Genomic DNA, 72089 nt, shown 5'->3' on the forward strand with positions numbered 1-72089 from the left:
AAATAGGTGATGCGAATGAAAAATTTGCTAAGGAGATAGAAAACATTAAAAAGAGTCAAACAAATTCTGGATGTGAAAATTTCAATAAATTAAATAAAGTATGATTGACAGCTTTAACAGTAGAATAGACCAATTGGAGGTAACTTTATGATCTGGAGGATCAGAAATAACCCAGTAAGACAAAAAAAAAAAAAAGATGTTAAAAGACTGAAGAAAGCCTATGAGACTCATACAATACCACTAAGTAAACAAATATGCATATTATAGTAATCCCTGAAGGAAAAAGGTGGTGTGAATACACAAAATATGGCATATATACACTATTAAATAATACCCAGCAGTAAAAAATTGAAATCCTATCTTTTGCAACAAAATGGATGAAATTAGCTAGTCCCCAAAAAGCAGATACTATATGTCTTTCCTGATCTGTGGTAACTAATACAGTATCTAAAATGTAATGTATAGGAGTGAAATTGACATTTTGAGGTTTGATGATTATGTATAGCCCTTGTCTTCACTGATGAGGAATAGAGTTTTATTTTTGTTGTTGTTGCTCATCACACTATTTTTGAACACTTTACTTGTTGCAGGGCTAATCTTACGATGTAAAGTAAGTTGAAAATAGATCTTTGTATCAGTTAAGAGTGGGAATAGGAGAGAGAGGAAGAAGAATGGTGGGACTGTGGGCAGGAAGGTGGGTAGGGTGGGAAGAATCACTATGCCTCTAAATCTGTATATATGGAGTACATAAAACTTTTGTACTTTAAATAATTTTTAAAAAATGTGTAGTAAATGTGAAGGAAGACTGAAAGAGACATGGACATCTAGACACATGAAGCTCAAAGAACCCACGTAGCCTCAACCAAAAATGATCTTCTCCAAGGCATATTGTAGTCAAGTTGGAAAAAGTTAAGAGCAAATAGAGAATACTAAATACAGTAAAAGAAAAGTGTCAAGTCACATATAAAGGAAAACCAATTAGACTAGCAGCAGATTTTTCTGCCAGGCCAGAAGACAGTGGCATGATATATTCAAGGTTTTAAAAAAAAATCCAACCAACAATGTTGTATTTAGTGAAGCCACCCTTTAGAAGTAATATAAGCAGGGCTATCATTGTGGCATAATGGTCAAAGCTGCTGCCTGCAATACCAGCACCCCATCTGCATACCTGTTTGAGTCTTTGCTGCTCCACTTCTGATCCAGCTCCCTACAAATGTGCCTGGGAAAGAAGATAAAGATGACCCAACTATTTGGGACCCTGTAGCAATGTGGTAGACCTAGAAGAAGCTAGGTAAATGTTGAGGTTATATGCTACTTTAGGTTTTTTTTTTTTTTAACTTTTATAAATTTCCAAAGTATAACTTTTGGGTTATAGAGGCTTTTTCACCCTGTAACCTCCCTCCCACCCACAACCATCCCATAAAGTACTGTTTGAGTACTAGTTATACCACTAATTCACATAGCACAACACATTAAGGACAGAGGTCCTTCATGGGGAGTAAGTGCACAGTGACTCCTGTTGTTGATTTAACAATTGACACTGTTATTTATGACATCAGTAATCACCCGAGGCTCTTGTCATGAGTTTCCAAGGCTATGGAAGACTCTTGAGTTTGCCAACTCTGATCTTATTTAGACAAGGCCATAGTCAAACTGGAAGTTCTCTCTTCCTTTCAGAGAAAGGTACCTCCTTCTTTGATGGCCTGTTCTTTCCGCTGGGATCTCACTCACAGAGATCTTTCATTTAGGTCATTTTTTTTTATGCCACAATGTCTTGGCTTTCCATGCCTGAAATACTCGCATGGGCTTTTTAGCAGGATCCAAATGCCTTAAGGGCTGATTCTGAGGCCAGAGTACTATTTAGGACATCCGCCATTCGATGAGTCTGCTATGTATCCTGCTTCCCATGTTGAATTGTTCTATCCTTTTTAATTCTATCAGTTAGTATTAGCAGTCACTAGTCTTGCTTATGTGATCCCTTTGACCCTTAATCCTATCATTATGATCAAGTATGAACTGAAAGTGATCACTTTGACTAGTAAGATGGCATTGGTACATGCCATCTTGATGGGATTGAATTGGAATCTCCTGGCACATTTCTAACTCTACCATTAGGGATAAGTCCCAGTGAGCATTTGCCAAACTGTACATCTCCACCCTCTCTTATTCCCACTCTTATATTGATCAGCCCTTGTCCTGACTGTCGAAGAACAACTTACTACTTTATTCCATTTAGAGCTTTTTTTGTGCTACTATAGTTTTGATAATCTGCGACTATCTTGAAGTTTTCTGTATACTGGTGATATAGGCAAATTTTGTTTCATGATTTTGGGGCTGTTGCCAGTGTTCCTGAAGAACTATGGTCTTTGTGGTTTTTGTTTTTTGATCTCTTTATTTAGTGGAGCATTAATCCTTTGACTGTAATTTAAAATAAAATATATTAACTCAATTTTAAATAAAAAATTAAAGAGAATTAAGTATTAATAGGCAATACCATTTCATATTGATAAAAAGGTCAAAACTCCAGAAAGTTATACTGTTTGTAAGTGTGAATGCATGTAATAATATAACCTGAAAGCATTAAAGTAAACCTTGGTCTGCATGGCTTTAAAAAAATCTTAAGTTGGGGACCATCAATATGTAGAAATACATTGATTTTTATTTTTTGACCTTATCTTGATACTTTGATAAGTTCAGTTCTAGTAATTTGAAAATATTTCATTGTTATTTTCTAAGTTGGTGATAACATTGCTTGTGAATAAAAATGTCTTTTATTTATAGTGTTTCCTAACTGCATAGGTTACAATGATGAATGGAAGTGGTGGGTGCAACATTTTTATCTAGTTCCTAATTCTAAGGGAAAGTTCCTGTGTTTCACATTTAAGTGTGATCTTTGCTATAGATGTTGTAGATACCCAATATCTCGATTTTTTTTTATCATGAACATTAAATTTTGTCAAGTATATTTTACAATGGAGATTTCATTTTCCCTCTTATTTTATTAATATATTTTAGTAGGATGATGTTTGAATGTTTAATAAACTCTGTATTCCTGGTACAAGTCCTTAATGACATAAATTAAAATAAACCCAAATTCAGAAATTTCATATAGCCTGGTTTAGTTTCCCTTTGTGAATTTTATCTTTTGTCCTGCAAGGCTCACTCTGACTGTTAACTGTGTAAAATATTTTGTCAGAATGTCAGTCCCTGAAAATCTGCCTGTATTGTATCCTCATCAGATGCCATGGGTAAATGTTAACATGGAGGCTGACCTATTGCTGTTTTCCAAAGGCCATTCGCTGCTGTGAGCTGACCCGACTCCTTTGTAAATAATCTCAGAATGCTGTCATGCTCACTGGGCCAATTCTCCACATGGAAGCAGAATTGAGGACACAGGAGACAGGAAATATTTGGGGCCTTGGAGTTTTAGGATAATAAGATGTCTTAGTTGGTGCTGATATAACACAATTACTATATAACAAAATTACTCCAGAGTGGGAGAAGTCAAAGATCAAAGTGCCAGCAGGTTCTGTGTCTGAAGGTTGCTTACTCAAGGACGTTGCCTCAACTGTGTCCTTACATGGTGGACAGGGAGAGGGGGCTCCCTGGAGTCTCCTTTAGAAGGGCATAATCCCATCACAAGGGCTTCATCCTCAAGAACTACATTTTTCTTGTTGAACATTTTGGTGAGCGGGGCATTAAGCCTGTGATTATAAAAAAATTGAAATAATGTTATGACAAAAATTAAAGAGAAAAGGAAAAAAGAATGAAGGGGGTTGAGGAAGGAAGGAAGTATGGCTATCATCTTGGAAACGAATCTATGAAATACATGAAATCTGTTCTCTTTATATTAATTTTCAAAAAAATCTTAAAGAACCAATCACCTCTCAAATTCCCACCACCTAACACCATCACTTTGATGTTTAGGATTTTAACACGTGAATTTTGGAGAGTCAGTAACATCCACCCATCATATGAGAGAAGATGGGTGTGAGAAAAGGCACAATGAGGAGTTGTGTTAAGAGGACGAGGCGGGCTGTATTGCAGGGGTGAGACAGGATGAGAATGCTCACGCTACACATTTCCCCAGAGCTGAGCTCCCTCTTGTATGCTTACAGGTAAGACTACCCAGACCCAACCACAGTGACTTACAATGGATTCCACAAAGCATGCATGTTGGTTCCAAACACAGACTTGAAGACAGACATTGGTTTGAATCTTGATGTGATGGCAAATGTTAGTACTCAGCTTGAATGGGTTAAAGAATACCTACAGAACTGGTAAAGCATGATTTATGTGTGTGTCTGTGATACCGCTTCAGGAGCAGATTGGTGTGTGAGTCAGTGGACTTTGTGGGAAAGATCCACCCTGAGTGTGGGCGGGTACCATCTGATCTTCTGGGTTTCTGAATAATGCAAAAACATGAGAGGAAATGTAGGTTTCTCTGTCTCCTGGAAGTTGGACCTGTATGTTTACATCAGAAATCCAGGCTCTTTGACCTTATACTTCAGGAGTTACATCAGCAACCCTGGCCCTACCCCATGTTCTCAGGTCTTCACTGTGAATCTGAGAGCTACACCATGTACTTTCCTAAGGCCTTCGGACTTGTCCTTGGCCGTGACACTGGCATTCCATGCCCTGTCACAGGATTTCTAAGGTGCCATAATCTGTGAATAAATCTCTTAGTAAATTCCCTTTTATCTATCTATCTATCTACCTACCTATCTATCATCTATTAGCTGTCATCTATCAACTATCACTTATCTATCTATCTATCTATCTACCTATCATCTATTAGCTGTCATCTATCTATCAACTATCACTTATCTATCTATCTATTATATATATATATTTCTTTCAGCTGCCTATCATCTATCAGCTGTCTATCACCTATCTATCAGTTGACTATCATCTATCTATCAGGTGTCCACAATTTATTCTATTTTGTCTTTCCCACATGAAAACACTGACCAAAAAAATAATCACCCTATCATAATAAAAACGCAAACTTCGACAAGTTATTTGATTTCTCTGTGCCTCATTTTTCCCATATATAAAGTTAAACATTGTCAGAATCTCTCTCTTAATCATTGTAAGGGATTGGTAAATCTATGTATGCAAAGCCATTAGAGCAGTACTCATTATTTATTTCAAGAAAGTGTTTGATTTCCTTTTAATTTCTTCCATGACCCATTGGTAAATATTTCAAAATATGTTTCGTTCCAAACTGTAGTTAATTTAGAAATAGCTAAATTAACACAAAAAAACTATAAAGAAGGATTTAAATATTCACAGAGAAAAGTGCTCTGTTCATCACAGTTTATCTTACACTCATTCAATGAAAGAACTGATGATTGAGCCTTCATCAAAAAAAATTACATGCAGAAAAAGAAATGTCATTTTGTTGAAACTTCAAGCAAATAAATGACATCCAGGAACCTTCATGGCCCTTTGCCAAGGACAGAGTGTGATATTGCAGTCATGCCCTGTGGTCAACAGTCAAGCCCTGGAGGCCTGGGAACCCCTTCCCACAGACACATCCTCACCCAGGCACTCCATCTTGCAGCTCAGATTTCATCAGTGCAGGGGACCATGGAGACAAGAGCATGATAGGGGATCTCAAGCCACAGGTAGGCTTGACTAAGGGCAAAAAGCTTTATACTCCTTCCAGGAAACTGTACAAAATATTCCGGATTCTTAAAGAGTAAAACAAATTCTTGTTGAAGGACAAGTGTATCTTCCTATAATACTGTGGTTATTTGTAGTATCATCTTTTGAAAGTATGTTGATTTAAATGGATAATTGAGGTAGCCTGGGAGATCCAATAGATCGCTCTGTGGCTGGCTGGCACTGACTCCATCTGGTTTCATGTGATCTGGCCTCAGTTTGTTAACAAGAACCAGGTCAGCTGAAGTTGCGTCAATACTGACTTTTTGGTTTCTTGGATTCCTGTTTCACAGCATTCACTTTTGAAAAATGAGAATGCATTAAAATGCTTCTGTTCTGATGCCCCTATAGTGTATTTGCAATATTCACTATTTTAATATGACCATTACAATTTAAATTCAAAAAGAAAATTAAAAGCATTAATTTTTAAAACTTGAAACTGCATAAGAATGTTAAAAATTCAGTATCATTCAAGTCACGAACTCCAGTGGTGCTGGCCTGCTGTCTGCTCCTTCCCTGTTGGGTGCAGTGGGTTGTTCACTTGCTTCTTGGCCTGTGGTTCTTTGCTTCAGTGGAGGCATCATGCCCCTGCAGAAACGTAGATTTGGCATACAAATGAGTAGAAGTTTAGAATATAAGAGGAAGCTACATTTTACCTACATGATGAATAAGACAGTCTGGGTTTGGTCATTTTTACACAAAATGCAGGGGAGAGTAAGACAGTTAAATATGTTTTCAGAATACACTAAAAAATGGTTAATGAGGAAATATGTTCTCAAAGCACCTTATTGGGGCAGTGTCAAAAGGATACTCATTACTGTGAATTTTCTCTATAATAGCCTGTTCCCCTTTAACACAACTAACCTGTAAAGGCTAAAAGAAAAACTTTGCACAGTTTAAGCATCAGAATCTTATGAAATTTCCAAACTAGGAAAAAATCTTCACGTGGGAGACAAAAGAAAAGGGTTGCTCATGAATAGGAGCCAAAGAGTGCAGGCCCAGGGGGATCACTGGACAGTCCCACACTGACAAGTGGACCAGCCCTTATTCAGCTTGTTTTCCAGCTTGAGACTTTGCTGCATACCCAGGCAAATTAGAGTCCTTTTGTTCTGGGATTTTGTAGAGTGTTGTCGACATAATGACGCAAATGCCATGTATTCTGATGAATATAAGTTTAAACAGTCATGCCTGAAATTTACACATATTTTGAATCATTTGCTTTAAAATATCTTTCCAGAAAGGCATCAAAATGGGGTATATCCATACCTTTTGAAAAAGTCCACAAAGGTGTCTGAAAGGTATAGACTGGAATCCAAGATCAGGGGATGCATTTCTCGGACAGGGGAAGGCACAATACAATTACGACAGCCGTGACCATGGCAATGGGTGAGTGAGAAAATTCACCGCTGTCTGGGTGCATATGTCCTTTGAAGTCCATATGCTGCTGAAAATTGGGAAAGTCCAACTTGGCAGTGTCGCCTCCTGTTGGCCTCCCTGGTCAAAGTCCTTCTTGTGGATTCCTGCAGAAAACTGGACAGACTGTTCTGCGCATTTCATACAAAACTGGTCGTGACTGGAAACAAGAGTGGAAGAAATAAAGCCCTGTCTCCTTCCCAAATCCAGGTGAACAGGGTCTCTGTGACAATCAGTTAGTGGCATTGGTCTCCTGAGGAAGATAGAGATAGAGATGCGGTAGAGATCAGGGACCAGAGTGTGGGGAAACTAGGCACACGTGGTAATCCAAAGATGGCGCCCAAAGGAAGTAAGGTGGGCGGAATCCAAAGTTGTCTACCACCAAAGCTGATTGCCTGTGCAGCATCAGGGGAGGTAACGACAACTGATGACGAGTATACAGACATATGGCTGGTCCTGTAAAGTCGCCCCGTAAAATGACCTTTTAAGTAATTGGTTGGTCCTTACGCCCTGCCCCAGTAATCCTTCAGTCTTGTGCTTTAAAAGGCATTGCTATACATGCAATAAATGAGTTCTTGCTTGCTTGACTTGACTCCCTGCTGTGTCTGACTGTCCCCGGGATGGGGCGGGGGGGAGGGGGATGGGGAACAGGCGAGCGGTGCACTTACCTTTCTTTGGATCCAGTCCATCCTCGTTCGAGTGGACTAAGACCCTGCACCAGAGGTCCCAGCCCACCAACTGAAGGTGAGTCTCGGAGGCCCTGAGAAAAATCAAGCAACCGTCTTCTGTAAAAGACTTCTGGGGTTGGAGGCTTACTTCAGCTTCTGTTAAAGCAGATCCTGGGACACAACAGTTGTCCTCAAGGTACTGGGTTCCCGCTGCTCATATGGGAGACCCAGATTGAATTCCTGCTTTCCGGCTTCAGCTCCAGCTAAGGACACTTGTGGTCATTTAAGGTAAGAACCAGCCGATGGAATTAATCGAAACTGTCACTTCTCAATACCTTTCTTGGGACCAGTCACTAGAACTTCCCCTTCTACAGCCTATAAAAGCACCTAGACAATCTTTCCTCAATGGTTCCTTTCTTCAGGGGCCCATTTTGTCTGCTTGGAGTATCCTCTGATTCTTCCAGTAAAACACTTCTGCTTTCCATACTCTTTCTTTCCACACTCCCGAGTCTTAGCATTGGACATAAACTTGGGTGATTAGAACCACAGACTCCTGCAACATGGACACAGACTACTCACTTTGGTGTGATGGCACTGTGAGCTGCTTTTGCAGCCTCAGCCCCATCTCCTCCAATGGAGGACATGAATGTGAGTAGTGGGGAGAGAAAGGACATGGAGGTGAACCTGCTGGTGAAAGGCTAGACTGTACAAGCATGCACAGGACTAGATGTGACCCATCTGCAAGAGACAAAGTCTGTGAGAGAATTACAAGAAAAGTTGAAAGCAGGTAAGTTTAACAAAGTTTACTTAACCAAGAAAAATGTTCTAGAAGTGGCAGCATTCTGGATGGAGTTTGGTTCACGATGCCTGGCCTCACCACAGGTGCAGGTTATGTTGCAGTCTGGGGAAGAGAGGTGACGCCCAGAAGCATCCTGGTTGGCCGCAGTCAGCATTTGGTTCATGTGGCCTCGGCTTGGCAGTTCGCAGCCTCCTCTCATTGGCTGAAAGTTGAGCTGCTACGATTGGCCGAGATTCCCCTGCTTGGTGACAAGGGTGTGCTCTTTGTTGATGTTACAATTCATCTCCGTTTCAAGCCAACTGTAGTTCACTCTGCACAGAGGCCACTGACTTATGACCCCTGTTCATCATATCCAGTGCCCCTCTTCCTGCTAGGCAAGGAAGGGATAACCAGTTTCCTTGTGGTAGGGTGGGCTATTTTATTAACTTACCAAGAATAATAAGTGCCGGTGACCAATGCCATTTTTGTCTGTGGCAGGAAAAAGTATGCGATGTTGAGCCTCTACTTCCTGTGCCAAAAGAATGTTGATGCTCTGGTATTTCCAGCACCCTGGGCCCTGGATGACCACAGGGAGTCATATGTACTTGGTGGCCGATTGCCCATGCAAACCCAGTTTGCAGAATGAGAAAATAAAATGGGGAAGATCCTGAAATTTGCTCTGTTCTTCACGATTGCAGCACCACAGCCTCTCTGACCAGCAGTATTCAAACGAATGAGGTCTTCCCGGTTCTGAGATCAGGGCTCATCTGGGAAAGGCCACAGGTGAATGAGTGTGAACTCTGGGGAACCTTGGCTCCTTCTTCTGAAACATCGGTTGATGCTTTCTATCAATGTATGGTTATTTGCAGTTATCATCATTAATCAGTGCAAAAGACAAAATTCATTCTTAGGGAAGAGATGATGATAGCTTTACAATTGTAAAAGTATGGCTATGAAAGAAAGGTTGAGTGTTGTCCATGCCTTTTGAAGAAGTAGTAACAATCATAGAATGAAACTGTTGATATCTCATGATGAGTTGTTGTCTTAATTTGGCCACTGAGGTGCTGGTAAACTGAGATTAAAGTCAATCAGATTGGTCAGGGAGAGAGGGCTTTCCAAAACAAGATTCGGTTCCCAGGTTTTTCTAAAGTGGTCACACAGTGTCTTGCAAAAGCAGGATGGAAACCCATAAGTCATGTGCAGCACCTCCTACTGGCTGCTGAGAATATTACAGACCCTAGAAGGGAGGATTGGGGCTCCCAAACTCCACAGATTTGCATTTTTATTTGTTATATCTTAAAAGGATCCAATTATTCAGTTGTTCTTCTGAGCAACAACACTTTCTTATGGACATGTGGAAATTATGTGCGGAAAAACACTGATGAAAGTGCTTTTTCTTCAGATATTAGGACTTAATTATAACTGCACCCTGTAGCTATGAATTTAAAATGTTAAGTGTGGTGTACACTTGGTGCAATATCCAAAATGCCACTTGAAATACCTTCATCTCATGTCAGGGGACCTAAGTTAGTCCCAGCTGTGCTCCATTTCCTAGTTTCCTTAACCCTGGAGGCAGCAGGTTATGGCTCAAGGGGTTGGGTCACAAATGGGTGAGACTGGCTTTGGCCTGGCCCAGCACCAGCTGTTGTAGGTGTTTGGGAAGGGAATCAGTGGCTGGGAGATCTCTGCCTATCTCTATTTCTCACTCTATCGACCTCTGCTTTTGAAACAAATTTAATAAATTTTTAAAAACTTAAAGAAATAAATATATAAGATTATCTTAAGCTCTGTTGTGGCTTGAATATGGTTTGTCTCCAGGAACTCATTAAGGAATTTGATACTCAAAGCCATGTCTGTAATGTGGCATTAAGAGGACAGGAACGTAATTTGATATGGGATTTAGAGGCAGGGCTTTGGGAAGTGACCAGAGTAGATGAGGTCCTTGGTGTGGAGGCCCTGTAGCTGACTCCTGGTAGCTTTATAAGGAGAGAGAGAGAGAGACAGACAGAGAGAGAGAGAAAGAGAGAGAGATTACACACGTGTGCACACCCTTTTTTTTTTAAAGATTTTTATTTATTTATTTGAGAGGTAGAGTTACAGGCAGTGAGAGGGAGAGACATAAAGGTCTTCCTCCCACTGGTTCACTCCCTGAATGGCCGCAACAGCCATAGCTGAGATAATCCAAAGTCGGGAGCCAGGAGATTCCTCCAGGTCTCCTACATGGGTGCAAGGGCCCAGGGACTTGAGCTGTCTTCCACTGCTTTCCCAAGCCATAGCCTGGAGCAGCCAGCACTAGAACTGGCACTCATATGGGAAGCCGACACTGCAGGCAGAGGAATAACCTACCAAACCACAGCCCCGGCCCCCACCCTATCTCTTGCCACATGATGCCATTCACCACCTCAGGATGCTGCCAGCAGGAGCAGGAGCCTCTCAAGGGTCTTCACCAGACTGGGCCTTCAGCCTCCAAAATGCTCAGCCAAACTTCGTGTCTGTATAAGCTCAAATTTCATCGGGTATTTCACTACTGTAATGAAAAACTAATAAAATGTCACAATTGGATTGGATGCTTACACTGATCTTACAACACAGGTAGGATAGATATCAGTATTATTCCAATTTTACCAAGTAATCAAGGCTCTGAGATGTAAAAAAAAAATTTTGAAATTCACATGCAGAGTTTGGACTGAAACTCAAGTCTTAAAATTCTATATCCATCTCCTCTTGTAATATTTCACAGTTTTTGCTAGTTAATGATACACTTTGATTTATTTTAGAAATGATCAAAATTATTAGCAAGAAAGTAAATCTTATTAACTTTGATTTGCTACATACATTTAGATGTAATATTTAAGACAATTATTAAATTGTTTTCCTTGATGCAAGTATTATGTAGTCTGGCTTACTAGGAAAAATTTAAAATCAATTTATAGGTGATAACACAACTTAGTATAAATTGATGATTAAAGCATAGCATAAAATTATTTATGCATTACACATCTCCATAACATATGATAAAGCACATTTTGTGTTAACTTATTGTGGAAAGAGTAGTCGCTTACAATTAATCATCCGTTACAAAGAGAGTTTCCTTAATCTATAATGTGGTACTATTTTATTTTACATAGCATTATTCATGAAAATGGTATAAATAGCCTTAGAGTTAAGCCACAGTCATAGAACACAGCAATAAATAATAAGAGAGAAGAAAATTAATGAATGGAAGAAAGTGAGGAAAGATACATTATCAAATAAGCCACGAGAAAGGGTGGCAAGTGCGAGTTACAGCCTTGCAGAATGGATTGGCTATTCCCAGGAAGCACATTCCCCACACACTTGTGGTGCAATTCCCACCAGCACTGTCTGGACAGCAACTCACCGGAGAAACAACAATGGGATGCAGCATGCATGCAGCTGGCCGGCATGGTGGCCAAGGTAGTGGGGTGCTTGGTTCAAGTCCTGGCTAAATCCTGTTTCCAGTTTCCTAACATGGCACACCAAGGAGGTAGTGGGTAATGGTTTACAAAGTTGGATCATTTCATGCACCTGATAGATCTGAATTGAGTTTCTGGCTCCTGATTTTGGCCTGGCTCAGCCCTAGGTAGTGTAGCTATTTGGGTAGTGAATCAGTGAATGGCAGTTCTTTGTCCTTCTGTCTCTCTGTCTTTCAAAAACAGATAAAATAATAATAATAATAATAATAATAATAAATGTATATTTGAGAAAATTCACACTTCAGGAAAGAGAAAAGAAATTCAAGTTGATTTTACACAGGAAAATTGAGATTCAGGAGTTTTCTAACTCATGGTAATGAACAAAAAGCTCTCTTTTCATCAAAGTGAACTATAAAAATTACAGCAGACCCATAGAATGGCAAATGTCCTAACAGCTCTCTGGCCTCAGAATCAGCACTTAAGGCATGCGGATCCGGCTGAAATGCCCATGAGAGTATTTCAGGCATGGAAAGCCAAGACACTCTGGGGGGAAAAAAAAATAAAAAAAAAAAAACCTAAATGAAAGATCTCTGTGAGTGAGATCCCAGTGGAAAGAATGGGTTATCAAAGAAGGAGGTACCTTTCTCTGAAGGGAGGAGAGAACTTCCACTTTGACCATGGCCTTGTCCATAAATGATCAGAGTCAGTGAACCCAGGGGGCTTCCATAGCCTTGGCAGCTCATGACAAGAGCCTAGGGTGATTACTGATGCCATAAACAAGAGTGTCAATTTGTTAAGTCAACAACAGGAGTCACTGTACACTTACTCCTCATGTAGGATCTTTGTCCTTATTGTGCTGTACATTGAGATTTAATGCTATAACTAGTACTCAAACAGTATTTTTCACTTTATGTTTCTGTGTGGGAGCAAACTGATGAAATCTTTACTTAATGTATGCTAAACTGATCTTCTGTATATAAAGAGAATCGAAAATGAATCTTGATGTGAATGGAAGGGGAGAGGGCGTGGGAAAGGGGAGGGTTGCGGGTGGGAGGGAAGTTATGGGGGGGAAGTCATTGTAATCAATATTCTGTACTTTGGAAATTTATATTCATTAAATAAAAGTTAAAAAAATAAATAAAATAAAATAAAATAAAATATATAAGAAAATAAAAAAAAAAATTGCTTAATTTTGGCCGGTGCCGCGGCTCACTAGGCTAATCCTCCGCCTTGCGGCGCCTGCACACCGGGTTCTAGTCCCGGTTGGGGCGCCAGATTCTGTCCCGGTTGCCCCTCTTCCAGGCCAGCTCTCTGCTGTGGCCAGGGAGTGCAGTGGAGGATGGCCCAAGTGCTTGGGCCCTGCACCGTATGAGAGACCAGGAGAAGTACCTGGCTCCTGCCATCGGATCAGCGTGGTGTGCCGGCCAAGCGTGCCAGCAGCGGAAGCCATTGGAGTGTGAACCAACGGCAAAGGAAGACCTTTCTCTCTGTCTCTCTCTCTCACTGTCCACTCTGCCTGTCAAAAAATACTTAATTTCATTTAATTGAAAGACTGAGAGAGAGAGAGAGACAGAGACAGGGAAATTTCTCATCTTCTGATTCATTCCCCGAAAACCCACGACAGCTAGGACTGGTCAAGCCAAAGCCAGGAGCCTGAAACTCAATCCAGGTTGCCCATGTGGGTGGTACAGAGTCAAGTACTTGAGCCATCACTCATTGCCTCTCAGGGAGCACAAAAGCAGGAAGCTCTCTAGAAAGGGAAAGCCAGATTCTAACCCTTGCGCCTCAACATGGATGTGAGCCTCCCAAGTTCATCATAACCACGGTGTCAAATACCCACCCTATTGTTGTTATTTTTATCGTCATGGTTTATTTATAGCCAAGATAAACTATTCTTTAGTACAGCCCTGACCAAAGGGAAAGTGAGGTTCGTGTGTGTGTGTGTGAGTGTGCACCCAATGAGGAGGTAAAACCAAAATGTGTGTTACCACCCGTGATGCTGGCATCCCATAGGGCACTGGTTCGAGTCCCAGCTGCTCAACTTCCAATCCAGTTCCCTGCTACTGTGCCTGGGAAAGCAGTGGAAGATGGCCAAGTACTTGGGCCCCTGCCACTAACATGGGAGGCCCAGGAAAATCTCCTGACTTCTATTGAGCCCAGCTCCAGCTGTTCTGGCCATTTGGGTAGTGAACCAGCAGATGGAAGTCCTCTCTCTCTCTCTCTCTCTCTCTCTCACTGTCTCTATCTCTCTGTACCTTTGTAACCCTGCCTCTCAGATAAAGGCAGGGTGAAAAATATGAAATGAAAAAAATATAAAATAAAAATGAAAAGTGAAAAAATGAAAAAATATAAAAATGCAGAAACAAGAAATTTATCACTTAAAGTTCTCAGAGAAAAGAGGAGTGCTAATTGGAGGCCAAAAGGAAGACCAGAACAAATAGGGAACTTAACCAGTAGGTAGAGAGACAGACAGAGAGGAGGGGTGACTACTAGACCCACAGTGCATCCCTTAGGCTTTCCCGGACACAGATTCCCTGTGGGTGAACTACACTGTGTCTCTCTGTATGTTTGTATCTCTGCTGGGCAGGACAGGACCCGGGTGGAGTCACATGGAACAAGTGGACACAGAAGCTCTATCATCCCAAATTCATCCAAATACCAAGGAAAGGTGCTGCTGTTTTACCAGAGAGAGTGGAATCAGAGATTTCTCCTTCCCAAATGCGCAGATGATAGACATTCTGGGAAGACATTAGAAAAGTGGCCTATAAAGAAATGAGATTTTTTTTCCACCTATGACACTTGGAGAACTACCTAGTTTCAGAAACCTATATTTCTCCAAATGTGAATGGAAATTCCACCTAGTCTGCTGTATTATCAATCAGGAAATCAGCTAAAGAATAAAAAATTGTAACACAGACTTGACCAAGATAAGTGGGTTTAGTAGAAATATGAACTATCATAAAAAGTGGCATGAATTTGTTTCAGTCAGTAGAAGATATTCATAAACTATCAGTTTGCTTTAAAAAGTAATACTGTAAGTTGTATTCTCATAAATAAGAAATGCCTTTGCATGTTTATCTAACTACATCTATCATCTAACATTTATCCAAATGTACACACACACACACACACACACACACGGATTTGAGTTACTGTGCAGCAGAGTAAACTTGAATGGCTGTATAAGCTATAACTCAAAACATGATTAAACATTTTACACAGTAATACAAAGAAATCCTTATATTTAAAGAAGAGAGAAGGAGCAGGAAGAAAGGGAGAGAGTGAGGGAGGAAAGGTGGAAAGAAGGAAAGAAATAATTGTAAATCAAGACTAACAAGTGGAAAGAAAATAAAAGGATGTAAACGTTTGAGTAGAGAAGATAAACTGCTGGAGATTCTTCCTTGCAGCAATAATCTCAAGAGAACTTCTTGAATAATGGGTCAGGAAAAGTGTGATCTTCCCTACCCCCTTGACTCTTAGTTCAGTGGGTTTAGATGTAAATGTTCCTGAGGTAATAGAAGTTCTATTTGCTGAAACTTACCAGAGGATTTTCCAGTACATTTTGCTGTTCCTTGATCTTACAGGCCTGCTGCACATTCCCAGAGGAAAGAAACACGGTGCAGAATTCAGTGGCACAGGAGGGTGGCTTTGGCACATGGATGTGCCAAGCTGAAATCAGAAACTCTGTGTGGATGTGTGCCTCCCCTTAATGTCTCTGTGCCTTTCTAATGGAGAAAATAAATTAAAATAATTGAATATTTATTTTGATGGCACCAGGGGAGCCATGTGGCAGATTGCCAGCCTGCAGAGCCACGTAGAGGTAAGTAAGTCCCAGCCAAGTGGAATTAGAAAGGTAGGTTGCAAGGAACTAACAGCTCAAAGCACTGAAGTGGTTACCACTGTGCTGTTTATAAGATCACTAATTCTTATTAATTTTCTCAATGCACAAATTACTCCAATGATTGCCATCTTAACTTCCCATCATAGACTTTGCACATGGTTACATCTACAATTGAGAGATAGAACCAATCAGCACAAATGTTTTATGCAAGCAAAGATGTGTATAGCTGTGTCACTCACAAGGCAATGTGCAATAGAAGATCAAGAGGACAGATCTGTTGAGAAAATTGTGCACTGGAGTGGTTAGCAAGACCTAGCAGTAATCTTATAAGCTAATTTAGCCAAATAAGAATATCACATCAGAAACATATGTGCTCATATGCAGCCAGCACAGTGCTAGGAGCCCAGAAAGATACTCTAGCTGGGTATGAAAAACATTATCACCAAATCATAGCTCCTGGTTACCCAGAAAATAGCTTGCTGATCACCACAACTGTATCCCAGAATGATATGCTTATGTTTCCTGACTACCAACTCAAACCAAGATACCATAATGTATTTTTAATATTTTACATAATACACTTGTTGGTCACATAAACTCCTTTCCTTCTTAAGAGAACTCTGGTTTTTGTTTCTATCCCCTTCTTTATCTTGTCATTGCCTGAGATGAATCCAACCTTACCCAGCTTCAGGAATTGATTGAATTGGTTTAAGAATAATTTTATTCTTTTTGCTTGGCTCATGGAGATACATAAGACAGGATTCTGAAAAATGACATTTTCACAGGATTTCTGTGAAATATTGTTCATGTCTCAGCGAAGTTCCAGTAAGAGGTGTGCTTTGCACATCTCTGTGTCTGGATGTGAGGCAGACAATTGTTCAGTCCTGCTGCTAACAGCCTGAAGTCAAAGCCAGCCTTCAGACAGCACAATAGAATGGTGGACAACACGAGGGTCCTCATTGAGACCTAATACTGTGACATCTTGGAACTTCTTGTTTCAAAGCATAGCAAACTCTCACTTGCTCCAGCTAGTAGAGTGGTATTTTTGTTTCTTCTAGCCAGATATAACGCAGGAGGAAAAAGTTGTAATGTGGCAAAGACACTGTGTAATAATTCACTGTGCACTGCTTATCAGTTTGTCTGAGTCTGTTGAGGTTGAGACAAAACGGCCACCTGTTACAAGTTCTATGGAGCCATTAATGATTTACAAGTGGACAATAGAGGACAGCGGAATTGAGGACTCCATGGGAGCTGCTTATCCCAAAGCTCAGGCATGCATCACAGGACAGATGAAGTCTTGTCTGTGCACACCCTGCTTGAAACACAGCAGCGGCATCCTGGCAAGCAGTCCACTTTGGGGTTTATACCCCAGGAGCAGTGGCACTCACTGGAACCAAGCATTATGATCATCTTGTTTCTTGATGAACCAGGCCAGAGTCCATGCTGTTGACCACTCCCCCCACCTCAGAATGTTGTCCACCCAGCACATTCTATAGTTATTCCTGACAAATACAAGCAAGAAAAGGGGAGAACTGGGTCTATTCAAAGCTATCTGAAGAACTGTCCGGGAGACATTTTTTACTGAGTTCAAAGTATTCCTTCACATCCCAAATCAATTCAACCCCAAATTCATTGATTTTATACTAGTATTTCCAACTGAAACAAAATTAATATACAGAATAAAGGCTGGGAACTCACTTTAATTTTATTATTCACACCTTGTACTTTTGAAGATTAGAAACAAATAGGCAGAAATGAATCTATATAAATTATACAAAGTTGCATTTATGAAGCCTTTACTATGTTGTGCAAGATACTATGCTTGATATAGAGTAAGAGATGTCAAGAAAGAAAACATTTCTTTTTACACATGTGGAATTTGACCATCACAGGTTGAAATCACAGTTTAAAACACACAGGTTAAAACACAGTCTGTGGCCTACCAGCCCAGGTCTCCATGTGACAGAAAACAAAAAGACACAAAATCCTGCGGATACCCATGAGAAAGATAAATACAGGGTTTATTGATGAAGCACCAACTCAGGCAGAAAAAAAAAAAAGTTTCTGTTTTTGGAAACTGTCTCTCACTAATGATGTGCTGTCTAATGTCTCTGGCAGAAGCACATGGTGCAGGCATAACAGCATGCTTCTTCATAATTTATCATTTGTAAATAATTTAGTTGATTCTTATAATATGTAATTAAAGCCAAGTTTACAATCACATCATCTAAGGGTACCAAGGATTACTACTGGGCTTTCAAAATGCCAGCCAACAAAATCTGAATTAATTATCCACCTTCCTCTACCCAGGCAATTTATGACTTGCACTTTACTTTCTCTATAATTTCCAACTATTCTGTGTTGATTGAAACAAGAAACTCATTGGGAGTAAGAAATTTGTAGGATGTCTTCCTTTTTCAAGGCTGTTTATTTGGAATTGGAATTTCTACTGATAGTGGACTTTTTTTCACGGTATTTTTAAAAAGATTTGTATTAATATAACGAGACCAGATTTGATAGGTAAAGTTCTAAGAAGATAGCCATACCTCTCTCCCTGTCTTCCTTCCTCAATTTCCCCTCCTTTCTTCCTTTCTTGCCCTTATTTTTTCAATAACGTACTTTAAATTTGTATTTTTTTAATTTTATTTTATTTATTTGAAAGGCAGAGTTACAGAGTGAGTGTTGGATGAGAGATAGAAAGATCTTCCATCTGCTGTTTTGCTCCTCAAATGGCTACAGCAGAGAAGGCTGAGCCAGGCCTAGCCTAGGAGTCAGGAGCTCTTCTGAGTATCCTACATGGATTCAGGGTCCAAGGCCCTGGGCCATCTTCTCCTGCTTTCCCAGGTACATTAGCAGGGAGCTGGATTGGAAGTGGGGCAGCTGGGACTTGAACTGGCACCCATATAGGATGCTGGCATTGCAGACAGTAGCTTAATTCATCGCTATGCCACAATGCCAATTTCATTCTCATGTACACTTTCTCATTCTATATTTACTACCACATATCAGAGAATTTTTATACTATTTGTTGAACTCTTTCCTTAGCAAAGAGTTAATCTTATGTGCATAAAGTTAATTAAAAATAGATCTTAGTAAAAAATAAAAATTGGAATAGGAGAGGGAGGAGGAAGAAGGGTGGGAGGGTGGGTACTGTGGGAAAAATCACTATGTTCCTAAAGTTGTGTTTATGAAATGCATGAAGTTTATTTACCTTAAATAAAATGTTTCTGGGATAGAAAGAAAATATTATTTGTGTTTTTGGGGGGCTGGTTTATATCAGCAGGCTTAGTGGTCTCCAGTTTCATCCAGTTATGGCAAAAGACAGGATTTCACTCTTCATGGCTGAGTCATATTCCATCATGTATGCGTATCTCAATTTTTTAATCTAGTCATCAGTTGACAGCAATCTAGGTTGATTCCACAGCTTAGCTGCTGTGAATCAAGCTGCAACAAACATTAGGATACAGATAACTCTTTCAGATGCTGATTTATTTCCTTTAGTTAAATTCCCAGGAGTTGGATGGCTCATACAGTAGACCCGTTTTCAGATTTCTGAGGAATCCTCTATGCTGTCTTCCATAATGGTTGAACTAGTTTACATTCCCACCAACCATGCATTGGGTTATTTTTTTCTCCACACCCTCTCCAGCTTTTGTTAATTTTTGATGATGTGCTAATTCTTTGGATGATAGCCATTGTAACTAGGGTTTGGTGAAATTTCATCAGGGTTTTTATTGCATTTCCATGATGGTTAGTGATCCCTGAGAGTGTATCTTTTATTCGATAAGCTCCCTAATTAGATGGGAAAGCCATTGAATGTGATGTGACGTGCTTGTATAGCCAGGCATGGGACAGAAACAAAAACAAATCCAAGACCAAGGGAGTGGCAATCTCTCTCTTCTCTTTTTTTTTAAAAAGATTTTATTTATTTATTTGAGAGTTAGAGTTACAGACAGTTAGAGGAAGAGACAGAGAGAGAGAGAAAGGTCTTCCTTCCGTTGGTTCACTCCCCAAATGGGCGCAACAGCCGGAGCCATGCTGATCCAGAGCCAGGAGCCAGGAGCTTCTTCTCAGTCTCCCATGAGGGTGCAGGGGCCCAAGCACTTGGGCCATCTTCTACTACTTTCCCAGGCCATAGCAGAGAGCTGGTATGGAAGAAGAGAAGCCAGGACTAGAACGGCACCCATGTGGGATGCTGGCACCAAAGGTGGAAGATTAACCTACTGCACCATGGCGCCAGCCCCAGGCAGTGGAAATCTCTAGCACTGGTTTGGGGGATTCAGCTTTCTTCCTTAGATTGCACAGAAAGCTCACCAACAGTGTGGAAGCTAGCAGATGTTGTCATGTCTGATTCAGAGTACATATCTCATGAACACCAGGATTGCACACTGGCGTTCCACCTCTCCAGGTAGTCTTAGACAATCATTATACTCTTCAAAGCTTCAGTAAGATCGCCTGTGAAATGGAGATAATGGTGATATTTCCATCACTAAGGAGAATATATGAAACACGGGAAGGAGCTCAGAAGCATCACCTATAGGAAGAGCTGGAGTTTGGAACCACAGAACCGGATGACGGTGACGATCCCTTATGTCCAGATCACAGCAAGTCAGTTAACCTATCTAAGCTTTAGATTTGTGTCATTGAAGTGGGGTCAATTATACATATTTCATGGGAAAACTTTGACACTGATTTAGATAACGTATACATGGGCTGGCATTGTGGCGTAGTGGGTAAACCTACTGTCTGCGTCACCAGTATCCCATATGGGCACGTTTGAGTCCAGAATGCTCCACATCCAATTCAGCTCCCTGCTGATATGCCTTGAAAAACCAGCAGATGATGGCCCAAGTGTTTGGGTATTTGCTGCCCACCTGGGAGATGTGGATGAAGCTCCTGGCTCCCGGCTTCAGCCTGGCCCAGCCCTGGTTGTTGGGGCCATCTGGGGAGTGAACCAGCAGATGAAAGATTCTCTTTCTCTCTCTCTCTCTCTCTCTCTCTCTCTGTCTCTCTCTCTCTTTCTCATTCTGTCTTCAAATACATAAAGTAGATCTTTAAAAAAAAACAAACAAATAAATAAATAAGGTATAGAAAATAATCTGCACATCTTTTTTGGAGAAATGAAAACTTGTATTTTGGCTTTTAGCGCTCTGTTTTCATCTGCATTGTGTGTCGTTGTATTTCCTACCTTCCCACCTTTCCTAAACTGACCACTTCAAAGCATTCGGATTTTACCAAATTGAAACTAATGACTCTAGTTATCTCTAAGCAAGCTATGTGCTAGATTTCTATAAAGTAAACAAACAAATAACAGAAAGAAAGAAGGCTATGACCACCATTTTTTTACAAACCTGGCCAGCCTCCAAGAACTTCCCCTTCTTTCAGAAATGGACTTTCTCTGGTGCTAAAATTAACTGAGAGCACAGTTACACTGACTCTAGCAGTCAGCAAATCACTGCTCTGACCTTTCACTTCCCTTTCCCGGAAGGATGGGTGAGTGGCGGGACAGTTTTGCTTTCACTAACTGCTGCATGGACAGGTGCACCTAGTGCGTGTGCAAAAGCTGCTGACTACTGAGGAGGGAAGCATGCGCATGGAGAAGTTCTCCATTGTCTCCTTCACCATGGTTGCTTACAGAACTGGATTATCATTATCCATGACTCCTGTATTTTCATAATCTGCGTATCAATTAAATTCAAAAATTATTTAAAAATACTCAACACTAATAAAATCACCGCTCAAAACAGCTATCAAAATGTTGCCACTAATTACTAAGGATTTTTTTAAAAGATTTCTTTATTTATTTGAATGTCAGAGTTACAGACAGAGAGGGAGAGACAGAGATCTACCAACTGCTGGTTTGCTCCCTAAGTGGCAGCAATGGCCAGCCCAGGGCCAGGCTGAAGCCAGAAGACAGGAGCTACATTTGGGTCTTCTAGGTGGGTAGCAAGGACGCAAACACTTGGGCCATCTTCAGCTATTTTCCCAAGCCATTAGCTGGAAACTGAATCAGAAATTGATCACCTGGGATGCGAACTTGTGCCCTTATTGGATGCAAGTGTTACAGGTGGCAGCTTTACCCACTACTCCACAACACTAACACCAAGGAAAATTTTTTAAAATAAGCATTAAGGGTACCAAAAGAAGAGGCAACCTTGTAGAGAATTCTGGACAATATGGTATGTGTCGAGTGACTTAAAAAGCCTTATGTTCTCAACATGAAGGTCTTAGCTAAATGAAATGTGTGGTAATAATCATAATATATATGTTTGCTTTGTAAGGAAAATTGATGACAAAGTAGAAAATTCAATTTCTAGATACGTGAATGTTTCAGAAAACCTATGGTCTGTACACCATCTGAGTTAGAATGGTCTGAAGTATATTTCAGGAACCCAAACATTGATTCATCCCAGAATTTTAAATCAGAATCTTTGGATATGGGGCAAGGTAAGTTGCGTTTGCTTTTCATTTGCTTCTTCACTGTGTTCTTTCCACAGGTAATTTGTTGATGATTTTCACTCACTATAAATTATACTACTCAGTGCAAATCTATGATCATCAACATTGAATGAGAGTTAAAGTACAGTCACAGTACTTGTCTAAAACTAATAGTATTTTAAAGAATGTAAAAGTCAGCTACTGCTTGTCATTTGAAATTTATCAAGTCTTCAAAAAAACTTGAAATATCAAGAGTAAAATGAAATATAGTGAAATTTGGCCAATACCTAGAAATAGAAGTAGGACTTCCCTTGAAATTTATTACCTAATAAATAAGTAAGCATCATCTAAAATATAATAATATAAGTATTTTCAAAAAATGGTTTATCTTAGAGCTTGAATAAATTTATGAGTCTTAAAATATCATACAGTTCAGTCATTTTTAGGCTTGGCTCATCTGCTATGAAATTATGAATATTTCATCAGAATTTCTCCAATTCATGATAAAAAGATACTTTCATGGGCTTTCTGAGGGAATACACAATTCCTGAAACTTTCAGGGACATCATTATAGGAGTATACTCAACTTAAATGATCGCTGATCACTAATGCACTCCCTTGCTTAAAGAACTTGTTAGTGCTCCATAGCATGCTTTAAAAGAACCAATGCACTGTGAAAATTTAAAGAAACCATGCAAAGGAACATGAGCACCATGTGATCGGACCCAGAGCATGTGTTAAGGGTCCCAGGAACACTCAGATCTTGTGCCTTTCTGTTTTTCAAAGATAGAATATTTCTATTAATGGCAAGGTACATGAAGCCATCTTTGTTTATATGCATCATTTATAAAAGACTTTTTAGGCTGGCACCACGGCTCACTTGGCAAATCCTCCTCTTACGGCGCCAGTACCCTGGGTTCTAGTCCCGGTCAGGGCACCGGATTTTGTCCCGGTTGCTCCTCTTCCAATCCAGCTCTCTGCTATCTACCAGGAAAGCAGTGGAGGATGGTCCAAGTGCTTGGGTCCTGCACCCACGGGAGATCAGGAGGAAGCACCTGGCTCCTGGCTTCAGATTGGCGCAGTGTGCCGGCTGTAGTGGCTAGTTGGGAGGTGAACCAACAGAAGGAAGACCTCTCTCTCTCTCTCTGTCTAACTCTGCCTGTCCAAAAAAAAAAAAAAAAAAAAAAAAAGACTTCTTTTGGATGTTACAACATGAATTATTTGGATTATTTCTTTGACAGTTTTGACTATTTCTGGTTCCCATTTTGATTTATAATTACTTGAAGATTTGCTTTAACTTAGGAAAATAAGCAGACAGTTTTTTGACTAAAATAGTCATATACAAATATAAGTAAATATATAGACAGAGAGAGAGAAAGACTTCTTCCTTTATAATGATGCAATTTAAACAGTGTAATTCAGAAATATTTTGAAGCTATCTTTATACCTATCCTTTAGAATAGTCAATCAAATAATATTGCTTTCAATGCTTTTTTTATTAAATCAAAGTTTGAGTATAATGGATAAATTGTATTTATCAAAAATTTTATTCCTAAAATATTCAGGGATATGCATATTAATAAATTCAGGACACAATTTAAGTTTGATTCAATTTTTTAAAATTTTGTTTATTTATTTGAGAGAGAGAGACAAATATTCCATTGGCTGATTTACTCTTCAAATTACTTTAGGGGGCCAGCACTGTGGTGTAGCAAGTGAGGCTGCTGCCTACAGTGTAGGCATCCCATATACACGCCAGTTCTAGTCCCAGCTGCTCTACTTCTGATCTGGCTCTCTGTTATGGCCTGAGAAAGCAGTGAAAAATGGCCGAAGTCCTTGGACCCCTGCTGGAGGAAGCTCCTGGCTCCTTGCTCAGTATCAGCTCAGCTCTGTCTGTTGCAGCCAGGTGGAGAGTAAACCACCAGATGGAAAAGCTCTCTCTCTGCCTCTCCTTCTCTCTGTGTAACTCTGAATTTAAAATAAATAAATAAATAAATCTTTTTAAAAAAAAACTACTTTATGAGGCAGAGCTGAATCCAAGCTGAAGCTGGAAGCCTGGAACACAATCCAGATCTCTTAAACAGGTGGCAAGAACAAAATCTCTTGGGCCATCATTGTTGTCTCCCAGTGCCTGTGTTAACAGGATAGAGTCAGGAACCACAGCCAAAATTGAACCCAGTTATTGTGAGGTTGGATGCAGGCCTCTTAACTGCTGGGCTAAATGCCCACTCCCTAGCACCACTTTTATGAAGATGAAATGGTTTATTGAGTAACACAGAACACATGTATAACAAAGAAAGACATTCACATTAGGATAAAGTCTCTTTTTGTATGAGTAGAAGAATTATGTTTTATAAACTAATTAGATTGAGGTAACTGGCAAGTCATTTGTAAAATAAAGCTAAACTTCTACTCTATTATGTAATCAAATAGAATTACAATCTAGTCTGCAGTATAAATGTAAAAAATAAAACCTTAACAGTTTAAGAAAATCATGTGAATTTTTGTAGAATTTTAAAATAAAAAGTAGAAACAAAACCTAAAATACATAAAAATTACTAGATTTTATTTTACAAATATTTATTTAGTTTAATTAATTAATTTGAGAGGCCAGTGTGGCAGGTAGATGGACAGATACAGAAAGCTCCTGTGTACTGGTGCAGGTTTCAAATGCTCCCCAAAGCTGGGGCTGAGCTGACGAAGAAGGAAGGACCTGGAAAATCAGTCCAGATTCCCCCTAAGGCTGGCAGGGACCTGGCACATGAACAATCACCCCGCCTCCAGGGTTCTGCTCCATGTAAGGTTTTACTTAGCAGAGAGCTGAAGGCAGAAACAGGGGCGGGTATTGAACTCAGCCACTCTGATGCAGGACTACAGAATCTCAGTGGATATCTTAGCCACTAGTCCCCACACACGGCCCATTTGAAACAAATCTAAGGTTAGCTCATTGAAAAGGAATGTGATTATTTAAGTTAAATAGTTGACAACAAACTGAGAATATATTTCACAGCCTATATCAGATATCAAGAACTGAATTTCTCAGTTTATAAAAATGGTATGCTGCATCATGAAGTGATGAATTATTAAGTGGAAAAAAGCTTGTTACTAAGCAGGAAATTTAAAGGCAAAACATGTAAATAAATCCTGGCTAAAATAAATCCTAGTTAAAAATAATAATTACATCTAATAATAAAAATAATCATAATAATGAAAACCGGAAGACTATTATTGAATATATGAAGCTTTCTGAGGTCTTTGTGGTTGCATTTATAGCATTGTTGAAATTTATATAATATTATTATAGTGATTCTATTGCCAATAAATTATTCCTCAATAGTCACACATGTATATTTCCAAGACATATGCAAAAGAAGTTTTCATTTGTTTTATAGGAGTTAAGAATAAAACAACTGGATAATTCACCAATTGAAAACAGATTAGATAATGTATTGTGCATCCTCATGAGTAATAACGAGATTATGCTGTGAGAATCACGTAATCATGATTCAAAACAGATAAGCACTGTGCAAGACAAAAAATTATGTGTCTGTTTAACCTGCATTAATTTCAAAATGAAATATTGTCTGTTCAAATCTGATAGTGTATGAAACAAATAAATCATGATCAGCTAATATTTACTCAGCAATGGGATAGGTAAGTAATAAATAATCTATGAATGTAATTTGCCAGACTCAAAGGAAAGAAAAAACATATATCTCAGTAAATTCAGAGAAATCACTTGATAGTGTTAAATATTTATGATTCTTAAAAATTCTCAGCAAACTAGGAATAAAAAAGAACTTCCTTAACTAAAAAAAAGTGTGTATCAAGTCTATAGCAAGCATCATATTTAATGAGCAGAATGAGGATGTGTCTTTTCACTGCATTATTCAACAGAGAGTAGAATTTGTCACCAATACTATAAGAAAAGAAGGAAAAACAAACAGTGTACTGATTTTAGGAGAAGAGAGAAACAAACACTCTTTGCAAACGATGGCCTCATCTACATAACACAGCAAACATAACCAGCATACACATTGCAATAAGTAATAAGAGAGTTGAATTAATTCACTGCGTAAATGAATAAATTATAGAATAGTGCAATTTACCTCTTATTAAATAATAGAAATTAAATATTCAAGTATAGCACAATAAAATAGCTAATCATTTTAAAAGTATACACAAAGACATAAAAGATCTAAAGGATTCTAAAAGACTAAAGGAGTCTAACAATCTAAATAAATTAATGAGATGACGTATTATAAAATACCATTTCCTCCAAACTGATTTATAAAATCAGTATTAACTTAAATTGCACCTTAATATTTTGAGGAACTCAAGAATCTTAGTCTGAAGTTTAAATGGTAATATGACAATCCAAAGACAGCTGAAAATCATGGAGGAGTCCTAATAGAGCAGTAATGACTCTCATTAGAGAGTTTGTTGGGGTAGGGTTTGTTTTCGTTCTAACCCCTCATTATCCAGAACGACATCTGCCACATCTAAGACACCCAATAAATATTTGCTGAATTAGGGAAAACTGTAAAGAGCATGCTAAGTAGACAAATGTGCCAGAGACTGGACCAGGTATTCAGGGATACAGCAGTGAAGCTGAATGGTCCCTGTCCCCACTGAATTACAGACCAGAAAAATACAGAAGCTTGACAAAAGCAAAGGACAGCCAGCACAATGGATAACAAAGGGAAGTGCAGGGTGAAAGGAGGAATCCACGTGCTCCCAGCCCTGGGACTGGACATGTAACTGGTGGTTGGAGAATTGCAAATAGACTTTTGCTTTTCCACAGCTGAGCCCAGGAGGTCCTGGATGGGTATCTTGTGTTACACACAGAGGGCAGATATGAGCAAGGAAGGGCGAAGCTCCAGCAAACCGCATACCAGACTGTTTCCACGGCATGTAATGTAATCTAAAGGAATATTCATAGATATCTTAGATTTCTTGGTTCCAAGATATAGGATGCAAATAAATCATGATAAAGAGTAATGAATATACAGTGTTTCACCATATCTGAAAAGATGTTTGGCATAGTAGATGTGTGACTTTCATCAAACTTTGCTACCATACATGTACAATAACCAATAAACGAGCTTTAAATACTGCTACAGAACATTTACATGACATCATTCATATTCATAGCTCAAAACTGTTGATCCAAACACAAAAACTAAGTATTTCAGCATTCTGGACACAGTACACTTTTATATTGCAGGGAAAAAAAGCTCAATACATCTGCATATCTACACCACATTTTAATCATTTCAACAGTGTATTCACATTATCTCTACCCCAAGATTCAAGAAACCAGGAATGACACTCTATGTAGTCCCACTCACCCCAACCCCACCAAGGACAGATGGTGAAGATACGGATTGGACTATGCAACAAGACATCACGAACTTTCCCATGGCTCTCTACTGAGGAGGACTCCATATATTTTCTCCTAAAATATTTTTAATAGATTTTTCTCTACTCTTCTCACCAGCAAAATTAATGGCACAATTCTAGTTTTCCCTAGAAATAGAGAAGCCCTTACATTTGGAGCATTTGCAGTGGAAGCCAAGGGCTCATATGAGAGAGGCAATGAATAGTCAGCCCAGGCTGTTTTTACCATGCTATATTTAGAAGATATTGGAATTCTCTTGCAGTCTTTTTATCACTATAGCTGGAATTTATGGCAGCTAGAGCATTATCTAAATGAACAGGCTAAAAAATAAAGTGAAAGTCTCTTACATGACTAACTAGAAAATATCATAAAACAAATAAATTAATTCAATTGTCTGCTCCGAGTGACATTTTCAGAGCATTGCTTTTGGTTAATGTCTTTCTGAAAGAAGAATTGCTAGGCTCTGTAGAAAGGAGTGAATTTGAAAACTGTGCCTTGATAATTGTCACTGATATGTTTCCAATTTACAAAATGTTCTGCCTAGAAATGAAGTGTGCCCTTTGCTCTTCTGTAGAGAGCAGAAAATGTTTTATTTGGGATATATTTTCTGATATGGTGAAAGTTCATCTGTCCCCATTTCTAAACATAGAGGAAGGCAAAAGCAGGTGGGAAACAGAGTAAACATGCGTGGGGAACTTCAGCCATGTTCAAACCTTCTCATCTCCAAGAGTGACCTCACATTCTGTGTCAGTAGATGAATTAGCAGTGGTTTTCTCGAGCTACAGAACAAGTAGAGCACACTGTCAGATCAGATACACATTTCAGGTTTGTGAACTCTCAATTGAGTGGCAGATGTTATCAGAAAACCTTCTTACTGTGCTCTCATGAGGATATTTAAAGCAGGGGATGATAAAAGGTAATGGGAAAAGAAGCATTGGGCCCATTGGCTGTGGTACAGTGAGGCGTCACCCACCTCCACCATACCATGTCTGCCATCAAGGCACTGATTGAAGGATAAGAAAGTGCAGGCTCATGGAGTACGCTGAATGGCTCTGCAGAGCCTACAAGGACAACAAGCCTGTATATCTTGAGATCCAGATAAGACAAGGGTGGAGAAACCAGAGGTAACATTCTCCCAGATTTGAAGTAGCATATCCTGGGCACAGGCAACCTTGAAATCACTAAAACTCAGGAGTACTCTAGTACTTTTCTTCTCTCTAAAATCTTCCCAGAGAGTTGGGAGAACGGAAATAAAAAGAAAAGTGGTCAAAAGCTAACTCTATTTCTGCAGTATTTGTTGTTCAGCTATCATAGGGCCGTTTCTGTTCTGGGCTTTGTAAATGCAACAGTGAAAAAGCTGATGAATCCTGGAACTTTGAGTGGCACACAGCAAAGGAAATAGCAGGGACAAATGAACAAACAAACAAAAAAATAATTCCAGGTAATGACCACCGCCACAATAATTAAAATAAAAAGTATGAGGTGAGTGTTCGCTTAGTGTTTAAGATCCCAGAATCCCATAACAGAGTGCTATGGTTTGAGTCCCAGCTTGGCTCCTCATTCCAGCATCCTATTAATGGGCATCTTGAGAGACAGCAGCAATGACTCAAGTAGTTGAATCCCTACTACCTTGTGGGAGAGCTGCAAAGAGTTCCTGGCTCCCAGCTTTGGGCTCGCCCAGGTCCAGTCATTGTGGACATTTGACAGTTGAACCAGAGAATGGGAAATCTCTGTAGTGTGGGCTCTCTCTCTCTCTCTCTCTCTCTAACAAATGAAAACAAAGAAAGATTAAAAAGAGAGAACACCCGGCGCTGCGGCTCACTAGGCTAATCCTCCACCTTGGGCGCCGGCACACTGGTTCCAGCTCTGGTCGGGGCGCCGGATTCTGTCCTGGTTGCCCCTCTTCTAGGCCAGCTCTCTGCTGTGGCCTGGGAGTGCAGTGGAGGATGGCCCAAGTACTTGGGCCCTGCACCCCATGGGAGACCAGGATAAGTACCTGGCTCCTGCCATCAGATCAGGGCGGTGCGCCGGCCGCAGCGCGCCGACCGCAGCAGCCATTGGAGGGTGAACCAACGGCAAAGGAAGACCTTTCTCTCTGTCTCTCTCTCTCACTGTCCACTATGCCTGTCAAAAAATAAAAAAAAAAGAGAGAGAGAGAGAGAGAACACACCCTGTGATGATGTGGTCAAGGCTGTGGGGGGTGTGGAGGAGAGGAAGATTCTATGTGGTGACAGTGCTGCACTATAACCCCAGTGGTGATACGGAACAGCTACCCTCAGATGGGAGGTGACAATGCTCTGGGGCAAGAGACAGGGAGAGCAAAGGCAGAAGTGAGGTTGAAAATGCCATGGCGGCAAATGGGTGGCAAAGTAGGGAAGGACTGTAGAATGGGCTGGTGGTTGTCTCCATTTGCTGGATAACAGACAGTTGGGCAAGCTAAGGTGAATGTGCTTTGCTCTCTAAGAACAACAAGAACTGTGAAGGGTTTCAAGAGAGAGGCACGGAATGATCTGATTAAGATATTGAGACTTTCTCAGATTGCTGTGTGTAAAATGGATTCTATTATGGTTTGCTGCAGCAAACCAGTTTGAATGTGAAACAGCACACACACATCATACACAGCTCTGCATGTCAAAAGTCTTGTTAGGCTGAAGGCAAGGAGTTGGCAGCACTGAATTCCTTCTGCATACTCCAGGGAGAATCCATCCCTGGATGCTGTCTTCATTCTTTGGCCAATGGCCCTTTGTCTCACATCCTTTCTTCTTTATTCTGCTTCTGTTGCCCCTCCTTCTAACTAATCCCCTCTCCTACTCTCACAAAAACTTTTGGGTGTACCTTGGACCCACCAGGATAGTGCTGTCTGCCATTCTCATCTCCAGATCCTTAACATATGCTGCAAAGTGTGCGTAAAATAGAAAGTAGGGTTCACAGGTGTCATATGGGTTCTTGGAGTTAGAAAAGTCTGTCTAGAGAGGCCTGCTACTCTGCTGACAACAGGACGCTAAAGGCAAGGCTCATAGTAAGGATGTTCACAGCGTGACTAGAGGGTCCCAGCAAAGATAATGTGAATTAGAGAGTTTTCAAGTGAAATTCTCAGAGCTGATGGGAGATGCTGGAGGGTAAAGGAAAACAGGAAACAAAAGTTAATTCATATCAGGGGTTTTAAAAATGTGTCCCAGCCTCTAAGAGCCTCAACACATAGTCAGTTTCCATGGAAACACTGTGAGGTTATGTGTCCTTCTAGTCTCATTTGCTCCTGAGTACAGTCGCTTCCCCGTGGGCTGTGTGAACTGAGGGGCATCATCACCTGGGCAGCTAATGGTTTGCACCTTAAATGTTCTCAGCTTTGACTTATCATATGATAAGTAGGCAAGGATGTGAATCAAAGTATACTCTTTTAAATCCCTAACATGTTTCAAGACTGTAAAGAGATCTTCAGACCAAGAAGTTTAAAAATTACTTGGCTTATTCAAGTATTCTAAGTGGTTGGGAGTAGCATTTATGAGAGAAGACTAGGTGGGAAAGAAGCTTATGGGAAAGTCAAGAGTTCTGCTAAATATCATAAAGCAAAAGTGTTATTATTTTTTTCTTTTTTTATCAATATTTCATGCTTTTATTGCTGAATGATGTTCCAGTGAAGGAATTTATTACAGTTTGCTTAGCCATTCACCTGTCCATAAATATTTAGATTAATTCAATTATTTAGCTGTTATTAACAAAGCTGCTATGAATACATATATGCAAGTTTTGAATAGATACATGCTTTTTATTTTTCTTGGGAAAATACCTAGAGGTAGTATGGTTTGGTCAGATATTTGATTTAGAAATATTTTCTCCAAGTCTGTGTGTTGTCTTTTCATTATATTAATAAAACCTCTTGAAGAACAGAAATTATTAAAATTGGTGAAGTCTTCTATATCAATTTATTGTTTATTCTTTTGTTGTTATACCTAAATTTTTACCTAAGTCACCATCAAAAAGATTTATCTATTGCATTTGACTTAATTAAGTCCATAAGCTACAGTGAATTCATTTATTCCATAAAGCATAATGTAAGCTTAGCTTGTAGTTCATTTTTTCACATTTAGATATTCTTTTTTTTTCTTTTATTTAATGAATATAAATTTCCAAAGTACGACTCATGGGTTACAATGGCTTCCCCCCCATACCGTCCCTCCCACCCACAACCCTCCCCTTTCCCACTCCCTCTCCCCTTCCATTCACATCAAGATTCATTTTCGATTATCTTAATATACAGAAGATCAGCTTAGTATACCTTAAGTAAGGATTTCAACAGTTTGCTCCCACACAGAAACATAAAGTGAAAAATAATAGATGATTTTTTTAAATGATGATGAAATCAGATCAGACCTATTGTCATGTTTAATCCCAGTGAGAGTCAAGTTGGGAATTGATAATTTCTTTTTTTTTTTTTTTTTTACAGAAGATCAGTTTAGTGTACATTAAGTAAAGATTTCAATCGTTTGCACCCCCATAGAAACACAAAGTGAAATATACTGTTTGAGTACTCGTTATAGTATTAAGCCTCAGTGTATAGCACATTAAGGACAGAGATCCTACATGAGGAGTAAGTGCACAGTGACTCCTGTTGTTGACTTTACCAATTGACACTCCTGTTTATGGCATCAGTAATCTCCCTATGCACCAGTCATGAGTTTCCAAGGCTATGGAAGCCCCTTGAGTTCTCCGACTCTTATCTTGTTTAGACACGGTCATAGTCAAAGTGGAGGTTCTCTCCTCCCTTATTATCCCTCATAGTATTTTTTTTTTGTCTGTTCTACTTAATATGACTGGTTTAATTCTGTAATTATCACACAGTTATTCTTAAGTGTTGAAAATTAACTGAAGTGTGATCCCTGTTAAACATAAGAGTGGGAATAAGAGAGGGAAGAGATGTATAATTTGGGGCATGCTCGGGCTGACTTGCCCCAATTGGTAGAGTTGGAAACATACCAGGGGATTCCAATTCAATCCCATCAAGGTGGCATGTGCCAATGCCATCTCACTATTCCAAGTGATCAATTTCAGTTCACAATTGATCATAATGAAAGGACTAAGAGTCAAAGGGAGCACATAAACAAGTCTAGTATCTGCTAACACTAACCGATAGAATAAATAAAGGGGAGAGTGATCCAACATGGGAAGTGAGATACTCAGCAGACTCATAGAATGGTGGATGTCCTAAATAGCACTCTGGCCTCAGAATTAGCCCTAAAGGCACTCGGATCTGGCTGAAAAGCCCATGAGAGTATTTCAGGCATGGAAAGCCAAGATACTCTGGCAAAAAGATCTCTGTGAGTGAGATCCCAGTGGAAAGAACAGGTCTTCAAAGAGGGAGGTGCCTTTCTCTTTTTTTTTTTTTTTTGTCTTTAGACAGGCAGAGTTAGACAGCGAGAGAGGGAGAGACAGAGAGAAAGGTCTTCCTTTTCCATTGGTTCACCCTCCAAGTGGCCGCTAAGGTCGGCACCCTGTGCCGATCCGAAGCCAGGAGCCAGGTGCTTCCTCCTGGTCTCCCATGCCGGTGCAGGGCCCAAACACTTGGGCCATCCTCCACTGCACTCCCGGGCCACAACAGAGAGCTGGCCTGGAAGAGGAGCAACCAGGACAGATCCGGCACCCCGACCGGGACTAGAACCCAGGATGCCAACGTCGCAGGCGGAGGATTAGCCAAGTGAGCTGTGGCGCTGGCCACAAAAGTGTTATTTAATCAGCACTGGCTGCAAAAGTGTTATTTAACGTCATGTTTCAGATAGATTTATCCACGTTGCTTATTTAATGTTACAATTTGTCTTCTTTGTTACTGGGGTCAGTAAAAGCTCATCTTCACCTCTTGAACAGACTTAAGCAACTTTAACTGCAGCAAATACATAGTGGGAATCCAGCTAAAATAAACTCAACATGGATGAGTGTCAGTCATATATGCTAGCTTCTCAAGAGAAAACTCTACTAAGTCAAAAATGCCATCATAGTCCCTGTCCCTATGCCACTTAGAGTCCTGGAAGTGAATGCAGAAGCATCTAGGACAGCAGGAAGAGAGATACAGCCCCAGAGACGGGAGTACTGTAGGGACAGTGCTTTCCAGGTCATTGGCTAAAGGAAGTGCCTGAGATTGATACCTCATTTATTTATTTAATGCTAAGCAAGTGAGCAACATTTAATGAAGACAGTATACCTGACGGATGAGGCAGATAGCTCCTCAAAGCAATCAGGGTCCACTCTGTATGCAGACTGGAGTTTTTATGGATATGGATATGGATATGGATATGGACCCTCCATTTCTCCCTCCCCTTCCCTTTTCTGGGATATCTTGGAAATTGTAGGCTTCCTGCAGGTGGAATTCCTGAAGTTCCTCCCAGAACTTTAAAGTAGGCCAATTAGTCCTTTCTTGCAGGGTGGGGCAGTTTCTCCTAAGCTGGCCCCAGGGAGAGGGCTGGAACCTACATAAAATGTTATGAACAAGGATGAGACTCTGGATATGCAAATGCTGGTCTCCTTCCAAAGCTTGCTTCTACATTTCTTCCCTCATTCAATCACACAAAAATTCACATTTTTCTTTGGCTAATATCACACAGGTAGGTGATACCTAGTTACCTAACTACTTTAATAATCTCCCCTCAAGTGAAATAACCCATGATTTTATGAGGGCAGAATGGGCGAAGTTCTGTTTTCTTTTTAATAAAAAATGTATTTATTTATTGGGAAGTCAAGAGTTACAAAGAAAGAGAGAGAGAGAGAGATCTTCCGCCTACTAGTTAACTCCCCAAATGGCCAAAATGGTCAGGGCTGGGCCAAAGCCAGAAGCCAGGAGCTTCATCTGGGTCTCCTATGTGAGTGCCACTGTTACACTCTAGTATATTTTAAAATTAATATTTCAGGTTCTTGCTTAGAAAAGCATTCTTAGCTTAGACATAAACTAGACAGGAAACGTAGTAAAGCTCAGAATGTATTTGGGGAAGTAAGAGAAATACACAGGAATGTAAAGTCTTTATTAAGGGAGAGGGTGATCAGAGAGAGAAACTGGGAGTCCCATACCAGGCAGAGGGCAGACGAAGGGTGGCCATGTTTGGGAGTCTGCAGGCCGGAGCCATGTGGAGAAGCCGTGTGGGCAGGAGCAGCGGATGGTGCACAGTAGGTGCACAGAAGAGCAGGGGTCCCAGCAAGATCCATGCCTCTTATTCACTTCCAAAAGAGGAGTGATTACATAGCCTGACTGACAGAGGGGTGTATACAAGTGAGATGAGGTAGGGGTGGGAAAGGTGTGGTCTCCAGTTCATGAATCTAATCAATCTATTTTATCTCTTTGATTGAATCCCCATATCACCACTGGCCCAAGCATGTGGCCCATCTTCCACTGCCTTCTCAGGTACATTATTAGAGAGTGGTATTGGAAGTGGGCAGCCAGGACTCAAAACTTTGTACATATATGGGGGATGCTTGTGTGGTCGGCAGTGGCTTCACCCACTGTGCCACTGCATCAGCCTCAGGACTGTCTTCTGTATTTTCTTTGTGCAGGCAAATGGATATAGAGTTGATTACAGGAATTCCTCTCTTGCTGTCTTATAGTGTTTGAGGGGTGGGCTCAGAAAAAACTATCTTCTGTGGCTCAGAGCGTTGGCCACGTCAGACATCAGCAGAGGCTGGAAGCCCTGCCTCATAACCATCTGGAGCTGTACAGCTTGTATTCTGCTAGAGACAAAATGAGGGCAATCAAGACACAAGATATAAAGAAGTAAGGGTTTGAGGGCTATAGGGCTGGGGGGAGGCAGCAACTGGGATTTCCACAACCCAGTGTTGCCCTAGAAATTCCAACCCCGCAGTGTGTCATCCAGGAGTTGTCTGGCCTCATCTAAGAAGCAGTAGATACGGTTTTGAGCCTGTCTGGTTTAAACCTCCCCACCACCTCACGTAACATTCTTAGATCACGGCATAGATAATACCCTGGGGCAGCAGTTAGCACATCTAACTACCTAGAGTGAGGCCCCTTCCAAGAATTCAGAACTCTCCTCGTGCTGGGGACACAGGCAGTGCAGTGACTCGGTGAACAGAACGGCAACATCTGCATGGAGAAGACTGAACCGTGGTCCAGAGTTTGGACTTTACTTCCTAGTGGTAGAAAGCTGGAGAATGCTTGGTGCACTGTGACGGATTGTTGTCAAGTCAGTGATGAATACAGTATTTTCTATCTGTGGATGAGGCAACTTTAGGAGGCTGTTAGGGGCTAGGAGTCGTTCTTATTTCTGTTTGAGTAAACAACACCAAAGAGTTGGTACAGAGAATCTGTTCGACATGCTCACTGTAAGGTCTGTCTCAACAGAGGGAATATTTCTATAACATGTCTAAATTCGCTTCTGAATTCAAATGTCTTCTAGCTTAGAAATGACTGTTTTTCACCATAGACCAGCAAATAAAAAGTAATTCTAACCTTGCTCCCTATTTAGAGGTTTGTATTTAGCCTTAACTATCTCCTTTCCATGAACATAACAAATTATATGACAGATATAATAGGTATGAATAAATGTAGAAAATTGTAGTAAAATGCTTTTTATCAAGTCTCTGGGTTTTATTTGACTTTAACAAGCCGATTTTGTTGGGGGTCAGCACGATGGCGCAGTGGGTTAAAGCCCTGGCCTGAAGCACCGGCATCCCATATGGGCTCTGGTTTGAGTCCTGGCTGCTTTTCTTCTGATCCAGCTCTCTCTATGACCTGGGAAAGCAGTAGAAAATGGCCCAAATCCTTGGGCCCTTGCACCCACATGGGAGACCAGGAAGAAGCTCCTGGCTCCTGGCTTCAGATTGGCACAGCTCTGGCCATTGCAGCCAATTGGAGAGTGAACTAATGGATGGAAGACCTCTCTCTCTGTCTCTACCTTTCTCTGTAACTATCTTTCAGATAAATAAAATAAATCAAAAAAAAAAAAGAAAGAAAGGAACCAATTCCGCATTAAAGTGGTGTCCCTGTGGGAGAGTGGCTATGGTAGAAGCTGTCCTCATGTGTGTACCATGGAGTTGCCATGTTCCAGAAGAGGAGAGTAGCAACACTCTGTCTTAACCCTGCATGTGTAAGTTCTGTATTTATAAAATAAATCAATTTCTTTTAAGCTGCTGACATTTTACTAATGTCAGCTATTCTCCCCATCTTTTTTTGTAGAAGAGTGAGACATGGTTCATCTATAACTCTGGATAATACTTCTCGTCCAGTGCTTGCTGTGGTTCGTAGGTATCTGGAGCTCTGAGCTTAGTTTGGAAGTCTCCTAAACAATTGCATCCTTTTACCTACTGCTTTCCTAAGCTAAGCAATGCAAATCTGTCCCCAGTGTGATTGTAGTAGAGATCACCTTTGGTTAAAATATCATTTCAATGTAGGGCAATGCAAAGACAAAGAAGTTCTGACTTCAAATTTCTTTGGATAACATATTTGTCTTCTTTTCAATAATACAATGAAATTGCAGAGGAACAGGACTTTATACATAAATAAAGAGTATTTTTGTTTGTTTGCTTCATGACTCTGGAGGTATATGGTCCAGACAGATGCTGCGGGCTTTTGTGAGGACTCCTGGACTGCATCACAGGACAGCTGAAGCAGGTGGTCTGCCTCCACTGCCATCTTTCCTTGTGAAGACAACAGGGCCAAACCACAGCGCAAAGCTCTGATGGACAGCTGTCACTGACTGAACTTGGAGGCAGATTAATGAATCCATACATCCACTCATTAAGCAAGTACTTATCAAGACACCACCACCTGCAGGAAACTATGCAATGGACAGGGAACAGGGCGATCAGCAAGACAGCCCCTCTTACGGAGTGAAGGAGACCTCATTCCCCAGTCCTGCAGTGAATTATTTAATGTCGTATGTGACAGCACTGCTATGGGGAAGCAAAGGATGCCATCGGAGAGTGGAGCAGTGGGGTCTGGCGCTACAGCCTCTTCCTCCCGAGAGCACCAGCATGAACTTCACACAGCTTTTAAACTCTGTAAAAGTCCCCGCAGATTATCAGGTTTGGCAGGTGACCCCCAGGCAAAGATATTTTCAGAACCATTTATCTCTGAATTTTGATATTCTGCTTCCTTATTGCTTCTCTGAAGGATATTTTAAAATATTTATCCATACAGTAAACTAGGGTGTGAGTTTATCCAGATAACAAGCCTTCCACAGAAGCAAACATCGAAGCCTGTTTTCAAGGGGGTAAAAAGAGCCAGTGTCCTCTGGGAAAAAGATTGTGAGAGCCAGAGCAAGTCACTGCAGCTCCCTGGTGTTACACCCCAAAGCCCGATGGGCTGGGCCTTGTACCCGGATCCAGGATTGTGGATGTCCTTCACAGAGACTCGGTAGCATTTGAAGGGTTACAAGTCTGTGAACGATGCAACTTGATTTGTGTTTTGGAAAGAGCATCTGGGTATAAGTGGAGAATACATCAGAAAGGAGCAGAAGTGCCCAGGTTAACTCAGGCAGGAAAACCTTGTGACGAGCAGGCAAGAGTTGACAACAGCTTGGACTGGAAGAGTAATGGTGACCAAAGGGGAAAATGCTTTGGAATCTGAGAGTTTTGAGGGGTCCAATATGTATTTCAGACTCCTTGTAGAGCTAAGATGAGGATGTTGACTCACAGCCAGCATTAAGAACCAGATTTGGGAAGTGGGCAGATCACTCTGCATTTGCAAACTTTCACTCAAAGGACAGTGGAATATTTGAATACAGTTTCTATTAAGTAGTTCAACACAAATAAACTGATACATTTCATTTTCATTTGTTAATTGTATGTGATATTCTTGAGCTTAGAAGAAATGCATTTTTATTAGAGACACCTGTATGTTTTGCAGAAGAAAAGTAGTTTCCTTAAACATTTTTAAAAGTTATTTTTTCTAAGGAAGTAATCTTACTCTATAATTTTAATATTAGTGATTGATTTCAGCAGAGTTATGTTTATCTTTCCAAAGTGAAATTAAAACCAAACCTCTAAAAGCAGAAGAAAACAATAAACATGTTACAAAAGCTATTTTTACTAATAAGAAAATGAACTGATGTATTTAGATCTCATATTGGTGTACCTTACATACATAAGGGCACTTAAAATATTTGTGGAAATGTGGAATTAAAAGATAAGTTTATTTTGGTATAAAAATCTTTGAAATCCATGAATGGCTTCTTCATTAAATGCATTTATATGAACGTTAAACATTTTGCTCATTTATTTAATAAGCAGAGAGATGGAGAGACAGACACACAGACAGAGAGCTCTTCTATCTGCTTCACTGCTTAACGTAGGGCCAGGCAAAGCTTGGAGCTGAGAACTCAGCTGGGAGAAGGGGACCCAATTACCTGAGCCTCCACCAAGGCCTACAGGGTCTGCATTAGTAGAAAGCTGGAGTCAGGAGTTGGACCTGAAGCTAGGTATGGAGCCCAGGCTCTCCAACATGGTGCGTGGTATCCTAACTGTTGTCTTAATTGCAAGACCAAGTCATCAAGTACACAGAAAGAAAACCCTACCAGCACACAGTAAACTAAGGGAAACAGACTTAAACTATCACTTTTTTTAAAATGACATTTTGACATCAGAGTGGAGCGTGCATTTCATGAAGAGGCCGTATTTCTAGCTTGACCTAACTTTCTATCCTCAGTGCTTTGTAATAACAGAAAAGACTTTGCCATGTTGGAGAAAAAAAAAATGAAACCAGCAAACTAGAATATCTCACTGACAGAAGGCAAAAGAACTAGAAAGGAGAAGAAATACAAGTCGAGAGGCTTCAGTCCAAAGAGTTCCCAGGAAAACTCAATAGCAAAGGCCAGAGACTGAAATCAGCAACCCATCAGTAAAATGGGACATTTGGGGAAGCTACCTGCATAAGCTAAGAAATGCATAAGCTAAGAAAAATGTGAGCAGCCACAAACAGAGCTGTTTTCTCCCAGGACGAGACTTTCGAACCCAAGTTGAGAGGCTGTTCTTAAAATCCATGCCTAATATGAGACCATACTTGGGGTTTTGCGATGGAGGGACTCAAACTAAGTGGCAGAAAACATCTATTGATTTGGTTAGTTTATAAATTTGGTTAAGTTGTAAGTTATCTGGGAGGAGAGCCATCACAAATGAAAGATGGAAAATGACTAAGTTTATTTTTTCATTCTTTTAAAATTTTATTAAAAGATGGTTTATTTTGGTATAAAAATCTTTGAAATCCATGTATAGCTTCTTCATTATACACATTTACATGAAGATGAAACATTTCATTAATTTATTTATTTAAGAAGCACCAGCATGGCAAAATAGGGTAAACTGCTGTTTATGACACTGGCCTCCAGAATCAGAGTGCAGGTTTGAGTTCCGTCGACTCTGCTTCCAATATAGCTCCCTGCTAATGTGCCTGGGAAGGCAGATGATGATGGCTCAAGAACTTGGGGCCCTGTCATCCATGTGGGAGACAAGGATGGAGTTCCTGGATCCTGGCTTTGGGCTGGCCCACATATGGCTGTTGTGACCATTTGCGGAGTGAACCAATGAATGGAAGATCTCTCTCTCTCTCTTGCTCTGCTTTTTAATCAAATAAAGATAATTGGAAATATTAACTTAATATTTTGGAAAATTGTAATCAAGTACAAAATTCATAAACTTTATATTATGCATTTTAACTTTATTTAATGTTGGCACAAATAAGAAACAATATTAATATGGATTAAGAAAGACTATTTTTTAAGATTAAGACATGTCTATTTTGCACAATACTATTGGAACACCACTTAAGTTATTTATGTTTGTAATGCTAAACATCTTTATACAAACATCTAAGTGCATATGACTTGTTTTTGCTGTGGATACATTTCTGTAAATCAGATTGGTTGGGGATAATTCTGCACACATTAAAAATACGGATAAAAATGCATAAACTGTTTTCAGAAATACATCGACCAATCGATGTTTCCATAAACTATGCATTAGGTCATAGCTATATAACATTCCTTCTTACTCACATGTCATAATTTATTGTACCAATACTTTAAAAACATAAGTCTTATTTATTTTCTTCCTTTCAACAAAATTCTTTGCTTATGTGTAATTTTGCTTATATTGAATTATTTCTTATGACAAATATTCAGGAAAAAAATACCGGTCAAATGTTAAGTAATTTTATGATGTGCTGCTCATCACCATGTTTCTTTCAAACTTTTTAGGTGTAGCCTTTACCTCAACATTAACAGCATAAGTTGCCAAATTAGTCATGTTGTAGATTTTGTTTACTTTTAAAAAGGTATATATATAATGAAAATAAAATCTAGACAATTGGAAAGTTAGAAAAATACAAAGAGGAAATTACAATAAAAATATTACTGTGTAGAGCTAACCATTCTAATACTTAATTTCCATGTTTTTCTGTATGCACATGTATAGGACTGTGTGTGATGTGTCCTTGCAAGTGAGGAATATGCAGGATAGACTCCAACAGAACTTCACTTGTATGTATTGTAAATATTTTCGCACATTTCTAAGCATCCCTCTATATTTACAACATGTTCTCTCAATGGCAGTCAACCTACATAATTGTCACATACTTTACTTAATCAATTACCTGTTTTGTAGTATTTTTAGAATAAAAATTTGTTTTCTGCATATTTGCACCTTACTGAAGAATATTTATAAAACAGAAATGGTTGAAGATAATGCAGGGCATTGGATTAGTGACATGCAGCCATTAGAGGCATAAATATCACAACTACACATCAATAAATGCAATGTATATAATAGAATATTAAATAGAAAAACTAAACTAACTTTGCTTGTGCACTCTGATTTTATTTATCTAAGTTCTCTACAATGAAAAATCAGAAAAATAAAGAAAATTTACATCATTATGTATGAAACTCATATTTTGTTAGATTTCTGTTATTTTAATAGTAACTACAATCTTGTTTTAGACGTGCTGATCATTATTTAATGCTTTTATTTCCACATGTAAATACTGAAGCATTAAATTTAAGAGCTTCTGGTGTATTCCAAAGCAAAGTAGAAAACTTAAGTCAAATACAACAAAAGCAAGTTTGACATGGCTCAGCAGGTTACACTGCCCCTAGTGAGGGCAGTATCCTATATCAGAGTGCTGGTTCAAGCTCCAGCTGCTCTGTTTCCAATCCAGCTCCTGATAATGCACCTGGAAAAGCAGTGCAGAATTATCCGAGTGCGTGGGCCCCTGACAGCCACATAGAAGACAGGCATGAAGCTTCTAACTCCTGGCTTCAGCTTGGCCCAGACCTGGTTGTTGTGGCCATTTGAAGGAGTGATCTGGTGAATGGGAGATCTTTGTCTTTCCCTTTCTGCCACTCTGCCTTTCAAATAAGTAATAAATAAATGAATCTTTAAAAGGCACATGTAGAAAAACCTATATAAGCATCTTTCAAAATTTATGTTATTAATATAATGTTTTCCATTTAGCTTTAAGATCATTTTCCAAAAATAGTTCTCTTATCTTCTTTTTCATTCTTTATCAAAATTGCAATTTCCTTGTCATTTATAAAAATGTCTTTTCTTAGGCAATTTTAATATTTTCTGGAGTTTTTGTAGACTTACTATTAGTTCTGAGAGCCTTCACATGATAAGTACCTGAATTCCACAGCTTCTAATTAGCTTCACAAATCTGAATACAGGAATGACATTTACATTCAGGGTTTTGGAACCAAGAGCCATTAGCGATTCAACAAGTAGAGTAGAATTCTACTTAAAATGTCAAAGGACAGCCTGAAAACACTAGAAATTCCTAAATCAGAAATCTTATTATTCATTCTGAGACAAGACATAAAGTCTGCTTTCTGTAGCGTGAGCATTACACATTTGCAAATATGTCCTATAATATGGCCTCCAATAGCCTTCTCAAGTTACAAGAATGAATTATATTATTCAGTATCATTGAGATCCTCTACGGAATGTAACAAAAATAACTTTATAAGCAGCAATGTCACAATAAAGACAAGAGCTCACTATTTGAAAAATATTTTAATTGCATTAAATAATATAATAGATACCTTGTATATCTCTATATATTACATATATGTGTACATATACATATATAAAATTAGACACATACACAGAATATACCTTGAATAAATGAACCTTTGCCAGTCAATCTCATGAAAATTGCTATGGCTTGAGAGGAAGTCCTTGCCCATGAAATGTGGAGTTAACCTCTTCAAGATCATCTTCAAAATCAATGGGAGTCCTCTTCAGAGCTCTACTGACACGATAAAGATTGTGAGTTAACAGGATCGGAAAGATCAACCACATCCTGAGCTACTGTGCCTACTACTTCCCAGATATGTTATGACATGGAAGGATGACCTTGTATATACCTCCACACTCAGCGTCTTAAAATATGAAATGGGAATGGCCACTTATTGGATCTCCCTTGAAGCAGCCATTGACTGCAGAGGCTTGTGGCCATGGTGGGTAGTAACTGTGATAACTTACCTAGCCCACTCTCTTAGAATATATCCCTATACTTTATGACGCAAGTCTTCAATTAGCATGTTTAATTTCTTGTCAGCTTAATGAGGAAACACAGTCAGTGTCAAAATCTGCACCACACGGAGCATGGGACCACAAGAAAGCTGGAGTGAGTGCCACATGGTGGCTGAGAGGTCCAGCTCTGTGTTCCTGCTTTACAGCATCCGTGCCCCACTTCCGAAGCATGTCACAATTAATTTTCTCTTCAGTAAAACCATTTCCTAATGTAGAAAATAGAGGGTCAGAATTCATTCTTTTTATTTGACATGTCATAATATTACTTGAAGCCAGTTCTCTATAATTGAAGAAATTAGAATGCCAGAGTGTCAGAAGGCAGGCTATGTTTTTGTCAAGGGAAAATCAAAATTGTTTTGCATAAAATTTCAGAATTGGAAAACAACTCAGGTGTCATCTAATCATGAATCTTCTGTTTAAATACTCACCCTTGTCCGTGCCCCGGCCACAAGCAATTCAGGAAACAAGGAGGTAAAGTGTTTTAGGAATAGAGGGTGCTGGCAGATCAGTCTTCAGGTGTGTTCTCACTTTTATATGAGAATATATCTCTTTTTTTAGGTTTATTTATTTGAAACTCAGAGTTATACAGAGAAAGGAGAGGCAGAGAGAGACAGAGAGGTCTTCCATCTGCTGTTTCACTCCCCAGTTGGCTGCAACAGCCAGAGTTGCACCAATCCAAATCCAGGAGCAAGGAGCTTCCTCCAGTTCTCCCATGCAGGTGCAGGAGCCCAAGGACTTGAGCCATCTTCTACTACTTTCCTAGGCCACAGCAGAGAGTTGGATTGGAACTGGAACAGCTGGGACTCAAACCTGTGCCCATATGGGATTCCAGCATAGCAGGCGGTGGCTTTACCTGCTACATTTGGGGTAATGCTACACCACATCACCAGCCCTTATGCTACTGTTACTTTTAAAACTTTTAATAGACATCATAAATAATTACACCTATCTATGGATAGATTATGATGTTATTCAATATAAGTACATATCATATAATGTCCAATCAGGGTAAATTTATCACTCACCTCAAATGTGTAACATTTCTTTATGATGAAAACACCTGAAACTCTATCTTCTAGTTTTTTTTTTCCTTTTTGTAGACAAAATTGCAGTATATTGACATTGTTTATAGCCACCATATCATTGTTCATAGCAATAGAAACCAGAAATTCTTACTTCTATCTAGCTCTAACTCTTTAGCTGTTAATCAACCTTTTCTCATTCTTCTTCTCCTCAGCCTCTGATAACTACCATTATACTTTAAATCACTTTTTTTTTCAGATTCCTCTTAAGACTGAAATATGTGAAAGTTGTCTTTCTGCGCATGCCACACTGACCTTCATGTTGTTGAGACTAGGATTTCAACCCTTTAGTGGCTGAGTAGTGTATCTTGCTGTACATGTGCTGTTGTCCCTTACATTCATCAGGGAAGCACACAGAGTTTCAGTTCCTTGGGTGTTGAGAGCACATGCTTCAACAGACTGATTTAGCTTTCCTTGAATATATACCCTGGATCATACCAGAGTTGAGGTTTTAGATTTTTTTTAACTTTTATTTAATACATATAAATTTCCAAAGTACATCTTATGGATTACAATGGATTTTCCTCCCATAGCCTCCCTCCCACCCACAACCATCCCATCCCCCACTCTCTCTCACATCCCATTCACATCAAGATTCATTTTCAATTATTTTTATATACAGAAGATCCATTTAATATATACTAAGTAAAGATTTCAACAGTTGCACTCACACAGAAACACAAAGTATAAAGTACTGTTTGAGTACTAGTTATACTGTTAATTCAGGTAGTACAACACATTAAGGACAGAGATCCTACATGAGGAGTAAGTGTACAGTGACTCCTGTTGTTGATTTAACTATTGTCACTTTTATTTATGACTGTAATCGGGTCTGTAATCACCCGAGGCTCTTGTCATGTACCGCCAAGGCTATGGAAGCCTCTTGAGTTAGTCAACTCTGATCTTATTCTGACAGGGTCATAGTCAAAGTGGAAGTTTTCCCCTCCCTTCAGAGAAAGGTACCTCCTTCTTTGATGGCCATTCTTTCCAGTGGGATCTCACTCACAGAGATCTTTCATTTATTTGTTTTTACTCTCATGGGCATTTTAGCCAGATCCGATGCCTTAAAGGTTGATAATGAGGCCAGAGTGCTGTTTAGGACATCTGCCATTCTATGGGTCTGCTGTGTATCTCGCTTCCCATGTTGGATCGTTCTCTCTTTTTTAATTCTATCAATTAGTATTAGCAGACACTAGTCTTGCTTATGTGTCCCTTTGACTCTCAATCCTATCATTATGATCAATTGTGAACTGAAATTGATCACTTGGACTAGTGAGATGGCATTGGTACATGCTACCTTGATGGGGTTGAATTGGAATCCCCTTGCACGTTTCTAACTCTAACATTAGGGGTAAGTCTGAGTGAGCGTGTGTCAAACTGTACATCTCCCTCTCTTATTCCCACTCTTATTCCCGGTTTTTAGTTAAATTTAAACACCTAAGAATAATTGTGTGTTAATTAAAGAGTTCAAACAATGGCATTAAGTAGAACGACAACAACAAAAAACTACAAGGAATAAAGTAGTAAGTTATTCAAAGACAGTCAAATGGACACTATAAGAAACAATGACTTGATCAGTTTTAGATTTTTTGAGAGACCGCCAGGCTGTTTTCCAAAACAGCTATGCTAATTTACATCCCAGCCAGCAGTGTGCAAGGACTTCCTTTCTCCACATCCTTACCACCACCTGTTACCTTTTTTTTTTTTTTTTTTTTGATAATTGGCAATCTAACTGGAGTGAGGTGATATCTCATGTGGATTTGATCTATATTTCCCTGAGGAACAGTAATAACATTAAACATTTTTTTCTTGCATTCACTGGTTGGTTGTATATCTTCCCTCGAGATAAGTTGATTTAGATCTATTGCCCATTATTTAGTTGGATTAATTGGATTTTTTTCCACTATTGAGTTGTTTGAGTTCTTCATATAATCTGGAAATTAATGGTTGTCACATGTAAAGGTTAAAATATTTATTCCCATTTTTGTGGGCTGTGTCTTTACTACATTGATTGTCATCTTTGCAACACAGAAGTTCTGTAGTTTGGTAAGATTCCAATTGCTTATGTGTTTTTTTTTTTTTTTAATTTCCTGGCTTTTAGTGTCTGATCCAAAACATCTTTAACAGTTCCAATGTTCTGAAGTGTTTTCCCTATGTTTTCTTCTTATTTTCAAAATTTTGAATCTAATATTAGGTTTTTAACCCAATTTGATTTGATTTTTGTAAATGAGAGATAGAGGTTTAGTTCTGTTCTTTTGCCTGTGAATTTCTGATGTCCCCAGCAACATTTATGGAAGTTTGCCCTTTTCCTAGTGTGTATTCTTAGAAACCTTGTCAAGGATCAGTTGCTATAGGTGTGTGGATTTATTTCTATGGAATTTATTCTATTCTATTGTTCCATGGATCTCTTTTTAGGCAAATATAATATTATTTTAATTACTGTAGTTGTTAGCAGATTTTTAAACTTCAGTAGTATAATGTCTCTTGCTTTCTTGTTTTTGTTCAAGATTACTTTGACCATTTGGGGTCTTTTTTGGTGCCACACAAATTTAATTGTATATTTTTCTACTCCTTTGAAAAAATATCACTGAAATTTTGATAGGGATGTATTGAACCTTTATATTACTTTCTGCAGTAATCAGATTTTAACAATATTGATTCTTTCGATCTATAAACAGGGACTTTCTTTTAATTTCCTGGGGTCCTCTTTAACTTCTTTCATTAACAATTCATAGTTTTCATTATGGAAATAGTTCACCTTTTCTACTAAATGTTTCCTAGGTATATATTTTTGCATCTATTAGAAAACAGATATGTTTATGAGTTTATTTTTCATATAAATTATTATTTCTGTACAAAAATATTACCTATTTTGGCACATTGGCCTTGGATCCTGCAACTTTGCTGGGTTTATAAATTGCAATAGCATTTTGGTGGACTCTTTGATATATGAGATCATATAACCCACGAACAGTAACAAGTTGACATCCCCCTTTCCTGTTTAGATGTCCTTTATTTACTTCTCTTGCCCAATTACTCTGCCTAGGAATTGAAGTACTATGTTGAATAAAAATGGTGAAAGTAAGCATCCTTATGTTGTTGCAGAATTTAGAGAGAAAGGGTTCAGTCTTTCCCAGTGAGTATTACATTAGCTGTTAGCTTCCTCTATAAGGCCTTCATTTGGTTGAGATAGGTTTCCTCTGTACCTAATTTTTTCAGAGTTTTTATCATGAAGAGTGTTGAATTTTATCAAATTTTCTTTATATATCAATATGATCATGTCATTTTTCCTTCAGTATGTTGAGCACCTCACACTTGTTGATTTGCATGTTCTCAATCATCCTTGCATTCCTGGAGTGAATCCCACTCGATCACAGGGAATAACTTTATTAATGTGGCATTGAATTCAATTTTCTAGTATCCTTTTGAGGATGCTTACGTAATTATTCATCAAAGATATTGATATAACTTTCTTTTCATATTGTCTCTTTATCTGGTTTTTGTGTTAAGGTAATACTGGCCTTATAGATTGAGACAGGAAGAATTCCCTCATCTTCTGTTTTTGAAATCATTTAAGAAGTGTTGGTATTAATTCAAGTTTACATGTTTGGTAGAACTCTGCGTGAAGCTATCTGGTCCTGGATTTTTCTTTGATGGAGGATTTATTACTTATTAAATTTTACTATGTTAGTCTGTTATGGTTTTCCACTTCTTCATGATCTGGTCTTGGCAATGTTTGTGTCCAGGAATTTTTCAACTTTTTCTCAGCTCTCAAATGTATTATCATATAATCATTCATAGTAACCTCTACAATCTTCTGTATTTCTTTGTTAAGTGATGATTTTCTTTTAGTTATAAACTTTTAAAATTTTTATTGTGACATTAATACAAAGACAACAGATTTAATGTAGTTCAAAGATATAATCCTAAGAATGTAATTATACTTCCCTTCTTCTCTCACTCGTCCCTTCTTTCTTTCTTTCAGTTTTTGAGATAACATATTTTTAATTTGCATTATAGTCAAAGGCATAACACTGCAGAAAATAAAGAGTTCAACAAGGAAAAAGTAAAGAGATCATGTTCAACAAAAATATAGGCAAGGGCTATAAACAATAATTAAATGGAAATATGTTAATTTTACTCATAGACAGAAAATTTTAAAATAACCAGAAATAATTAAAACTATAATAGTAGTACATCATTCTTAACAATTTTTTTAACAGAAATATGAAGCAAAGTTTGATAAAACTATATTTGCAGCAACACTGATATGCACAGGTATTTCTCTCTCTTTTGTTTTTGATTTTTTGATTTTTTTTTTAAATTTAAGTTACCACGTGTATATATACCACCTTTTCTTTATCCATTCATTTGATGATGGACACCTTGGTTGGTTTCATATTTTGGGTATTGTGAACAGTGCCACTATAAAGATAGCTATTCAGGTATCTTTTTGATACAACATGTTCATGTTTTTCGGGTATAAACCCAGTAGTGGGATTGCTGCATCATATAACAAGCCTATTTCTAGTATTTTAAGAAATCTCCACATGTTTTCCACAGTTGCTATACCAATTTAAAATCCCAATACCAATGCGTAAGAGTTCTCCTTTCTCCATAACCTCACCAGCATTTATTATTATCTGTCTTGGATTTTAACCATTCTGACTCTTATAAGGTGATATCTCATTGTGGTTTTGAATTTCATTTCCCTGATGACTAGCAATGTAGATAATTTTTCCAAATATTTGTCCATCATTTGTATTTCTCCTTTTGAGAACTCTCTATTGAGATTCTTTGTGCATTTCTTTTTTTTCTTCTGTTAAAATATTTTATTACAATAAGGATAACAGATTTTATGCATTCCATAAGTACAATTCTAAGAAGACAACCACACTTTCTTCATTTTACTTAACTGGATTGGGTTTTGTTGTTGAGTTTTTTGAGTTGCTGATATGTTCTAGATATTAATCCTTTGTCAGATAGATAATTTGCAAGTATTTTTCCATTCTGTAGACTGTCTCTTCACTCTATTGATTGTTTCCTTTGATGTGCAAACTCCTAAGTTTGAAAGAATCCTGTTTGTCTACTTTTTCTTTTCTTGTCTGTGTTTTGGGGTTTATTCAAGACGTCACCAGCCACACCAATGTTCCTCCCTACATTTTCCTCCTCCAGCTTCATAGTCTTAAATTTAGGTCATTGATTCACTTCTGTGGTATCAGTTAAAATGTTATGTATTTTATCTCTGATTTTGTGTAGTTGAGTCTACACTATTTTTCTTAGTTTAAGGGTTTGCTGACTTTGAAAAAATTGAGAGCATCCTGTGATGAAAGGTAAGTAATCAAACATGTGGAAATTTCATTTTACACGTGTAAAGCAGAAAGCAAATGTGGTGTTTGGCATGGCCCCTAATTAACATGGATTTGAAATTCTGAGAGTTGATAAGTAAAATTAACTTGTTAGAAAAGATAGTAGCACATAAGTAGGCATAGCAGTCACTGTGTAACAAATTTTCTATTACTTGCAACTGAATGAAACTTCATTCATGGCCACACCACTAATTCAAAATGTTCCTGTTCTATAAATGATCACTTGTGATAATAATATTAAATTATTATTGCATGTCCTATAAATAAGCAATCAAATCAATGCCTAATAGGTACAATATATTTCCATTTTTTCATTATTTTATTCATAAAGTTTAATTTACTTGAAGTAAAATGTTTCAATTTGTGTTCAGTTCAACAGTGTTTTATAAATAATCATATCCATATACTCATCATCAGCCTACAGAATTCCCCCATACTGGTTTCCAATCCATAGTCTCTCACCCTCGGAGGCAGCCAAGAGGCAGGCATCAATTCCATCACCATTGTTAGTTTTGCCTCTTTGCGAATTTGGTGTAATTAAAATAATAGAATATGTATTATTTTTGAATGGTTTCTTTCTCTCTTAAGGTATCTGGAAAGTATCCATGTCACTGTATATATTCAAAATTGATTAGCCTTTATTTTTAAATATAAATTTTAAGCATTTTAAGTATAAATATACTGTAATTTGTTTCTCCATTCTCCTATTTAGAGAAATTTGAGATATTTCTATTTTGTGCTATTATGAATAAAGCTGCTGTAAACATTCTCATCCATGTGTATTTATTCTTCTTGGCTATAGGATCTTAAAAACGGAACATAGTGCTAGATAGAATTGTAGCTTTACTATAAACTGCAAAGATTTCCAACCATGATTGAAACATGTTACACTCACACTAAAAAGGCACAAATATAATTAATTTTAGATTCTCTAATCAAGGGATATTGGCATTTAGTTGTGAGTGTCCCTGCTACTTTCAACCCTGGATTTTGCCCATGTCACTGTGAACATAGAATTGACACAATTCTACAATTTTCCCTAAACATTTTTTTCATTTGTTTTGAATTTTCTCTGCTAGTCAAAGTGTCACACAAAGGAACAAATTGTACTGTAGTGTGCACCATAAGACATACATATTTCTTCCTGCTCCTACCTTAGCTCCAGCTGTGCTCTTCAGACATATATTTCCTTTTTATGATTCCTATTTGGGTTCTCTTTCTCTTGGTTATTTCTTTCATAACTATAACACACAACTTGTATCCATGTTGTGATTAATATTTATTGTCACAGTATAAAGGAAATGGATTAAGCTAATTTCCTTATTTCTTCCCCTTTCCTCTTACCAATGATGGGAAAATTCCTATAGTCCCTCTATCCTTCTCTTTTCTAAAATCTTAGTTCTCTAATTCTGATATTAAGCATACATTGATAGCTCTAACCTTGTATTTTCCTCTTTTTCTCTTCATTATTCCATTTATTAACCATAAATTTTCTTTGATGTTGTGAAAGTTAACATTTAAAGTTAATCTTTTCAGCATAGCTAAATATTATGTTTTACCCATTGTGTAAATCTTAAAATTAAAAACATCCTCAAACAGGATTTGTATGACAATGATTGTGCAAAGATTTCTCAATTATAGCACAGGTAGTATATTTCAACTACCATACTCTGAAGTCAGACTGTATTATTGGCTACACCAATAATCATACTTATTAAAATGCTTATTATTTTGTTAATTATAATAATTGCTAATGAAAATAAATTAGAATCATGTATTATCAGCTTTAAACTTCCCATTTTAATATAGGTGTTTTCTGCCCTTGCATATTTTAAAGTTATATTAGAGGAATATAGATTTAGACTTGGTATGTTCTCTGATGAATTGATGACTTTTATATTACTCATGATGCTTCCTGTAAAGTTAATTTTAATAACTGTGTGACTATTTAACTTTATTTTGATTGGTATTAGTTCAGCGTATCTCTTATGTTTGTGTCTTAACATCTAAGATCTATTTCCTAAGGCAGTATATGTGGAGGTCTAATTTTATAAATCCAGAACAACATTCCTCTCTCCCTTTGGGTCTTCTCTTCTATATCACACCAGGGAAACTCTGAATACCTCAATTTCTTTAAATGGAGGTCATGGTGAAGTACAAGTTTCAACCACCTAGCCAAGTAAACTTTTAGAGTTACCACCAGAAATGTAAAAATGTATGAAGTCCAGAACCTCTTCTGTGAATTCAGGTATGTCCGGCATTAGCATTCTCCCTCCTTGCTGAGCACGAAGAGGATCTATTCCCAGATTCTCTGGAACATCCTGTTGGAAGCCATGCTACTGGCAAGCATTCCCTCCAAGTTTTCTGCCTAGGGGGAGGATGTCAAGGATTCTCTCCCATGGAGTGTCAGCTGCTTCCATTGATAAGGAATACACAGCAGGATCTGAGGATTCCACGTCAGAATTTCAACAGGCTTCAATCAGAAGTCCCTGATGTAAATTTCAGGACTCTATACTCCCCTCCAAGGATATTCTGCCACTTACAGGAGAAAGCTGGCAAGGCTAAATCCAATGTTCATTACTTCAAGTTGTGTTTGATCAACAATATAAATATTAATGGATAGAATAAATAGAATATTTTTCAGGGGTACAGTGAATGCCCTTTGGTTCACAGACTTAGGATTCTGAATTTGCCCTTCCCTGGGCATCAGCACCTCTGTGCACTTAGAAGACTCTGTCCCCAGCTTCTAGTCACCAACATGAGCCTCTCCACAGCAGGTGCAGCAGAATGGGGCTCCAAAGCATCATGGTTCACGTACAACTTACTTATTATCAACTGTTGATGATAACCAGGTAAATTACAATGCCAGTGTGAACCTTACAACACTGGCTTCCCATTTCCTCCTGGCATTAGAGTGTAAGACCTTGAGCAATTCACTTCTGAAACTGCATCTTAATAGAGCAGCCTCACAGGAGATAATCCGGTATTTATTCTGCAGGAGTCAGGATCCAATAAGGAGAGTGAGACTATATAATCATTTGAGCATAGGAAGTAAAATGTAAAGAATTAGCAGTGGGGATTTACAGGGAATTGTTCAGTACTGAAAACAACAAATGGTGACGTGTCAGTTATCCCCATAGCAAAGGTTGAAATAGAGCACTCCTGAAGAGGTGGCCTCCACCAGGGCTGTCTTGTTGGGAGGCTGCAGTCATAGATAATAGGGTGCTGGAGAAATGAGCCAGGGGCTACTCTAGTGGGATTCTCTGGGGATCTGTCTCCTGAAATACTGGGAAAGCCATCCACAGTGCGTATTGTGTCCAGAACCTCCATGAAAAACCAACTAAAAGGTGCTGCGAATGTGTCCTAGGGAAGACTCATAGACACCAACTGTCCCAGAGAGGTGTCCAAGAAAACCAAGTCACAAACGTGCACCCAGACTCAGCCCTCCATTGCAAAACCATTGGAGGGTCTGTCCAGGTAGGAAATTGGACACAGGGGATGCCTGCCTTGTGTTCACTGTGAAATGTGGCCTTAGGGGTGCTGGGAAGATGCTACATACAGTTTCCCAGGACTCAGCAAAAACGCACACATGCTGCAGAACCTGACAAGGGCACCCGGATGCTCCTTCCTCCTCTGGTGTCCACCAGCACCCTCAAGACAAAGCTCGGGGAATGAAAGGAAGAACAGTGAAGAATCCAGCTCCCTTTCTGCAGAGCAATGAAGGATAGACTTGGAACTGAGAATTTAAAAATTGGCAACTATCAGGGTAAGGAAGAAGGTTGAAAGGAAACATTCGTAAGATTTAAGCTGGCTGACACTTCCCAGTAAATCCCAGGGATGGTGACTTTAGACCCAGACTCTCCCTGAAATAACAGAACAGGAGTTTGGCAAGGGATGAACAGGTTAAAGTCCTTATCACACTGAAGTTAACATCTCCCTAGAAAGTGTTAAAGGAAGATGCTTAATTTCATAACAAAACTAAAATCCAAGGAAAATCTTTCATTGTTTATCCACCATGCATATAATTGAAGACAGATAAAATCCACCTCATTCAAAGCTATGTTGTCGGAGAATTTTGGTGCATTTCCATGGTTCTGGAAAAAATTCAGGAAAACTGCCCAAATTTTTCTGAAGCTATGCAGATACAAACACTTTCATTACTTCTAACATGTAGTGCATTATTTAAATGCCATGATCACTATTATAAGATGCTATATTTTGCACATGAATCATTTATGTGACCTATTGTTCCACACTGTTGCTGGTATGGTTTTTTCAAATTTCACTTAGTCATTCAGCACCATGCCTCATGATATTTTATATCAAAGGAAACACACACACACACACACACATACAAAAGAGTTGCTAAAGTTGCTAATTGAACAAAAATGCACAAAAAGTGTTAATTGGTGGATCACTTTTACTTACAGCAAAATTGCTAGTGGAAGCAGGGACTCTCTTAATCCTGGAACTACCTTCCAATTTTTTCAAAGCCTGGACTGTACAAAGAACACAACACAATATTGATAGGGAGGTTATTACAGATGTTAAATAACAAAAAATACAGTGACAAGTAGAGCAATAATCCTTTATGGTAGGATAGCATTTAAAAGGCTCTGGGTTTCAAAAATCTAGATATCTTTTGATTAGCAGATGCTCTGGCTTAAAAACGAAGACCTAAATGTTATTTTAAAATTGAAACTGAATGATAATTATAAATAGATATGTTAAGAGTGATGGTGTGTATTTACCAAGGAGAATCAATACAAAGTGTGGAGATTTCTATTTCCATGCTGAGCTTATGGTGGTTTGCACATGGCCGGGCAGAGCGGCCAAGATCATGGAGGTGGTGAAGATGAGGCTTCTGGGTCCTAGTTTGCCTTCTCTTGAAGAGACTCCAAGTGTGGAAAAGTTATAGAAGAACAATAGTTGAAATAGTTAAGTAAAATTTTATAGATGAGTTGGAATGTCAGTCTTCTAACATACATTGTTTGGCTAACAGCATTGAGATCCGGTATCATGACTTTGAGGTGGAATAGTTCATTTCAATTCAAGTGGAAAATTTCAATGTTCTACTCAACTTTTCTTTGTTGATCAAGGATAGAATCTAGAGTTTAAAGTTAGGTGTTTTTACTCTGACCTCAGAATCAGCCCATAAGGCTTCCTGGTCGGGCTGAAATACCTACAAGAGCACCTTAGGCATGGAAAGACAAGACACTGTCACACACACACACACACACACACACAAAACCTACACGGAAGATCTCTGCAAGACCTCAGAGGAAAGGAAGGGTCATCAAAGAAGGAGACACTGTTCTCTGAAGGGAGAGAAAAACATCCTCTTTGCTTATGGTTGTGTCCAAATAATGACAGAATCTATGGTCACAAAAGGCCTCCATGGCCCTGGCAGGCCACGACAAGAGCCTCAGGTGATCACTGATGTCATAAAGAAAGTGTTAATTGTTAAAGGAACAACAGTAGTCACTGTAAACGTGCTCCCCAGGTAGGACCTCTGTCCCTAATGAATTGCAATATGAGAATCGACTGCACATTCTCTCCCCAAACTGTACTCTATATGTTGTGTATGGACATGGGGGCAAATTGTTGAAATCTATGATTAGCATAGAGATGGTCCTCTCTATATAAAGTCATACTAAAAATGATCCATAATGAAGAAGGAGATGGGAGAGGGAATGGGAGGCGGGAAGGGAGCAGGGTGGGGGGCATGAGGGAAAGAACCACTGTATTCCTAGAGTTCTATCTATGTAAAAAGGCATTCATTAAATAAAAATAAATAAATAAATCTAAATCTGCAGCTGTCTTTTAAAAAGTTAGGTGTTTTTGATGCTTTTTTATTTAAAAAAATCAGTTTATTCTCTATTTCTTTTTTTCTTCTTTTCCCAACTACTCTGCAACACATATTCTAGTATGTTTCTATATTTAAGGCTCTGTAGCTTAGTTATAGCCCCAAAAGAAACACAATTAATATTTTCCCCATAAATATTTCCAGCTGATATAGCTGTTAGCTAAGAAGACTTCCCTTAGCCTACTGAATTAGGTCAGCTCCTCTTCAAACATTTGTTGTCCATGTATTTGTGGGTCTATTTTGAGATTCATATTTTTCATTGCTCCATATGTATTTACCATATGGTCTTGATAACTGAAGATCTATAGTAAGTCTGGAACTCAAACAGTATAAATTCTTCAACTAAATAAAAGCTTTTTTATAATTAATATTCATTTGTTCCTTTTCTTTTCACAAGATAGAATTTCTGGAAAAATGTTAAACAGAAGAAGTGATACAAGTAGTCATTCTTATTTTGTCCCCGATTGAGCTTATAATATTTTTTTAAGATTTATTGATTTTATTTGAAATTCAGATTTACACAGATAGAAAAGGAGAGACAGAGGCAGAGAGAGAAGTCTTCCACCCATTTGTTCATTCCCCAGCTGGTCGCAATGGCCAGAGCTGCAGCGATCCGAAGCCAGGACCCTGGAGCTTCTTCTGGGTCTCCCACATGGGTGCAGGGCCCCAAGGACTTGGGCCATCTTTTACTGCTTTCCCAGGCCAGAGCAGAGAGCTGGATCAGAAGTGGAGCAGCTGGTACTAGAACCGGTGCCCATATGGGATGCCAACACTCTAGGAGGTGGCTTTACCCACTATGCCACAGCACCGGCCCCAGATTTAGCATATAATATTAACTGTAGCGAAGGATTATTATTTGTCTGTGTTTTGATTATTATCTTTTCCTTTTGATTTCTAGCTCAATGAAATATTTTAATATGAATTAGCACTGAATTAGTCTATTTTTATGTCTAGTTTGAGACATATAACTTTCCTTTATTGAATTAATATGGAGAATTAGGGACTGCTTCAGTCACGGACAGTCCAATGAGCCAGACACCAGAGTGTCTTTCTCACTCTGTCTGTTCTCAGCCCCAGTTGTTAAACTGTGTTTTATTTCTCAAGGATATGAGGCAGGAAAGAGGAGTTGTTGCAAATTCCAGGCCAAGAATTTCCATTAGATTAAGTTATATGGTTTTGTATGTTACGTCAAGATTCTAAATCTTGTCCTTCAATTCTGTGACTATATCGATCACACTTACTCTGAAAGCTTCATCTTTTCTATTTATTTTTAATTAGCACAGAAAATTCTACGTACAAGGGATACCATGTGAACTTCAATATATATATGCATATATAAGTGTAATGTTTTAAACAAGTGTAAACATGTCTATCTTAGCATTTCTTTATGATTACAACTTTCAAAATCCTTCTTTTTGGCCTTATTGACATGTACAGGAACTCTCCAGTACAACAGAGCCTGAACACCTTTCTCCTCTCTAACTCTACAATGCCCATTGGCCAGCTTTTCCAATCCTTCCCACTTCCAACCTTCCTCAGCTCTGGTAATTGTTGTTCTACTCCCAGCTTCTGTGAGATCAACATTTTAATTTCTGAATATGAGTTAATTCATGGAAAGCTTGTCTTTCTGTCCCTGGATAATTTCACTTAACAAAATGTCTCCTAAGTTCCATCCACATTGTCACAAATGATCAGACTGTATTATTGTGTAGCTAAATAGTATCTAATTTTGGATATGTCACACTTTTTCTTTATTCATTTTTAAACCTATGATGACTCCATAGTTCGCATCACTTGGCTCTTTTGAATAATGATGCAATGAACATTAGCATGAAGAGTTCTCTTCTGCATACCAATTTCATGTCTTTTGAATGTATATTCAATGGAGGGATTTCTTGATCACAGAGCAGTTCTATTTTCAATTATTTGAGGAAGCTTGAAAATGTTTCTACAGTGGATCTAATAGTTTCATTCCCACCAATAGTGTGTAAGGGTTCCCTGTCTCTACACTTGCTATCTTTTGTGTTTTAGGTAATAAACATTCTTTCTGACTACATTTAGGTGAAATATCTCATTATATTTTTATTGCATTTTCCTTGTGATTAATGTTGGTGAACTCAAAAGGCTTCCATAGCCTTGGCAACTCATGACAAGAGTCTAGGGTGATTACTGATGCCATAAACAAGAGTGTCAATTGTTAAGTCAACAACAGGAGTCACTGTGCACCTGCTCCCCATGTAGGATCTCTGTCCTTAATGTGTTGTACAATGTGAATAATGCTATAACTAGTACTCAAACAGTATTTTACACTTTGTGTTTCTGTGTGGGTGCAAACTGTTGAAATCTTTACTTAGTATATACTAAATTGATCTTCTGTATATAAAGATAATTGAAAATGAATCTTGATGTGAATGGGATGGGAGAGGAAGCGGGGGATGGGATGGTTGCGGGAGGGAAGTTATGGGGGTGGGGAAGCCACTGTAATCCAAAAGCTGTACTTTAGAAATTTATGTTTATTAAATAAAATTTTTAAAAAAATTATTTAGAAGGGAGAATAAGAAAGAGAGAGAGAGAGAGAGAAAGAGAGATATCCACCAATTTGTTTGCTCCTCAAATGCCCACAACAGCTATGGCAGGGCCAAGACAAACCCAAGTGCCTGAAACGCATTCCAGGTCTTACATGTTTTTGCCTGCTATTACTAGTTAACATTTTATTTGTTGTAATTATGACTGTTCCTGCTTCCTGTTGGATTCCATTTGCAAGAAATATCTTTCCCTTTACTTTCAGTCTATGTGTCCTTATCGAGGAGGAGAATTTCTTGTAAGGATAATATGATTATCTCTCTTTTTGTTGTTTATTCATTCTTTTTTAAATTTTTTAAGATTATTTATTTATTAGAAAGGCAGAGTTACAGAGAGGCTGAGGCAGAGAGAGAGGTCTCCCATCCACTGGTTCACTCTCCAAATGGCCACAATGTCCAGAATTGAGCTGATCTGAAGCCAGGAGCCAGGAGCTTCCTCCAGGCCTGTCACCTGGGAGCAGGGGCCCAAGGACTTGGGCCAACTTCTACTGCTTTCCCAGGCCAGAGCAGAGAGCTGGATCAGAAGTGGAGCTCCCCGGACTCGAACCAGCACCCATATGGGATGTCATCACTGCAAATGACAGCTTTACCCACTATACCACAGCACTGGCCCCTAATTCATTTTTTTTTCTTTTGGAGAGTCTAATGTATGTGAACTTAAGGTAATTTAAAAATCTTTTGAAAGGAGAGAGAGAGAGAGAGAGAGCTCTTCCATCTGGGCAACATCTGAGATGAGGCCATGCTGAACCTAGGAACTAGGAACTCATTCTCATTCTCACACATGGGTGGCAGGCATCATCTGCTACCTTCCCAGAGTGCACAGTTGTAGGAAACTGAGTTGGAAGTAGATTTGGACTTGAAACATGCACTCCAATATGGAACGTGGGTATCCCAAGGGATATCCTAACTGTTGTGCCAAATACCAACACCTAAAGGTAATTACAAATAAGTAAGGTGTTGGTATTGTCATTTAATTACTTATTTTCCAGTTATTTAATAATTATTTTCTTTCTTTTGTAAAAGATGTATATGAAAGTCAGAGTGAGAGAGAGAGAGAGAGAGAGAGAGAGAGAGAGAGAGAGAGATCTTCCATCCACTGCTCTATTCCCTAGATGGCCACAATAGCTGTGGGCCAAACAAAAGCCAAGAGCCAAGAGCTTCGCCCGGGTTTGCCACATGAGTGGCCAGGACCCAAATACTTGGGTCCTCTTTGGCTGCTTTTCCCAGGCTAGAGAACTGGATCAGAAGTGGAAGTGGGGGGGCTGGGACACCAACAGACCTCCATAGGGGATGCAAGTGTCACAGATAGTGGTCACAGACAGAGACTACTCAGCACACCACAACACCAGCCCCTTTGCCCGCCCTCCTGCCCTCCAGCCCTCCTTTCCTCCCTCCCTCCCTTCTTCCCGCCCTCCCTCTCTCCCTCCCTCCTCTCCTCCCTCCCTCTCTCCCTCCCTCCTTTCCTCTCTCCCTCCCTCCCTCCCTTCCTCTTTCCCTCCCTCCCTCCCTCCCTCCTTTCCTCCCTCCCTCCCTCCCTCCCTCCCTCCCTCCTTCCCTACATTTTCTCTTATAGCTTTTCTTTGCAGTTGAGTGATTTTCTGTTTCACTGTGTTTCAATTCTTTGTTTCAATTTTTGGTGTGTTTCTTACATATTTTGCTTTGTGAATAACATGAGGCTTACAAAATAAAAACTTTTAGTGTGGCAATCTCCTTTAATATGACAGCATCTAACACTGATCATAAAGACGCGAAAAGAAAACCTCAGGAGAGGGAAACTACTAATAAAACGCTACACTTATACTCCATTTCTCCTTTAATTTTGAGTTTTTGATGTTCCATTTGGCATCTTTTTTATTTTGCCTATTTCAACACATTGATGTAGTTACTATTTTAATTTTTATTTCCTTGACTTCATATCAGATATATAAATGGTTTAATATAATGTTTATGATAATATTGGAACATTCTGAATTTGTCTTTATAGCTACTCTCACCAGTGAGTTTCTAACACTCCGAAGATCCTTCTTACTTGTTAGCATCACTTTCTTTCAGCTTAAGTAACCCCCTTACATTTCTAGTAAGGTCTGGTGAGACTGAATTCTCTCAGCTTTTGTTTTTTGGGGAAAGTCTTTATCTCACCTTAATTTATTTTGCTTTTATACTATCCTTGTTTTGATTTGCAGGTTTTTGTTTTTTGTTTCCTTTGGAGCTGTGGATATTTCTTCTGCTCTCCTCTGTCTGCAGGATTCCTGCTGGTGTGTCTGCTTCCAGGCAAATTGCAATACTCTTGTGTGTTATTAATTTATTTTCTCTTGCTGTTTTTCCCCAGAAGCCTTTCATTTAAGATATACAAACTTCATGCAGTTCATAAATACAACATTAGGAACATAATGATTCTTTCCACCATACTTGCCCTCCCACCTGCTCCCACTCCACCTCCTCCTCCCTCTCCTACTTTCATTCTGATTTTTTACTAAGATCTATTTTTAATTAACTTTATACACATAAGACTAACCCTATACTAAGTAAAGAGTTCAACAGATAGTATGGAAAAAAAACTGTTCCTCAACAGTCAAGACAACGACAATTCAAACCATTCCATCTCCAAGTGTTCTCTTGCTGTTTTTAAAGTCCTCTCTATCTTTCACCATTGAGAGACTGATTATAAAATGTCTTGCCATAGACTTGATTGAGCTGAAGCTGAATGATAGTCTTTGACCTGATCTGGATATTTGTACCTGTTAATAAATTTGGTAAGGTTTCTGTTATTATTTTTTATTTTTTTTAACTTTTATTTAATGAATATAAATTTCCAAAGTACAGCTTATGGATTACAATGGCTCCCCCCACATAACGTCCCTCCCACCCGCAACCCTCCCCTTTCCCACTCCCTCTCCCCTTCCATTCACATCAAAATTCATTTTCGATTCTCTTTATATACAGAAGATCAGTTTAGCATACATTAAGTAAAGATTTCAACAGGTTGCTCCTACACAGAAACATAAAGTGAAAAATACTGTTTGAGTACTAGTTATAGCATTAAATCTCAATGTACAGCACACTAAGAACAAAAATCCTACATGAGGAGTAAGTGCACAGTGACTCCTGTTGTTGACTTAACAAATTGACACTCTTGTTTATGGCATCAGTAATCACCCTAGGCTCTTGTCATGAGCTGCCAAGGCTATGGAAGCCCCCTGAGGTTATTTTAAGGATTTATTTTTTATATAAAAACCAGGTAACCTTAATTTTTGCTCTTAAAATGCTGTCCCGCATGGGAGACCAGGAGGAAGCACCTGGCTCCTGACTTTGGATCGGCACAGCACGCCGGCCGCAGCACGCCGGCCGTGACGGCCATTTGGGGGATGAACCAAGGGAAAAGGAAGACCTTTCTCTTTGTCTCTCTATCTCTCACTGTCTAACTCTTCCTGTCAAAGAAAATGCTGTCAGAATGTTGCTGTACATTTCCTTCATTACTCTCCACTCCCTTTTTTTTTCTTATGTATCGTATATGGTTGTATATGTTATATATATGAATGTATGTGTTTTTATATATATATATATATACATAATTGTACATGTTATATAACTTGTCCCTGACTTCAGAAATTCTTCTGTTTTTTCTGTTCTGCTATTGATACCTTCTGTCATGTTTTTCATTTCATTTAGTGTACCTTCAGCTCAAGGTTTCTCATTAATTCTTTTAAAGATTTATTCATTTATTCGAAAGATGGAGTTACTAAAAGAGAGAGAAATAGAGAAAGAGGGAAAGATCTTCCATCTGCTAGTTCACCCCTCAAATGGAAGCAGTGCTTGGAGGTAGGCCATTTCAAGGCCAGGAGCCTGGAATTCCATCTGGGACTTTCATGTGCATATAGGGACCCAAGTACTTGGGTCATTATCTGTTGATTTCTGAGGCACGTTAACAGAGAATTAGCACAGAAGTACAGCAACTCCACTCTGTTATGGGAACTGGCATCACAACATGGAGAATAACTTGCTGTGTCAAAACACCAGCTTCTGATTCTTTTTTTTTTTTTTTACTTTTATTTAGTAAATATAAATTTCCAAAGTACAGCTTATGGATTACAATGGCTTCCCCCCCATAATTTCCCTTCCACTTTCACCCCTCCCATCTCCTGCTCCCTCTCCAATTCCATTCACATCAAGATTCATTTTCAATTATCTTTATATACTGAAGATCGATTCAGTATATATTAAGTAAAGATTTCATCAGTTTGCACCCACACAGAAACACAAAGTGTAAAATACTGTTTCAGTACTAGTTATAGCATTACTTCACATTGGACAACACACTAAGGACAGATCCCACATGAGAAGTAAGTACACAGTGACTACTGTTGTTGACTTAACAATTTGACACTCTTGTTTATGGCGTCAGTAATCTCCCTAGGCTCTAGTCATGAGTTGCCAAGGCTATGGAAACCTTTTGAGTTCACTGACTTCGATCTTATGCTGACAGGGTCATAGTCAAAGTGGAAGTTCTCTCCTCCCTTCAGAAAAAGGTACCTCCTTCTTTGATGGCCCTGTTCTTTCCAGTGGGATCTCACTCGCAGAGATCTTCCATTTAGGTCTTCCTTTTTTTTTTTTTTTCCAGGGTGTCTTGGCTTTCCATGCCTAAAATACTCTCCTGGGCTCTTCAGCCATATCCAAATGCCTTAAGGGCTGATTCTGAAGCCAGAGTGCTACTTAGGACATCTGCCATTCTATGAGTCTGCTGTGTATCCCACTTCCCATGTTGGATCACTCTCTCTCTTTTTGATTCTATCAGTTAGTATTAGCAGACACTAGTCTTGTTTGTGTGATCCCTTTGACTCATAGACCTATCAGTGTGATCAACTGTGAACTGAAATTGATCACTTGGACTAGTGAGATGGCATTGGTACATGCCACCTTGATGGGATTGTATTGGGATCCCCTGGCATGTTTCTAACTCCACCATTTGGGGCAAGTCTGATTGAGCATGACCCAAATTGTACATCTCCTCCCTCTCTTATTCCCACTTTTAATTGCTTCCATCTCTCTATTAAGTTTCTCTGATGTAATAGTACATTATTTCTATGTGTTTCCTTTTAGTTCATTGAATTTCTTTATAATGACTATTTTAAATTCTCTTAGCCTTTTAAAATATCAGCTGCTTTTTGACAGTTTCTGTAAGACAATTGTTTCTGTTGGGGGAGATCATGTTTCCTTGATGGGTTTTGATGCGTCTTAGCATATGACATTATCTGTGTACTCAATGATCTCTCATTATTTCTGTATTTATAACCTGGCATCTTTTGTGCCTAACCCTCCAGAAATTCTAAGAATGCTGCAACTGTTAACACTGCTGCTATTTCAACACCAAATTGTGTGTTGTGTTTCAGTAGTATAAGACACCTTAAACTCAAGTTTCCTGCAAATTGAGTTGTTGTACTGTTGAGGATGGACTGAGCAATTGCCCAAAAAGGGTAGTCCATTCTTCCAAACCTCTATCCTCGGCCAAGACACCCTGTTCAAAGGCTTTAGTTTGTGGTCAAACATTGCGAGATTCTAAGGCCTCACGGTGGACAGGCTTGAGGATAGGATAGGCAGTCTCAAGGCCACTAATGCTGCAATTTTTTTTTTTAAGACAGTGAGAGAGATACAGAGAGAAAGGTCTTCCTTCCGTTGGTTCACTCCCCTAATGGCCACCACGGCTGGAACTGCGCTGATCCAAAGCCAGGAGCCGGGTGCTTCCTCCCGGTCTCCCATGCAGGTGCAGGGACCCAACAACTTGGGCCATCCTCCGCTGCCCTCCTGGGCCACAGCAGAGAGCTGGACTGGAAGAGGAACAACTGGGACTAGTACCCGGTGCCCCAACCAGGACTGGAACCTGGGTTCTGGTGCTGCAGGTGGAGGATTAACCAAGTGAGCCAAAGTGTTGGCCTTGCAATGCTTGATTGTCCCTGAGCCCACAGCTGGCTGAGATCAGTACAATACAGAGACAGGATTAAGGTCCACATTGATATGGCCTTCCCAATGCTGTAGTACGCTCATGTACTAAGGCTGTTGCAGCTAACCAGGGTAAGGTTGAGAAGGACACTAGTCCATTTCACTAGTGACATGGGTCTCCAACTTGCACTTGGCAAAGTCCAGAAGCTCTAACTGTGGAATTGGTCTGGGTGTGAGGGCAGAGGACATCTACCCAGCACTGGGTTTCACCACGGTGGGAGCTGACACTGGATTCCAAGCCTAAGACCTGCACTTAATTTCCTCTCCCTACCCCAACTGGGGGACATCTCTCCACACTACATTGCTTCAGGTTGAGGGAAGGACTGACACAGGTGACTATTTATGCCCGCCCAGCTGTTTTCAATGTGCCTTTTCTTAATATTATGCTAGAATTGCATTGTGACTTTTCACCCAGCTCTCTAAGCCTTTCTTAAGTAGTCTCACACATAAATACTTGGCATTACTATGTATCTACCTTGCTCTGCCTGATGAAAACTCCACTTTCTTTTTTTAAAGATTTATTTATTTTATTTCGAAGAGTTATGGGGGGGGGAGAGAGAGAGAGAGAGAGAGAGAGAGAGAGAGAGACTTTCTGTCTGCTGGTTCACTTCCCAGATGGTCAGGCCAAAGCCAGGAGCAAGGAGCTTGGTTCAGGGCTCCCATGTGGGTAGCAGGGGCCCAAGTACTTGGGTCATCTTCCGCTGCTTTTCTGGACCATTATCAGGGAGCTGGATCAGAAGTGGAACAGCTGAAACTCAAACCAACATATTGGATGCCAGTGTTGCAGGTGGAGGCTTTACCCGCTATGCCACAACTCCAGTCCCAAAACTTCACTTCTTATTCTATTTCTATTATTTATTTCTTTGTGGAAACATTGTTAAATCTTGTCTTATTATATGCTTTTATATTGAAAAGATATATTATGTACGAAAATGTGTGCAGTTTGGAAAGGGCTTTTTGTGCAGCATTTAAAACATAATTTGGGATCCTTGCATTTGGGTGCCGACTCCGTTCATGGTTACAGCTTCCAGGTCTTGTGAAGCAACAGGAGGACCCGTGTTCTTGGGTCCCTAACATCCCCTTGGGAGATCTACACTGAGTTGTTCCCTTCCAGGTTTAGGCTGACACCACCTCAACTATTATGGTTATTTGATGAGTGTGCCAGAAAAGGGAAGACATCTTTCTGTCTCTCTGGCTTTTTTAAAAAAGATTTATTAATTTTATTTGAAAGTCAGAGTTACACAGAAAGAGGAGAGGCAGAGAGAGAGAGAGAGAGAGAGCGAGAGAGAGCTCTTCCATCCGATGGTTCACTCCCCAATTGGCTGCAACAGCCGGAGCTGCGCCGATTCAAAGCCAGGAGCCAGGAGCTTCTCCCGGATCTCCCATGCGGGTGCAGGGGCCCAAGGACCCAGGCCATCGTCTACTGCCCTCCCAGGACATAGCAGAGAGCTGGAGCGGAAGTGGAGCAGCCAGGATTTGATCCGGCGCCCCTATGGGATGCCGGTGCTTCAGGCCAGGGTATTAACCCACTGTGCCACAGCACCAGCCCCTCTCTGTCTTTTTAAATAAATAAAATGAGCAGCTTTTTTTTTACCATGACTTAAAAAAGAAAATATCTACAGATGGATACTTTTGATTTTCCCCCTAGATCTTTTACTTGTGCTTCTAAGTGCGCAAAGAAATTCAGATAATCTTATTTTATAAGAAATCGAGGGCCCAGAGCTGTGGCGCAGAGGGTAAAGCTACTGCCTACAGTGCCCGCATCTTATATGGGCACCGGTTTGAGACCCAGTTGCCTCACTCCACTCCCGATTCAGCTCTCTGCTCTGGCCTGGGAAAGCAGTAGAAGACGGCCCAAGTCATTGGGCCCCTGCACCTGCGTAGGAGACCTGGAGGAAGCTCCTGGCTCCTGGCTTTGTATCGGCACAGCTCCGCCATTGCGGCCAACTGGGGAGTGAGCAAGCAGATGGAAGACCTCTCTGTCTCTCTCTCTGCCTCTCCTTTTCTTTCTGTAACTCTGACTTTCAAATAAATAAATAAATCTTTTTTAAAAAAATCAATTTCTTTGGCTCTTGATTTCAGTTACTCCCCAGAAGGCCAAAATGGCTGGAGTCAATCTGAAGCCAGGAGCCAGGAGCTTCCTCTGGATCTCCAGTGAAGGCACAGGGGCCCAAGCACTTGAGCCATCTTTCCCTGCTCTGCTAGGTGCATTTTCAAGGAGCTGGATCAGAAGTGGAGCTACTGGGACTCAATCCAGCATCCATATGGGATTCTGGCACTGTAGGCAGCAGCTTTACCTGCTGTGCCACAGTGCCAGCTCCTTGAAGACTTCTTAGAGATAATATATTGTGCTTTGATTTTATGAGAAACAAAATATGAAGCAATGACAGTACGTGGTAAATTAGTGAGAGTGTAAATTTAAAAGTATCAGATATTTTATAGAAGAAATAAATATTACAAATCGTATTAAATAAATTTCAATAAATAAGTACATTTTAATATAATTTACATTTTAATTATAATTTAATATCCTTGTAATATGTTTTATATAGAAAAGAAAGATATAAATTAAGTCCTTCTGGAAGAGAAAGATAATAGCTATGGAGAGGCATATTCCATGTCATATTAGGATGAAACAATTATATATAACTAACCATCCCCAATTATCACCTAATTTTTATGTTTTGAAGGGTAAATTGCAATTAGGACTGGTGGTCTTCCATGATAGCTTTATGTGAAAAAGTGACTCCTTATGCTTTTTCTCAGTTTACTAATGGACAAAGACAACATGCCATGATGCAAAAGAAATGAAAAAAAAAAAACAAATATGCAATAACTTACATCCAGAGAATATTTAAGTTCCTCCTTCACTAAGAATTATTTGACAGATAAATACTTTCCCACATAACGTGTTAACTTGTAGGCATTGATGTATAATATATGACATCTGTGAGTGTTGCTTCCTTTACAAATTGTTTCTTTAAGCACTTATATAATTATAAAAAGCTGTCTAATATTTCTGTAAATGCAAGCTTTACTAGATCTCATTGACTGTTATTTCTTTGGGGGCTGGATATTGTCTCATTCAGCTTTTCCTGAGCCACCCTGGTTACTAAAGGGCCTACAAATGGGTCCAGCTTGATTTGGGTTTGGTAGGTCTTATATTAATTTTGTTCAAGAGTTAGGACTATTGTAATCAAGCCAGTTCCAACACCTTTCCCAAGCTGTTGCATTCACCATTCTTCCTCCCACACACCATTTCTTGGCTAATATACCATGCATGTCATCCTGCGAGCAGCTGCACGATGCCTGGCATGGATGCAGGGCATTGACTCTGGACTACTGGGAATTACCAGCTGGCACAGTGCATAACCGGATCAGCATCAACAATGTCAAATGAAGTTGTCACTACTTTATTCTAATGAAATCCTGAAGGAGCCCACAAGCTCATGACTTTCTTACTTAAAATTCATGCACATTCTGAAATTTTTGGAAGCAACGGCTGGAAATTCCTTCTATAACTAATAGAAAAGTTGATAACTTATCCTTTTGTCTTACAGTTTATGCCTCTCAAGAATCTGTGGAATGTATATGAGTACTGAAAGATTGAATAATACTGACTCACTGAAGACCAACTTACATAGCAAAGGGTTATGCCAAGTTCAGTAAGAGGTCAAACTTAAAAGCAAAGTGGATACTGATGCCAAAGAAAACATCTTGAGCATAGTTCATTGAATTAATGAAGTGACAGAATCATATTGTGTGAGTGCAGATAGTGGATGGCACTGCACTTAAACAAGATAAAGTACTATTATTGACAATATTTGCTAACCTTATTTCTACGGAGAGTTAGGTTTACAGAGAGTATGCTCCAGTAAAATGACAGCCTATATCACGTTAGGAATATAACAAGAATTCTTAATTTAAACAATGAATCTAAATATCTGTTACATACACATTTTAAGTAAGTTTTTATATTTGAATATTTAATATTATATTCTGGCTCAGTGTCTCAGTAAAAAAATTATATACAACTTAGGACTAAAAACCTATCTGCCAAAGAATAAATTTAAAAAGAGAGAGGACATTAATGATTAGTTGTGTGAAATATAACTATAGAATAATGTAATTTTAGAAATCATCCAATCAATACCTTTAACTTCCATGTGATATCATCAAGGCCTAAGCTCAGAAAGAGAATTTAATGACACCTAAGCACGTGAGCACTCTAGCCTTCAAATCAGAAGTCTATTCTTTCCAATCATCTTGGAAATCCATTGTAGGCATTATGACATTCATGTAACCCTACTGTGATTATTTCACTGCACACTGGCTGTGAGAACACAGGTGGCACTTTACTTTTGTATAGAATTAGAGCTACTAACTTTGAAGTCAATGATTTTCCACATTAATACTGTGTATATAACAACAAAATAAATGTGACCAGTGGCCAAATATCAATAGCAAAGGAGATAAATCTCTAGGATGTGTATACCAAAATGTCTCATAATGGTCTTTAAAGAAAATGTAATAATGTAATATTTCTGCATGAGCATAGACTATGTACATTTTGAACTGAAACTAAAAACCACACGGACATAGCAAACTTCATCCTGAATAAACAACAACAGAACCCATGCCCAAGCAGGTTGAAGAATATATACCCCATTTGTACAAAAATAAATAAACAAATGCTTGATGGATAGAGTGCATGAATTCAGAAAGACATATACCAAGCACTCACCTGGAATTATCTATCCCTGGGAGGTAGAACTAATGGAAGGGGAGAAGCATTTTTATTTCTGGTATTATGGCAGATGTCCTAAAGAGCACTCTGGCCTCAGAATCAGCCCTTAAGTCATGCAGATCCGGCTGAAAAGCCCATGAGAGTATTTCAGGCATAGAAAGCCAAGACACTCTGGAAAAAAAAAAAAAAAAAAAAAAAACACCTCAATGAAAGATCTCCGCGAGTGAGATCCCAGTGGAAAGAACAGGTCATCAAAGAAGGAGGTACCGAGGTACCTTTCTCTGAAGGGAGGAGAGACATGGCCTTGTCTAAATATGATCAGAGTCAGTGAACTCAGGGGGCTTCCATAGCCTTGGCAGCTCATGACAAGAGCCTAGGGTGATTACTGATGCCATAAACAAGAGTGTCAAATTGTTAAGTCAACAACAGGAGTCACTGTGCACTTACTCCTCATGTAGGATCTCTGTCCTTAGTGTGCTGTACATTGAGATTTAATGCTATAACTAGTACTCAAACAGTATTTTTCACTTTATGTTTCTGTGTGGGAGCAAACTGATGAAATCTTTACTTAATGTATGCTAAACTGATCTTCTGTATATAAAGAGAATCGAAAATGAATTTTGATGTGAATGGAAGGGGAGAGGGAGTGGGAAAGGGGAGGGTTGTGGGGGGAAGCCATTGTAATCCATAAGCTGTACTTTGGAAATTTATATTCATTAAATAAAAGTTAAAAATAAAAAAATAAAAAAAAATCACATTTCCATTTCATTTTCAAGATTTTGGTGTCACACATTATTCTTGTAATATTATTTTATTATAATTTATTCTAAAATGATCCTGGAAATGAAATATGTAATCCAATGTGACTAATTTGACAAATCACTGAATGAGGATATGCTTTTATATCTATTTCAAGCATTACCCGAATGACATAAAATATGTCAAAGAGATCAGAAAAAAATGAGAGGTTTTCAGTAAGAAGCAGAATTCCAAATGGCAGATCCAAAAATCACATATTTAATGAAATTATTTTGGAATGTTTCCCTGAGTTATTGACAAATATTTTTAACATATTAAATTTTAAATCAGTGACTGTAGGCTATCACTTACCTGTGAAAACTACACCATGTAGTCAGCCCTAAACAACTGTGTAAATTCACCAAAAGACAGATTTTTAAGTAGGAGGGGAAGCACTGCTTTATCTACATGTATGTTGTGAAAACATCTGTATACACGCACACTTATCTGATCTTCTCCTGCCAACCTGAATGATTCAGTGTCTCCCATAGTCTCACAGGGGCACTAAATTGTTAAGGTTAAGTTAGCATTACCATCTTTGGTTGCATTTACTGAAAATGTTAATGTCTTCTTATCTAGGTATTCTGGAAATGCAGCCATACTGTAGATCTCAATGACCTCCTGAGCCATAACTTGAGGAGGTCACTATAAATTTTCTGAAAACATGAGTGAATGTTATTAGTTCTGATATTCCTTCTTTCCAGTTAGATAAAAATGTCTGGGAACGGCTTGTTAAGAGTACTAGAGTAGCAATCAACCCATCTAAATTCCATTTCTATCCCTTCTCCTTTTTAAATGTAAGAACTTGGATTAGTCACTTACTATTTCTTTTCCTTGGTACCTGCTTCCGAAGCTATGATAAGAAACAGAATTAAATACATTTAGCTTTTAAATTTTATTTTCCACATAACCATTACAGAGTCCCATATACACAGGGTTGCTTTTGAGAAACTGAGCTGAATGGTTCTTTAATGAGTAAATGTTTTTAACATATTCTGTGACTGGGCTAATGAAGCTAAATCTGATCATATCTCAAATATCTAACATATAGTGTGTTATTTTCTAAGGTAGAAGTCTAGAATAGGTTCATTTAAATATAAGATTCAATAACAAATCCCTAGCCCATACAAAAAACTCATCTAACATTTTTCTCACATGACTAAAATTCTCTGACACCTATATGATGGTTAGTCAAAATATTTACTTGTTGTTAAAATAAAATATGAAAAAATAATAATTAACCAATGTGTATTTGTGATTTTTTTTCCTATTTTCTGAACAACAGAGACACACCTAATTGAAAGAGCTACCTGAAAGAAAACTTTTTTTACTAGATAATGCTTAAAATTGATCATCATTTTCCTTGTCCACTTCAATAAAGTCAGCCTTTAAAGATGGTTTGTGTCTTGTCCTTCATCCCCTCAGAAGTTTGGATATAAGGAAAAACAAAATAGTGATATAGTTTATCCCACATGCTTCTTACTGCTCTAATACATTTTCTTCAGCACTGATTGATGAAGCAATTTTATGTCAATAATTTTCTATAAGCCCTTTATCAAAGAAGGGTAATCTGCAGCAGTACCACACAACAGACGACCACATCCGTCACACCATAACCAATAGCTAGACGTCCGTGGTGAATCCTTGGTCACACAACACAAGTACACACACATGCACATATATACCATACATACAGCTCACATGCATAAACACACAGGTACTTTATGAACTTTATGGGTCAAGGGAATTGAAGGGTAAGTTAATTTGGTGTAATTTTTTTGAAATCCATAGGTAGTATTTCTCATAATATGCATGTCCATGAATGCTTGAAGACTCCTCATATATGCAGTGAGAAATTGAGAAGGCCCGTAACCCATCGTCATCTGCAATTGCAAGCTACAGACTCAGGGCAGCAGGTGCTGCAACAAAGTCCAAAGCTGAGGACCAGGGGATTGAGAAAAAGAGATGGCATCCATGCCAATCCCTGACATACAGAAAATGAGTAGATTCCTTCTTCTACTTTTGTAGTTCTACTGTGGTTCTCAACACATTGAACAATGCCCCTCATCCCATTAGAATGAAACGTCTCACTTCCTGAACCCACCAATTCCAGTATCTATTTCATGTTGAAACACCCTCACAGACATACTCAGAAATAATGGTATTCTGAGCCCCCTATAGCCAATAAATTTGACATATAAAATTAATCATCAGAAGCCCAATCCAAGTCAGCTTGACAATCATAAGCACCTCCTTAAACAGTACTTAATCTTTAAAGACATGAATGAGATCACAATTTTTTAAGGACTTACTTATTTGAAAGGGAGAGTAACAGAAAGAGAGGGAGAGAAAAAGAAAAATAGAGAGAGAGAACTTCTATCCACTGGGTCACTTCTCAAATACCCACAAAAGCCAAAGCTAGGCCAGGGCAAAGCCAGGAACCGGGAACTCCATTTGGATCTCCCACTTGGATGCATAGACCCAAGGATTTG

The sequence above is a fragment of the Oryctolagus cuniculus genome, chromosome 5, assembly GCF_051225735.1.
Source record: "Oryctolagus cuniculus isolate XC-2025 breed Fujian yellow rabbit chromosome 5, ASM5122573v1, whole genome shotgun sequence".
Classification (NCBI taxonomy): Eukaryota; Metazoa; Chordata; class Mammalia; order Lagomorpha; family Leporidae; genus Oryctolagus; species Oryctolagus cuniculus.